The 72,089-nt window shown below is 39.5% G+C and overlaps 2 long non-coding RNA genes across 2 annotated transcripts; both read left to right on the top strand.

The window, feature by feature from the left end:
• The first annotated feature begins 14,325 nt into the window (after positions 1–14,325).
• On the top strand, positions 14,326–29,606 carry LOC134484580 (uncharacterized). Its single transcript, XR_010062055.1, has 3 exons — positions 14,326–14,552; positions 15,951–16,022; positions 29,324–29,606. It is a non-coding gene; the product is annotated as an uncharacterized LOC134484580 (long non-coding RNA).
• A 13,247-nt stretch (positions 29,607–42,853) lies between these two features.
• Positions 42,854–43,676, top strand: LOC134484582 (uncharacterized). The gene is made up of 2 exons (XR_010062057.1): positions 42,854–43,182; positions 43,537–43,676. It is a non-coding gene; the product is annotated as an uncharacterized LOC134484582 (long non-coding RNA).
• Positions 43,677–72,089: the final 28,413 nt, after the last annotated feature.

A 72,089-nucleotide genomic window follows, 5' to 3' on the forward strand; every position in this document is an offset into this window, starting at 1 on the left:
CACAAAGTACAGAATACCCACAATTAAATCCTTCATCACATGCATGGTAACATGAAAGAAAACCAATTGTGGATGCTTGCAACAAACTTAGAAGGAGGAGGGAAAATGGGACCTAGCTACAGGTACAGAAGGATAGACAAAGTCGGGGGAGCAGCAACAATGAAAAGACAGAAGAGAGAAATCCAGAGGAAAAGTGGAATAAATAACAATAATCATCAATGATGGGTCGTGAACTTGGGTATTCCCAGGGAATACCCGATTTCAAGAATCCAAAAGGCTCCCATACACCTACTGGGATGATGTTAGTTGAAATACAAAGCAGCAAAGAGATAGAACGACTGCAGACTGCCCCTTGTAGCTAAACATGACCCTATTGAAGGGATGGTGCTGCCACGCAGCTCAAAATTTTAACGTATAAATATCCAAGGCTTAAAAAATGTAAAAAAAAAGAGCAGAGAATGAAGAAAGGCCCTCCAGAGACCACCACACCATAGGAATCATTTCATCCACAGACCGTAAATCCTCGCACTATTCCTGATGTAAAGATGTGCTTGCAGATTAGACCCTAATATGTCTGTCCTCTGAGGGGCTCTGCCATCACCTGACTGAGACAGATGGTGATACAGCTAAACATTTGAAAGAAAATGACAGCCACATAAGATGAGTTAGTCGAATGCCTAAAGGATGATCTTAAAGGGATTGGAAACCAATATGAAAAACAACAGTATCAATTAAGTTTACCTTTCAGAGTCTCACGAAATTTACCAACAAGAGTATACTTGGCCAGTACATGGATACTGCTATGTAGACAGTAAAGCATAGGGAGAAGACAACTGCCTCATCTGCCATCTCTGGAAAGGAAGGCAATTGGTTTTGTGGAAACATCATAACCCAGAGAAGGAGGGTGTTAGATGGGTAAAGTGGAAGTGGCCATGTAGATGGAGGAGCACCATCATAGAAACAAAGAGAATCGGAAAGGCTTGGAGGATTCAATAAAGAAAGAAGAGTTTGGGAAATGTCTTTGAAATGTAAACAAATACATAGATTATTTTACACTTGCAATGTTTATAATATAAGATATGTATGTTTCCAACAGAGATGTTAAAATCTCTCTCCTTAATGACTACAGTCAATATTTGTAACATAGGTTTACTAAAATTGAAATCCAAAATTGTTGTGACTTACTTATTATTTGAATTTCACATAGATAAACCCATCCAATATTTTATCTTCTGCCCTTGTAACTATAGCAAATGTTTAATTACTTGATAAAAATTTAAAAAAAAAATTTTCTACTCCATTAGTTTTCCATTCAATGCCTCAAATGTCTCTCAATTTAACTGTATGTACTACATTCCCTTCCTTGTTGCTCTTTTCCCTGTCTCTTCACATTTGATATTCCTGTTCCTGACTGTGTCTTTCAGCAATACATAAGTACACTTGCACTTCTCAAAATAAGGACGGTCTGGTTCCTACTAGACACTTACACAAAACTGATCATACAGATACACAGTTTAGAGAATTAACATTTAGATTAAAGTGAATATATAACTCATTTTTCCATTTGATCTGGATTAACTCATCTAGGATGGCATTCACAAGAGGAATTCTGATTTCTTTTCATTGATATTGGGTTTAAAATACTTGTGCATTATATACTTCCTACCTTGGATTAGTCTGGCATACCACACACCTCACAGAACAAATCAATTAATTGTAGGATATGTGCATGTATGTGTCTAGGTCATTCCACAGTAACTCGTGGTACATGCTTTAGAAGCAAATCTGTTCAAGGATAGCCTGAACTCCTTTGTTTTGCATGTTTCTTTAACATATCAAATCACTTCAAATTGCACCAATTATTTATACCTCTGGGGTACAGATTAAATTCATTTTTTTCTACAATTAATCTCTCCATAGGGATTAAGAGCTGGTTGATAAATCATTTTTGGAGTCTTTAGAATAGAATTTTGCTCCAAAACTCATTAAGTATTTATTGTTCTGCAAATTCAAACCTACCTGGTATTTTGGAAATTTGAGTTTCATGGTCAGAACTCATCAGCTAAATGCACTTCATCCATTGTTGGCAAGTTCAGGCTATGCTTCCTGATTGTCATGTTTGTTGAGACTACCTAGTTTTACAGTCATGTGATAACCAAGTGAGTTCTCATATAGCTTTCTCAATATTCAATTTACCTGATCAGAATCTATGAAGTGAAGAATCAATCATTTTGTGCTGAATGTAGGTTGCCAAACTGCCTCTGGATAATTTTTGAATAGCATCTTGTACATATGCCTGTGCTTTTTAGGTGGTTTCTCATTATCTATTAACACTCCACATAGCTCCGCAGCACTATATTATTGTAAGTTTCCAAGCCAAGTGATTTCTTGTTCTGTATTAGAATCATGTGGGAGTATCTAGATCAATCAGTGTAATCCTAAGGGATTCTCCTTGGTATATTATCATCTACAGATGGTGTAATATCTACAACGTTTGATACTCAGCCTTTGATACATCTTCCATCACCTGTGTAAAAGAAAATTATTTGCAACAGAGGAATCCTGTAATATTTAGGCTACTACATGAATCCCTTGGCTAAAATATGGCTATACATGCTTATTCATGCCTAAAAGACCCTTGGGGAGACCCAACTGGCTAAAAATGTCAATTACTACTCAGATGTCCACTATGTGTACAGTCTGAGGAAGTGTCACTTCAGTTCATGTTTGGAACTGAAGAATACTCAGCCATTTTCCAAACGGAAAAATAAAAACAAGTTACTTAAATAAGGATTGAGAGAATGCTTTTATCTAGGTAGAACATTAATTTTAGCCTTACATACAAATGTGTGATCTGCAGTATTTTCAACACTGTATTTCAGAAGGAATTATATACTTTTGGGTATGGTCTCTCAGACTAGCATATGATATCAATATAGTTTGCTGTGACAGATTTTCAAGTACATATGAAATGTGAGGACTCCAACAGAGTAACTCTAGCTCAAACATATATCCTTCATGTTATTTGTGACCCACACTGGGAACACTTACTAAATGTATCAGAGTTCTGACTCATTTTAGTATTTTTTTTTGTTCTCATGCTAACTTTTGATGCTTCCTTTCTCCAATAGAACAGTTAGTCAATGAGTCTGTATACCAGATATCAGCTGCATTATCAAGCGTTGGTTGCAATTTCCCTCTGCTGAATTCACAGCCACGAAGAAGTGTTTCTTATGAGATGGCCTTGATCTCTACAATGCAGATTATTGTTGTCTGTGTCTTTCTCTGACTCTCTCAGTTCTCTTAAGGGTCCTACCAGGGAAGAAATGGCAATGATAGTGTGAAGTAATCTTTGTGGACCCAGGATAGACAAAATCCACCAAAGTTTCCTTTCATGTGATAAGAAAATAGTGGACAGTGTTTATATTCAACTTAGTCAATGAAATGCTCTCCCTTTATACCCTGTATAAACTGGACTGGCTTGTTAGCTATGCCTGTTTACCCAGCTTGCCCAGTTTTCAGGCTGAGAAGAGGAGAATTTTTTCTCAGCAAGGCATCAGGTGGTGGACAAACATCTTACAATTGCTCACTGTTACCCAGTTCCTCCAATGTAGCAGCTTCTTCCAAAAGGATCTACATTGTCCATAGTATGCCTGACTTCAAGTCTGAAGCTATGAGCCCAGTCAACAAGAAAATTTCCATGGCTAAGAAAAAGTAAAATTTTTCTTTATTTAGTGCTGAGGTGGAGGGGCAGATATTATTGTGACTTTCCTTATTGTAAGTTCTTGAATCAGGAAGGGGAAGAGCACTGGAGGAGAGATAATTTTGATCTACTTAGGGTTTCTTAATAATAAAAATAGTAATAATAATAATAATAATAATAATAATAATAATAATAAGAAGAAGAAGAAGAAGAAGAAGAAGAAGAAGAAGAAGAAAGAGGAGGAGGAGGAGGAGGAGGAGGAGGAGGAGGAGGAGGAGGAGGAGAAGAAGAAGAAGAAGAAGAAGAAGAAGAAGAAGAAGAAGAAGAAGAAGAAGAAGAAGAAGAAGAAGAGGAAGGAGAAATAGTTTAGGCTGGGAAGATTATTCAGCAATTAAGAGTACTGCCTGTTTTTTCCAAAGGTCATGAGTTCAATTCCAAGTGTACACATCATGGCATACAATCATCTATAATGTCATCTGATGCCGTCTTCTGGTGTGTCTGACAAGTAAAGTATACTCTTAAAAATAAAATAAATTAAATCTTTAAAATAAATAAAAATCAAAAGTTTTCTTATCTAAGTCTAAGTTACTATGCTTCTGTAGCTTAGCAGCTTTCTGTGTTCCTCTGAGGACAGAAAATCCATTCTCTTTCTATTAAAATCCAGGATGAGAGCTCACACATTGCTTGCCATATCTCGACTGTTATTCAAACACACCTTCTTCTTTTCTGAGAAATGAAATAGCTTCCCATTACACTCCTATCATACCTTCAAGTTCTGCTTTTGAGAGGTGCATCAGAAAAATGAGTTTGTGCATAAGGATGCTGGCGTTGCAGTTGCTTCTAATGTGAGAATACTGGGGTTAACACAGAGGGGTCAAGACGGTCAACAAATGACTGAATGTAATGACTATCTTTTGTTCAAATTCTGTGGATGCAATGGGTCAGTATTCCTGGAAGTTACCCAACTCACAGGTTTTCTTCTCGAGCTCAATAGTCAGTTTCTCCAACTTCTTAATGTGCTGTACTTGCTCACTGATGGTGGAAGGTTGGCATGATACCTTCCCAGCAGACCCTGTAGATAAACACAAGGGAACATGAATATTAATGGCCCAGTCACAGGAGAGACCATGCTTTGTCCCCCAACAAAGCATGAGGAAAGGGGAAATCTACAGACACTTTGAAGCACTGAGAGGGTAAGAAAGCTCTTTTCAAGATGGACCTATTAGCTACTCTCCTGCCTCCAACCATGATTCCTAGACATATGCAGGTAAGTTCTGTAGTCCGTACTGTTTAGGACCACAAAGCCCTAAACATGTATGTTCAAGAAAAATGAGTCTGAGATTTTGATACATGTCCAGGGCAGTATCTCTCTCTTCTTATCACAACATGTCAATGACATGTACAGGAATCCTGTGAAGATGAAGTCCAATACTCTACCCTGAGTGGTGAAGCTTTATCTATGTGGCTCCTATTGGATATCTTTCTCATTCGGAGTGAAAATAAGGAACTCTTAGCAAACCAACAGCATTCTTGTCAATTACTGGTGGTCTGCCCAACATTCATCAGATATTCTTGATGCTTGGTCCCTTCTTTTAGAATCTAGAGGTTTCAGACCACAAGTCCTGCTCCTAAGAGGTCTGACCCAAGCACAGCTTCTCTAGGAAGCTGCCCAGCAGTGGCTCAGGGCTTACTCTCTCTGCTTTACACCAGATTATTTATTTTGCACTTTTATAACACGAAAGAAGTCCTAATTATTTTGTCTCTCTCTCATCTCACCATGCATTCTGTTTTCCCTGTAAATAACTTGATAATCCTAAAAAACATGTCTGTGTGTAAACCAATATGCACTAACTAAATACCACAAGGGCAGCTTCTGTTTCCATAACACTAGTGATATCACAGAGAATACCACAGAATTTCAGGTATACAATAGTGTATCCAGAGGAGTGTCCCCTTCAACATCACATAACTACACATTAACTAGATCTTCTCCAAATCAACAAGCCAAGTTGCCCTTTCCAGTACCTTTGCCTGAGACACAAGCGAAGACTTTCCATCACTCTCCCTTCTAAAATGGAGATATGACTGATTTATTGAATTCTTTCCCACCATCATGTACAGATATTGAAGCCTAAATTTTCAAACAAAGCCCAGAATTTGTCTTCCCCACCTTATGTTGCAGGCTGAAAATGACAAGGAAGACAGGAAGTTGAGAACTTAGGTCAGGATGATTTTCGTTGATGCAACGATTCTACACAGTTAATCCCTCTAAGAGGACATCTTCTGGAGCTAAATGATCATTTTTTCCAATTTCCTCATCCATTGCTCCTCCTAACTAATGCTGGAGAGTTGGGATTATGCCTTCTTTGTAGAGTTGGCACATAGATAAATACAAGTAACCAAAGATTTTGGAAAGATCCACAGAGTAGTACAGTTTGGGTGGGGGAGTAAAAAACTAGTAATAATTGTGTAAATTTGGACAAAAACATTGTTCAGAGCCTCAAAAATAACATGTTTTAGACATGGGGCTGTTTATGATGTGAGCAGCAGTTCACAGGTCAGGCTACAGGTGCATTGGTTAACATAGGTGCAATTTGAGACCTCAAAAACAGTCAGAGAAAGCATGGTGGGTCAACCTGGAATGAGCAATTAAGAAGTCATGCTGTACTATGGAGAGTTATTATATGAAGGAAAGATACAGACAGAGACAAAGACAGGCAGACAGACAGACAGACAGACAGACACACACACACACACACACACACACACACACACACACACACACCAAAACAAAGCATCAGTCATGGGGACAAATATGTAGATCAATGATAAGGAGCTTCAACCAGGGAAGAAAAGTCAAATTCTTCTGTTGGGTGCCACATGTGACAACGTCTATACTCCTGAAAGGGTGTCACTACTACATTTATGGACAGCATCCATTAGAAACCTACAGACAGGGAATGGTAAAGTAAGTGTAGAGTCTAGGTATTATTAAACTATACATGTTTATTAGAGCCCCATGTAACTTTTGTCATGATCCTGGCAGTCCCAGCAAAGAGAAGCAAGCCCATGGTCAGCCTGCCATGCACTTCTTGGATCTCTGAAAATTTACCTTCCATACATGCTTATTGGGCCCTAAGCTTGTTGGGAGTTGTTGAATATTATGCATCTTCACAGGCGTTTAAGTACTAGTCTAGTAGAGTTGGATGTCAACTCTATTTCTAATTGTGGTTCTCCAGAGGACACCTAGTTCAGATCACACTAGGGTTTATAAGATAAGGAAGTGCTTAAACTGGCAAGAAATATGTTATCATTAGTAAAGACTGTTCTAGGATAGAGGAAAAAATATGACAGAGACGCAGAGAGACACACACACACACAGAGAATGAAAGAATATGCCTTATGTACATGAAGCCAGAAAAGAATTTGTGAATCTAGAAGACAAGGTTTGAAGGACTACCTGTAAATCCCAGTAACTAAGAAAGAACCTTGGAGCCAGTTTTGATATTGAGGCTTCATACAGCTTGGCCTTTACCAATGTGAGACACTACATTTCCATGAGCAAATCCTTAGCCTGGAGAACGTAGTTATGGTGGCCCCCCCAAAAACAAAACAAAACAAAACACAGAATTGTCCCCTTTGTTTGTTTCTCATTACTCTGATCTCCCATGTCAGAAGAGGCTGAGTGGTCTTCCACATACCCTCACATGCAGCTCACAAGGAACAGCACCTATCTTCATCAGTACTTCATCTGAGCCTACCCTTGGCCTTTGGATGGTACTCAGGAACTGAACTGACAGGTTACATAATCCTAGCTGGGTGTCAAACTTCAGACATGAGAATCCCACTCTGTGATTGTCAACAGTTCCATGTATCCATTGGGATGGCAGTGTCACAATGGCTGCACCTGTCTTTTCATGCATTTCACATGCTTTATGTGTCCGAGTTGAAAGTCTCTCTCAGATTATTTACAGATCCACAGGATGCAGCTTGGCTTCAAAGGCCACATGTCTGACTACAGAAGCCACGAAAACAATGTCACAGTTCACAGCTATAATGTAGACATGTCAGGGTATTTCCTCCAAGTTTTGCTTTGAAGCATATTCTTTTTTTTTCTTTATTAACTTGAGTATTTCTTATTTACATTTCAATTGTTATTGCCTTTTCCGGTTTCTGGGCCAACATCTCCCTAACCCCACTCTCTAACCCCTAAGCCCATTGTATATGGTTGTTCCCATCCCCATTCTCCCCCCATTACCGCCCTTGCCCCAAAAATCACGTTCACTGGGGATTCAATGTTAGCAGGACTAAGGGATTGCCCTTCCACTGGTGCTCCTACTAGGCTATTCATTGTTCCCTATGAGGTTGGAGCCCACGATCAGTCCATGTATAATCTTTAGGGAGTGGCTTAGTCCCTGGAACCTCTAGTTCCTTGGCATTGTTGTTCATATGGGTTCTCAAGCCCCTTCAAGTACTTCCAGTCCTGTCTCTGTTTCCTTCAACGGGGGTCCCGTTCTCAGTTCAATGGTTTGCTGCTGGCATTCCCCTATGTATTTGCTGTATTCTGGCTGTTTCTCTCAGGTGAAATCTACATCCAGTTCCTGTCAGCCTGCCCTTACTTGTCAAGTGTATTCTTTAATTACAGATAATGCTAATCTTTCTAGAAGGCCACATTGTGGGAGACCATTTGGATTATGCCCCATCCACAGTTTATAGATTTTTTACAGAGAATTCTTTCAGTGAAAATGGTTTCTGTAAATTGCATACAAACTAACCATGTAAGGACACAAACACACACACATAGACACAAAAGGTACACAGATACACACAGACACACACAGACACAAACAGACACACACAGTGTGCAGGGATAATAGAGATGTGTATGTTAAAAAAAGTTAGGATAGTGTATCGATAATATAAAATATGAAGGGTTACACTAAAATCTAAGACACTAGGATGGAGGATGGGAAGCAATTGTGAGGTATGCTTTCCCACAACTTGGACACATGAAAAATGAAGTAGGAGACATCAGAACTGCATTGTCAAACAAAGACAAGAAACGTACACAATCAATTGAATGCAAATGCAGCTCATCTTTCTGATCTCTAATGGAAGAGTTCAGGTGTTTCCCACACCTCTCCAGCATAGTATTTCATTGCAGTCCAATGCTAGAACACCAAAGGATATTCAAGAACATATAAGGAGATGAAGCCAGAATGTCAGCATTCCCAGAGATCAGTTGAGCAGGGAGTTCTGTTTTCCTATGTCTACCTTAGCTATGCTTCAGAAAACCAAGGAGACAGTCTCCTCAAGCATATCCACATCTGTACTGGGTGTAATTTGTCTTCAGAACATCTTTGGCTGTAGTTACAGAAGCCAGGATGAAAACTACAAACTATGTCAGCATAAAGTTGATGTGCATATGGCCAGGATCACTGCTAAGTCTCTCTAGACCTACGAGTGTAGATAGACATGCCTTATAGGAATAGAACATGGTTGTTTAGTTCCGCCAATTACTGTTCAGGACACGTACAGAAGTCAGGAAGGAACCAGTCCCTCTTCTGTTTCACTAATTGATATTTCTTCAATATAGTAGAAAACTGTCTGCCAAAGACACTGTCATTAGGACAAAACAGAAGGAAACAGATTGGGAAAAGGTCTACACCAATCCTACATCTGACAGAGGGCTATTACCTAGTACATACAAAGAACTCAAGAAATTACGCTTAAGAGAGACAAATAACCCTATTAAAATTGTGGTACAGAACTAAGTAAAGATTTCTCAACTGAGGAATATCAAATATCTGAGAAGCATCTAAATAAATGTTGATCATATTTAGTCATCAAGGAAATGTAAATGAAAACAACCCTGAGATTCCACCTCACACATGTAAGAATGGCTAAAATAAAAACTCTGGAGAGAACAGATGTTGATAAGAATGTCAAGTGAGAGGAAAGCTCCATCTTTGTTGGTGGCATAACGAACTGGTTAAACCACTCTGGAAATCAGTCTGAAGATTCTTCAGAAAATTGGAAATTTCATTACTTGAGGACCCAGATATACCTCTCCTGGGTATATAACCAAAAGATGCTCCAACATACAAAAAAGACATATCCTCAAATATGTTCATAGCTGCCTTATTTATAATACCCAGGAGCTAGAAGAAACCCTAATGGAATTCATCAGAGGAATGGATACAGAAAATATGGTACATCTACAAAATGGTGTACTACTAGGGTTTCAAAACCAATGATCTCAAAAAAGACATAGACAAATGGAATGAACTAGAAAATATCACACTGATTGAGGTAACAAATTACAGAAAAACACATATGGTATGAAACCATCGAAAGTGAATATTGGCAAAAAAGCTCAAGTTACCCAAGATGCAGTCCACAGACAACTGGAAGCTCAAGAAAAGAACACACAAAATGTTCATGCTTCACTCCTTTTTAAAAGGTGGAACAATGCTATCTATGAATTTAGAGGAGAGACTGACGGAATCCCATTCAGATTATGCCGTACATGTGGCAGAAATACATATACATCAGTCACCAAAATAGATAAGATTGATGAAGCTAAGAAGTGAATGCTGACAGGAACTGTATATAGATCTTCAATGTGAGACACAGCTAGAGCATATCAAATACAGAAGTGCATTCTAGTGGCAAATCAGTGAACTGAAAACGGACAGTAATGGGGGTTGTAGAAGAGGCGGGGTGCCAGTTTGGGATCTTATGGTCAAGAAATTGGGAAGGGAAATAAGATTTGAAATGTACATATAAAATATCCAATTAGAAAAAATGAATAAAATTTGCTTAAAAATTAAAAAATGAAAGAAATAAAAGAGAAGATAACTGCCATGTAATAACAGCTATTGACTCAGAAATCTAAAGGTCATTTTCAGGGAATGATAGAAAAAGTAATACTAGTGGAATGCCCGAGATAATGAAATCTCAACTAGAATCATTTCTCTCTCCCAGATAACGGTGCCAGACACAAACTGCACTATATGAATCCAAAGAATGGAGGAGTTTACTTTGAGGGGATGACACAACACTTGTCTTTTCCTTCTTCCTTATTTCCTTTTTCTTCTTGACCAAAAGAAGAAAGGCCATGAGCTCTCAGGAAACAACTATGCCCTGCTGAACACTTGGCTTTTGGAATAAAGAATTAATGATATAAATTCTCTGACTTACAGGAACCAAACAACAGGGAAGTCCATATGTTTCTGAGAGGCTCCAAGCTCCTTATTCCCATATGTGGTAGTGTCAAATCAAGGCTATCTCTTCAGAGATCCCACTCAATCACTACTAAGGTCTCTTTGTGCTATCCCAAGTATCACATATTTCTTCCTTTTTGGTTATACCAAGACAGAAGTCCAGCATTCTTTTCCCCATCACTGATATCTTCATCCTCTTTATTCTCCCTCCCTGTTTATTTGAATTAGAGGCCAATTAGTATACCCCAGAGGTACTGCAGGAATATCTGAGAGGCAGTTGCAGGCACGACAACACTTGTGACATCACAGAAGAAGACAGGGACCTCCAGGTTACAAGAGATATTTCAGGGAGGGACTAATGATGACGTCACTGAGACCTGCCATGGCCTAATACCTAAACAGTTTTCCTTACACTGATCAGATTTGGAGTACCATTTCCAGGTATGTCTCCTGTGACACAGTGGAAACCTTTACATACTCCATCTCTTTAAAGCTAGAGAAATCTCTTGCTTCATTAGTGGTTACATGTTCTGAATGGAGAAAGGTAGTCAGGGTTTGGCATGGGTAGAAAAGATTTAGAAATATGGATTGGAGGAGATTCTTCTAGATAATAATTAATTCCCAAGTTCATTCCTGTGAACATATAGTTCAATTTTCTAAGTTTTCTCTGTTTCCCAAAGGCCAGTATTCTCCCTACAAATATTTAATTGAATGAATATTGTATTTCACATTCTTATTGTACATTCCTTGATAGGGGACTTTATAAATATTCCTTAATGTGTACTCAAAAATCCTGTTTTATAATTCCATTTATTGCAATGATTTTGTCAACACAGTTGGCCCAGCTACAAAGTCAATATAACAGTGTAAATATTTTGTACCGACTTCAAATGATAAACTCCCAAATTCTTATTCAAAATAGTTTTGGTGCATATATATATATATATATATATATATATATATATATATATATGTGTGTGTGTGTGTGTGTGTGTGTGTGTGTGTGTGTGTGTGTGTGTGTGTGCGCCACATGTCCAGCAGACTCTGAATGGCCATTCCTTCAGTCTCTGAAAAAGAATGCCTCCCTACCCCTCTTATGGATATTTTATTTACCATTTTAAGGAAGGACTGAAACATCTGAATTTTGGTCCTCTGTCTTGAGTTTCATGTGGTCTGTGCATTGTATCATAGTTAATTAGAGAATTTGGGCTGATATCCAATTATCAATGAGTGCAAACTTTGTGTGTTTTTCTGTGATTGGGTAACCTCATTCAGGATGATATTTTCTAGTTCTATCCACTTCCCTATGAATTTCATGCACTCATTGTTTTTGGTAGCTGAGTAGTAGTCCATTGTGTGAATATAGGTCATTTCTCTATCCATTCCTCTGGTGAAAGGCACCTGGCTGTGGAAGAAAGGTCAACCTGAAACATCTCTGGCTTTCCAGCATGCAGATGTTTTCACAATTTCTAAATCACATCAGTCACCGAAAATTACCAGGGGAAAAATCTCTGACAGAGGGATGTCATCCATTACTGGAGAAGGAAATGGCTTTGATGTCCCTTAGAACAATCTGCTCATGCCATGGCCATTCAGTCAACCCAAGCATCATGGGATGAGGAGATGTAGATTTAGAGATTGAATGTTTTAAGTTTCCTTGGGAAAATTTACCCTGCTCACCATGGTTCACTGTTATCAGGAAATATTTGGAATGGTATACTATGCACCTATGAAAAATAAGGACATTGTGAAGCTGCGGTCAACTAGGTGGAACGAGTTGAGAAAACTGAAACTCCTCTTGGTGAGATCATTGAAGATCTTGAGAAAAAGGAACACTGGGCCTGGAACACTGAAGACACAGATGTCCATAGAAAATACAAGAGACATGACTGAGGAAAAAAACAGCTGTGTCTACTGGACTATGGAGCAATGGTTAGAGCACATACAAGAGGAGATCTCTATTAACAGAAAATTTGATCCAGAAATACTGTTGAGGAAAGCTTGTTGGAATTTCCAAACCTAATGAGCCCATAAAGAAAACACACAATCTGGTTATTATAATTATAATCTATAAATGTGTATTGGGTAGATCTAACGTTATTATAACTTATTCCCAAACCATAAAACCCCTTGCTACATGTGCTTTCTCCAGGCCATATGGATTTTTTCCATCATTACTTCCTCCTCTTTTTCTTCAGCCTTCTCGCTTCTCCTCTTACTCTCTTCTGCATCTCTACATATCCCGACAGTCAAACCTCCAGTACCAACTTTCCCCTCTGGCTATCAGTAATAGGCTCTAGCATTTACTGACCATGTAAAATGGGAAGAAGTTTAATATGCGATTACCTGAGTCTATGATAGAGGCCTTGTCCGGGGGAAACCTCTTTTGAGGAAGCAGATAAATATCAGGATACAAATAGAATTTGCTGGGGGAAGAGCAAATCCGTATATGTTTAGCATATGTGTCCAGTGGATTCTGAGAAAATGGGAATATTCTTCCTAAAGACCCAGTTATACTACACCTGGCCTTATATCTGAAAAGACCTTTGCCATACCGCAAGGACATGTACTCCATCATTTTCCTAGTGGATTTCTTCATAGTGAACAGAAAATAGAAATAAGCCAGATACCCCTAAAACAAATAATGGCTACAGATTATGTGGTTCATTTACACAATGGTATACTACACACATATGAAAAATAAGGACATTGAGAAGATAAAGTCAAGTATATGGAATGAGAAAGTATTGTCCTGAATGAGGTAACTGAGACCCAAAATAACATGTACACATTCACTTAAAAGAGGGTATTAGCCATAAAGTACAGAATTCACACACTATGATCTATGGAACCAAAGAGGCTAAGCACGAAGAAAGACCTAAGAAAATGCTTGAATTTCACTCAGAATAATGAATAAAATAATGACAGGAGGCAGATGGAAGGAAAGAATTGAGTGGCTGAGGGGATGGGAAGGGAAATGGGGTTTGAGGATCATTTCTTGGTAGAGAAGGGCAAGAGGGGCAGAGGGCCAAGTGAATAAACTGATTCAGTGACTGTCCAGGGTGGGTACTATCTGTATGATTTGCCAGCAATCTGTGATTTGTGAGGCTACCCTGGCTTCCTTGACGGTGACTTTAGCTGAGACTTGTTACAGTGGGGATACAGATTCTTAAATGGCCACTTTCAGTAGCCACAGAGGACCCAAGTTGGATGGATAAGTACCCAAACCCACCCCCCAAATTTTGACCCAGAAATTGCCCCCTCTATAAGAAACACAGGGACAGAGATGGAACAGGAAATGAGGGAATGGCCAAAGGATAAGTGGCCGGATGTGAGACTTTTCCCCTGGGCAATCAGCAAAACTGACATTATTCACGGTCCTTTCTTGTGTTGCAGATGGGAGGGTAGCGTTATTGTCCTCTGCAACGCTCCACCAAGCAGCCGACTGACACAGAAGCAGAGGCACAGGGCTTGATATCAGATGGAGCTCAGTGAGTCTCACTGAAAAGCTGAGGGAAGGACTGAGAGAGGCAGAGTTGCACAATGGTCTTCACGTGGGGTCACTAACCCGTCGCCTGTCTGTGGATCCTGTTCTCCTACCCGGGCTGCGTTTTCAAGAGCTGGTAGGAGACGATGAATCTAGTCCTGCAGAGACTTGATGTGCCAGGGGAGAGGGTGTACCCAGAGGGGTCCTCCACTCTCTCAGAGAAGAAGGGGAGAGGTTAGAAGGAGGGACTGTAAATGGTGGGTGCCTGGAGGAGTGTGGTGACAGGTCAGCATTCAGAATGTTACCTGATAAATAGATACAATCATTCTGGCAAGGAGGGTACCGGGAACATGACCTAACAGGATCAGGGTGTGACATCATTGGGGTGGGGCATGACATCATGGGGTGGGGCATGACATCATTAGGGCGGGGACATCACATAATGGGGTCTAGAATTGACATTATTGCATGGGGCATGACATCATGAAGCTTAAGAGAAAATATATGAAACTGTAAAAAAAAAAAAAAAAAAAAAAAAACAGCTCGAGAGGGAACTGAGACCTAGAGACACAAACATGGCTGGCGTTTACCTATGCATGGTATCAGCTGTGCGATAAATCTCATTCCATCTACAATCTACAAATGCAGAGAGGACATAGGAAACAAGAACGCCCGTGAGGGGGAAAGCATCGACCTCTCTGAAAGGAAATCTGGAACAGATTCTGTGAGTGTTTGAGGGCGACTGAGGACAGGAGCAGAGGGTCGGTGGGGATGACGGAGAGATAGCTCAGTGCAGAGAGAACCGGCCAGAATTAGGGGACATACGGGTTAATGCAGAAAGTCGATGGACTGGTTAATTCATGGCATCTAGAGGGCGACCTTCCTGAGGATTTAATCTGGTGGAGAAAGTAGAGTCCGAAACTGAAATCCTTTGAACTCGAGCAAGCAAGACCTCAGGGGTGGGGATGGGGCACATTCAGTGGAGTCGATTTCTGAGGAGGTCAAACGGAGATCCCTGAACCACAGACTGAGGCTGGGACAGAGATTAAAGAAGGTCAACCAAAGGAGGTCTCCATCAATGTAAATGCACCCGAAAACCACGTCCTGGTCTCCAAGGTTTGTGTAGCCCTTTTTCACCCTGAGTAAGATATATGCACACCGCAAATCACCTAATACCTTCGAAAAGAACTGTGACACTGAATTCCTTGGAGGAACCCCTAACTCACTTGCAGGCAGACCAAGATTCTGCTGACTGACAGTTTCCTGGGCCCACTTCATCCTTACACACCTGGTGTGCACCTGGACACTCTAAGAAACAGAGATCAGAGATGTGTTTGTGTGTGTTTGTGTGTGTGTCTGAGTGTGTGTTTGTTTGTGTGTCTGTGTTCTTGTGTGTCGGTGTGCATGTGTGTGTGTGCGCATGTGTGTGCGTGGTGTGTGTGTGTGTGTGTGTGTGTGTGTGTGTGTGTGTGTTAGTCATGTATAAGCTAACCATCCTCACACAGACTGTCTGGATTGGTTTTCTTTTTGGAAGGTTGATGGATCTTTCTCTTTTCCTAAGAAAAGGCCACTCTGGTTCTCAACTCACTCTTGAAGCCGTGACAGGGTGAGTGATTATTATGTGTGAGGTAATTTGATTTCATGGATATAATATCCCTTGAAAAACAGGGCTCAACATTTACTTTCCTTAGTCTGTGATACCTCGAGGGCATTATTATTATTATTATTATTATTATTATTATTATTATTCCAGGATTATTCCTTTATATTATTGTCTGTGTTGTTACCAGTGTGCTAAAGTTCACTGATGGCAGAAAGAAAGATTTTTTTTCACGGGGATCCCATTGGACGGCCATGTTTTGTTGTTGGAACTGAAAGTTTTATTTACATGCTCACAAGAGCAAATAAATGCAAGTACGGAAAGTTCCTTGGTCCTCTAATGAGAGTGACATCCTCACGTAGTCCTCTGATCTACTTGAGAAACAGAGAATTTAGATGGGCAATGAAATGGATGCTGACCAAAGACCCACATAGGGAGAAATACAGTTTTTCACAGTGTTTCAGGCTTTCGGGATCGGTAGACATTACACAACCGTCTTATCATTTATAGAGGAATACTCAGAATTATTAAATAACAGAAAAAAGAAAATTTTAAAAACCTATTTATGCTGGCTAATTTAAATTCCTGTTTTTGCCTCTGGAATATTATATATTCTCTTTCAGGTTCTTCTTGAAATTATGAAGAAGTGAAAATCGGTATGGGTTTATCTGATTACATTCTTTAACTTGAGTATTTCTTATTTACATTTCGACTGTTATTCCCCTTCCCGGTTTCCAGACCAACATCCCCCTAACCCTACCCTGTCCCCTTCTTTGGGTGTTCCCTTCCTCATCCTCCCCACATTAGAGCCCTCCCTCCAACAATCAAGTACACTGGGGGTTCAGCCTTTGCAGGACCAAGGGCTACCCTTCCACTGGTGCTCTTACTAGGATATTCATTGCTACCTATGTGGTTGGAGCCCAGGTCAGACCATTTATAGTCTTTGGGTAGTGGCTTAGTCCCTGGAAGCTCTGGTTGGTTGGCATTGTTGTTCAAATGGGGTCCAGAGCCCCTTCCAGTCCTTTCTCTGATTCCTTCAGTGGTTTGCTCCTGGCATTTGCCTATGTATTTGCTGTATTCTGACTGTGTCTCTCAGGAGATATCTACATCTGACTCCTGTTGGCAAGCAGCTCTTTACTTCATCCACGTATCTAGTTTGGTGGCTGAATATGTATGGGCCACATGTGGCTCAGGCTCTGAATGGGCATTCCTACTACCTCTGTTCTAATCTTTGCCTCCCTATTAACTCCCAAGGGCATTCTTGTTCCCCTTTTAAAGAAGGACTGAAGCATTCACATTTTGATCATCTGTCTTAAGTTTCATGTGTTCTGTGCATCTAGGGTAATTCGACAAGGTGGACTAATAGCCACTTATCAATGAGTGCATACCTTATGTGTTTTTCTGTCATTGGTTTACCTCACTCAGGATGATATTTTCCATTCCATCATTTGCTTATGAACTTCATAAAGTCATTGCTCTTGATAGTTGAGTAATATTCTTTGGGTAGACGTACCACATTTCTGCATTCATTCCTACGTTGAAGGGCATTTGGGTTCTTTCCAGCTTCTGGCTATTATGAATAAGAAATTCTGCACTAAAAACATCTCGACCCAGACTTTTTTCATTTGGGAGACCTTTAATGACTGCCTCTATTTCTTTAGGAGTTATGGGGATGTTTAAAAGGTTTATCTGTTCCTGATTTAATTTTGGCACCTGATATCTGTCTAGGAAATTGTCCATTTCCTGCAGATTTTTAAATTTTGTTGAATATAGGCTTTTGTAGTAAGATCTGATGTTTTTTTTTATTTCCTCTGATTTTGTAGTTATGTCTCCCTTTTCATTTCTGACTTTGTTAATTTGGACACACTCTCTGTGTCCTCTCGTTAGTGTGGCTAAGGGTTTATCTATCTTGTTGATTTTTCAAAGAACCAACCTTTGGTTCTGTTGATTCTTTCTATGATTATCGTTAATTCTACTTGGTTGATTTCAGCTCTGAGTTTGATCATTTCTTGCCTTTTACTCTTCCTGGGTGTATTTCCTTCTTTTTGTTCTAGATTTTTAGGTGTGCTGTCAAGCTGCTGACATATTCTCTTTCCTGTTTCTTTCTGCAGGCACTCAGCACTATGAGTTTTCCCCTTAGAACAGGTTTCATTGTGTCCCATAAATTTGGGTACGCTGTACCTTCATTTTCATTAAATTCTAAGAAGTCAGTAATTTCTTTATTTTTTTTCCTTTACCAGGTTATCACTGAGTAGAGCATTGTTTAACTTCCACGTATATGTGGGCGTTCTTCCCTTATTGTCATTGAAGACCAGCTTTATCCCGTGGTGGACTGATATGATGCATGGGATTATTTCTATCTTTCTGTATCTGTTGAGGCCTGTTTTATGACCAATTATATGGCCAATTTTGGAGAAAGTGCCATGAGGTGGTGAGAAGAATGTATATCCATTTGATTTAGGATAGAATATTCTATAATTATCTGTTAAGTCCATTTGGTTCATGACATCTCTTAGTCTATCTACATCTCTGTTTAGTTTCTGTTTTCCATGACCTGTCCATTGATGAGAGTGGGGAGTTGAAATCTCCTACTCTTATTGTGTTCGGTGCAGTGTGTGCTTTGAGATTTAGTAAGGTGTCTTTTATGTATGTAGATCCCTGTTATGGGAACAGAGTTTTCTCCTTTCATGTGGATAGTTTTCCTGTCCACTGGCTTTCAGCTGTCCCTGTGGGTAGGAATCAGCAGGACCTGCACCTACGTCTCCTATGTTCCTCTGTGGGAGGGGGGGATGCACAGATGGCACAAGGTGTTTTCCTGTTGAGTCAGGAATCTGGGCAGAGAATTGTCTCCTCTGGTTTCCCAGGAGTGTTCTATTCCCCCCACCATCAGCTTTTGGGTGCAGGGAGCTGTTTGATCAGGTCAATTCGGATCCAGGCACAGTCTGGAACATGGTGGTCCTGCAGTTTTACTCCACTATATTCCTGGGCCAGAAGCACTATGCTGTTTTGTCTTGGGCCAGAGATGTGTATAACCGTGCGCAGACCTGGAAGTCTCAGTTTCTTGTAGGCTCAGTATTGTCCACACTCCTGGGTGATCAGCATTCTGTCTCTGCATTTAAGAGCAGGGAGCTCTGGGCTGGGATCACGAGGTTCAGGAGCCAGCTAGAAACCGGAAGTTCCTGGTCCCAGAGGATTTCTGCCTTTGCTTGTCCTGAGTCCACCAGTCAGGTCACTTAGAGCAGAAAAGTTTGATTCACCTCTGGTCTCAGGTCTGATGTCGCTCCTCCGGTTGACTTTCAGGTTTCTATGAGAGCCGCAATCAGAAATGTCCTGCCCCTACTGTTCCTAAGTCCCTATGAACAGGAGGCCCAGATGGAACTAGGTGTTTTTTCTTGAGTCGGGAATGTGAGAAGAGTTTTCAGGGGTTTCTGCCCCTCTGATGGTATAAGTCTTCCCCACCCCACAAGAGATTTGGGTGTAGAATGCTTTTTGGACCAATTCAGATCCAGGTGCAGTTTGGACTGCAAGAATCCTGCAGCTTGACTGCTCCTATATTCATGTGTTCAGACACACTCTGCAGTTTCGTCTGTGGCAAGGGATGTGGGCCCAGGTGGGCAGAATTGGCAGTCTCTCCTTCCCTGAGGTCTCAGTATTGCCCAGTCTTCGGTGTGATCAGCTTTCTGTCCCACAGAGTTTCCAAAGGAGTTTCAAATGTTCATTCCCTATCTTACAGTTCTCCAATCTTTCCAATTCTCCTCCAAAATTTGTTGGAGAAGACCCCACTGATCAAGGGGAGGTACAACAGGCCCCATCAAACAAAGATGGCTGCAAAATTTCTGTGTTCATATAAGAAATGGAACTATTATTTCAATGATTTTTCTTGAAAAACATAAAATGCTATAGTCTCCTGACCCTTGCCTTTCATACATAACTAAAATGCTTTAATCTTTGACTTATACCAGCATCTAGAAGCTCTCTCACTCTTTTGAGTTAAGCCTCCTGAAACTTTCTACCTCATTTCCTTCTTTTTTAATTGAATATTTTATGTATTTACATTTCAAATTTTATACCCTTTTCTGGTTCCCGTCTCTTCCATCCACCCTCCCCCTGCTTCTTTGAGATTGCTACCAATCCTGCTTGCATATTCACACCTCAACATTCTGGCATCCCCTACACTAGAAAAACCAGACTTTATAGGACAAGGCATTTCCTCCTATTGATGCCAGACAATGCCATCCTCTTCTATATATGTGGCTGGAGCCATGGATCCCTACCTGTGAACTCTTTGATTTGTAGTTTAGTCCCTCAATTCCTTCTTCTGTAACTGGACAAGAGCTCATTATGATTCACTGCTGTCAGTGCTGTCCTTGCAGCAGGAATACAATGGTTAGAGAGCCTGGACCTCAGGAAGCTGAATGTTCACACAAATGACTAAAAACTTGTACCGACTGAAAAAAAAATAGCGTGCAAATATTTTCAACATATTGCACAATGAACACTTACCATGGGATTCAATGCAGTTTCAAAATATTATCGCCAAGTTTACTTTGTGCCCAGCTCCATGAGTGAGTGGGTCATCATTGATTTTAGATTATTTATTTAGTGTTGAATATTGAGAGCCTCCGACAAAGTTCTTCCAGTGAATCTTTATTCACACTCATAGTTCTTTGTTTTTTTTTTTTTTTGTTTGTTTGTTTTCTTTGGTTTGGTTTGAAATCAAAATATATACAGCAGAAAAGTTAGCTCTTTGCTATTATTGGTATAGTGCACAGCATGTCTGGTGTGTGTCTGTCACTCCCTCTCTAACCCAGCTTTATTTGAATTTATGAAGCTGAGATGCCATGGATTTTGCACACAGGAACCATCTTTGTTCTCCCTCCACCAGACCTCAAACCTACTGTTTCTTGCCACTACTTATGATAATTTTATATTCACTGATACATACAGAACCAGAGAATCCCAGCCATTTTGTAGTAACTTGGTATCCTCAGGGTCCTGCCATGCAGCATACATCAAATGCCTGAGTAATATTACACTCCAAGGAAAGCCCACAGCTGATAACTCTTCAAATTATACTTTATTTTTTTCCACATATCTATGTTTGATGATGACTCTTAAAAGCTTTACCCTCCTTTATAGCCCTCCACCCACACAAGGCAAAAGAAAGAATGGGGGGCTTTGATGGGTGTGCTGGTGGCCCTGCTTAGAAAGGTTCACTGGAGGGGTTGGGGATTTAGCTCAGCAGTAGAGCACTTGCCTAGCGAGCACAAGGCCCTGGGTTCGGTCCCCAGCTCCAAAAAAAAGAAAAAAGAAAAAAAAAAAGAAAGAAAGGTTCACTGGAGCAACTCCCATCTGTGTTGTCTGGAAAGCAGAATATCAGTTCACAGTTTAGCAGAGGCAGTCTGTTCCAATAGAAAGTATTTCATGAATACACTAGTAGTCCAGTTTTGTAGAGTTGTCATAACAAACAGGAAATAACAGCAGTTGCACAACATACTAGAAACAACCAGGCTTCTGTCAGTAATCTGGAAAGAGAGAAGTTATATGCTGTGTCGCTCTCAGGGAATTGAAGATCAGCAGAGACTCAAGAGTCAGAAACATTGCTGCTGCTGCTTTAAGTGTTTGCCATAGTCTGTATAGTCAACTTTTCCTTGAAAAATATAAGGTATTTGAAACTTTTGCTGCTGCTACAAATATATTACTGTAGCTGAGTAATTCTGTACATGATTTTCTCCTCAGTGGGATAGAGATCATTCCAATCATTTACAGCTATTGCAGCTAATGTTGAAATGGGTAATCCAATATGTGATCAGATGAGAAAAATTAAGACAGAGTAGATGCTTTGACCATGTTTCCTATAAAAAAGTTTAAAAACACTTACAACTTATGAGCTGTAATGGTACTACAAACCCTTAAAACCACCTCAATAGCAGTTACTTATTCTTACTCTTGTATGAAATAAAATACAGTTAGTTAACAAAAGGTGACAACAAGGTGCTTGTGAATATGTAAGCCTAATGCTGTCTTTGGTTAAGATGATAATTATCAAAACTATGATTTCAAGCAAATTTACAAAAAAAATGTGTGTAAGACATGGAGCTCATCTGTTAATTTTCCTGTTCTGTTTGGCCAAAAGCACACACCATCTAGTTGTAGGGATAAGTCAGTTTTATATTGTAGAACCTCAACCTAAGTATACATGTTTTTTCAAACATCTACTAGCAGGGTCACATACTTTCACTTTTTTTTTTCACTTTTCATCTCTAAATTTCCTTTTCCAAACAATGATCCCAGGGTTGTAGGAAGTTGTGTAAGGGGTTTTAATTATTTTCTCGTTCTATTTTTTTTTATTCCAGAGGTGAGAACCAAACCCAGGTCCTTGTGCTTGCTAGGCAAGCACTCTACCACTGAGCTAAATCCCCAATCCTCTAGTTCTATGTTAAATGTAAAGATATAGAATGGAATATGTGAGTGGATAAACAATTTGTAATTGTATCTTATTAATATATTTCCCTTAGATTTTATTTTGTTTTATATTTTACTGACAAAATAGTTACAATTTATTGAACTTGGTGACTCAAGGCATCAAGTATAATACAGTTTTAAAAATGACTTGGAGCAATATATTATGTGAACTTGAATTTTAACTCCATTATATCTTATTTTAAAGAGGAATTTTTCACACTGTTGTTTCTAGTATTTAAAAAAAAAGAAGTGGACTGATAACTAAATGAATTTTTGGAGGATCAAAATGATATATATATATATAGGAAGAAAATTGTTTGTGCAGATTATATACTTAATAAACAATGATATTTGATTATATATTCAGTAGATGGTGAAGCCCATGAAGGAAAGCAGAAACTACAAATATATTTTTATAAGTCAATTCTCTATATATGTACTGGAAACATAATAAGGAATCACTTATTTTTGGAGTAAGTGTATGAGTGAATTAGAGAAGCAAAGGACATCATATCAATCCCCAAGTACATGGAAGTCAGATCGCTAAACAATCATCATGTTAAACAAGAAAAAATGATTACAGAGTCATTTAGAAATAACAACATTTTTCTCTTCTTTGGCTAAACCATATATGTCATGCCTAGGCAAATTCTTCTAAAAGCAAGGTCTTTAATTTGAAAAAGCATGTATGTATATATGTATATTTGTATATATGTCTATATATGTATGTGTACATCAGGACATATGTATATATCATATACATGTGTGTATGTGTATATACATAAATGTGTATGTTGACACAGATAAACATATGTATATATATATATATGTGTATATGTATATATAGATATATTTGTTTGTATGTGTGTATGTACATGTATATACATATAAATATGTAACATAAAAACGAACTCTATTTTCTAATTTTATGAAACTTTATTGCTAAATACATTAGCACTCAAGAATTTTAAAAGCTGCTCTATAAATTTGATTCATTTTAAAATCACAGTTCAGAAAATAGATTCAATGTAGGTGATTATTATACTATCAAATTTCATTATCTATTTGATAAAAACACAAAGACTTAATTTAGTAATGTCACTGTACATATGTTTTACCATGTGACATATCTCATTAGTTTTTCCAGCATGTTATATAATTTCAGGATTCAAGACCTATGTAAGGTAGAAAATATAACAAATGGATTGCTATATGTGATAGATCAGAGCAATAGATAGATAAATAGATAGATAGATAGATAGATAGATAGAAAACTAGATACATACATACATATATACATACGTACATAGTTACAAAGATGAAAGATCACAGATGAAAAGTAGACAAATATCACATACTCAGAATCATCGATCATGAAATAACTAGTATTAAAATATGAAAATATCTTCTCTATATGAAGCAAATTTTAAATGTGAATTACGTTCATATTTTAATACCTAAAGGGAGATTTATCAGCCATAATATTTAAAATAAAATGTCTATTTGAAATACCCTCTCAGGTAATTAAGAGACATTAAATACTTAACTTCCTTTACATTAATCTGTTAAATTATCCCATCATCTTGTCTTTGTTACTTAAATGCAAAACATCAAACTTTGTCTCCAAGTTCAAATCTTCGTTACTTTCCACCCTGCTCTGCATTCTACCTCAAATCCTATCACAATGTTTAAGTCTCTAACAAATCCTCATGTGCTCTCATGAAAATTAATCATGATCCATCATTTTTTATCTTTACTACCATTGTTCTCTAACAGATAACTATTATTTCTCTGTCACCAATGTGATCACTATCCCCTTCTCTCTTTTAAGTACCATTTTCAACATCAACCACTTTATAGTTGCTCTTCATTTGAGAAAATAAAATGATCTATTTTTCCCCTAATAAATTATGTACCAAGAGTTTTTTTTCCATTGAAACTTTAGACAAGAAAAACATAGTTGTTACAAAGTTCTAGTTCTACTCAGACCTAAAACAGAAACCTGGCTATGTGACAGGAATCATAGGAAGAACACTTCTGGAAGAGAACGCAGAGTTGTAGAAGAAGACCTCGTGCAGGGAAGTGCTTCATTCAATTGTAAACAAAAAGGGTAAAAGACCTGAACTTTCATATTGAGTGAAAGTTGTTGAAGAATATACACAAGTGATTCTGAGTGGGTTACAGAAACAGGTTAATTTATAAATCCATGGTAAATACTAGAAAAATGGCATCAAATTGTAAAAGAGCAGAAAAGGAAGTAAAGTTAAAAGTTGGTACAGGTTTCAATATGGATGTTGGTAATTTGAACATGCTGAAGATTATTGGACGATTTAATGGGATGAATGCCCCAGATACATTAACAATATTGCACGACCCTATAGCGAAATTACACAGTGTGAGAACATTAACAATAACCTTTGACAAAAATCTGTTCATGTATGGGTATATTCTTTAATATTTCTTTTTGAAAACATTCATTTAATTAAATAAAATTCAATAACGAACCGAAGATAACCCTTTTCATATCTGACATATCCAATCTCTAAACAGGGGTATAGTGGATGAAACTTCATACAGCATTTGCCTACTCCAGGTATTATTAATTTAAAATAATAAGCAGAGGAGTGTATCATATTTGTGGGCATTGGTTACTAAGGCCCAATTATGTCCTCAGAAGATTACCATTAAAAGCAATCTAACATAACTTTGATTCCATTAAATATTTAAAATCTTAAATACTAAGCTTGCTTATCATTTTCACAGCAGAGGACACCATATGTAATTACATCATTTTTACATGTCAATATGAGTCACTATACCTTTCTGATTTTGATACATACCAAGCTTAACAAAGGGGAGACAGTACGCTTTACAGCAATCCTTACATTTCTCCCATGGTACACTACATGTGGTCCATATTACAATCGATTAAATTAATAGTTTAAGTAAATGATAATGGCATGTCAATGTAGATTTTGATATTTCATACAATAAAAAAATCAAGATACAATAAATAATTACTTACAGAATATACTTTTACAGGGAGACAGTAGGTTAATAATACCTTATAATATCCACCCTAATTCATATTGAGTCAGTGCTGGAATATGAGTAACAATGTTTGTAAAAAGAATAAGTACTTTTCTGTATCTTTTTAACAGCAATTGGACATAGTCAATAAAGAAGTATCAGATAAATGTAGAAATAATTCAAAAACTTTTTAAAATTATAGTGAAAGATATTTCTAGAACACCTGAGTTCATTTCTGAGGCTCCATATAACTAGCTAATATAGTGCAGAGCACTTGTATTCCATGTGTATAAACAATATTCATTTCCATAGGAAATAAATGTTTTAAAATCTCAAAAGCTATATTTATTTAAGAGTAAGATTTTTGACGTTTAAGATTACAATTTTTCCCATTTTTATTAAATTTGGTATTTACTATTTACATTTCATATTTTATTCCTTTCTGTGGTTCCAGGCCATCAGCCCGAACCTCTCCTTCTCCCCTTCTATAATGTGGTTGTACCCTCCACATCCATTCCTATCCTTAAAGCACCCGACCGTACTTTCCCCTACATGAAGGGTCCAATCTTATTAGGACCAAGAGCTTCACAATGGTGCCCCAAAAAGGCTATTCACTGCTACATATGGAGTTGGGTTGTGATTTAGTACCTGAAAGATCTAGTTTGCTGGCAGTATTTTCTTTGAGGTTGTAAGTCCCTTAGCCTCTTCAGTCCTTCCTTTAATTCCTCCAAAGGATGTCCTATGCTTAGTTCAGTGATTTGCTGCTGGCATTTGTCTCTGTGTTTCACATGCTCTAGCTGTGTCTCTCAGGAGGGATCTATATACAGTTCCTGCCAGCATGCACTTCTTAGCTTCATCAATCTTTTCAAGTTTGTGTGTATGTATATATATATATATATATATATATATATATGGGGGAACATGTCCAGCAGACTCTGAATGGCCATTCCTTCAGTCTCCTAAAAACAATGCCTACCTACACCTATTATTTATATTTCAGTTACTCTAAATATAAGGAAGGAGTGAATCATCTGCATTTTGGCCCTCCTTGCGTTTCATGTGTTCGGTGCTTTGTATGTTAGGAAATTTGAGCATTTGGGCTAATATCGACCTATCAGTGAATCCATACTTTGTGTGTTTTCTGTGATTGGGAAACATCACACCAGATGATTATTTTCTAGGTCCATCTATTTGACTATGAATTTCATGTACTCATTGTTTTTGATAGCTGAGTAGTAGTACTTTGTGTAAATATATGCCATTTTCTGTATCCATTCCTCTGGTGAAGGGCATCTGGGTTCTTTACAGCTTCTGAATATTATGAATAAGGCTGATATGAACATAGTGTAACATGTATGTTTGTTGTATGTTGGATCATCTTTTGGGTATATGCCCATGGGAGGTATAGCTGGGTCCTCAGGCAGTGCAATGTCTAATTTCTGAGGAAACTCAGGACAGATTTTCAAAGAGGTTGTACTAGTTTGCAATCCCAACAACAATGGAGGAATGTTCCTCTTTCTCCACATCCTCTCCAGCATCTGCTATCACCTGAGTTTTTGATCTTAGCCATTCTGACTGATGTGAGGTGGAATCTCAGGGTTGTTTTGATGTGCATTTACCTGATGACTAAGTATGTTGTACATAACAGAAAGCATTTTAAGAAAGGATGCTACCTAACTGTTGGTCTGGATATAGCTGAGTGCCAATTGATCCATTTCTATCTCTTTCTTAAAAGTTCGCGTCCAAGTGTATCAAGGAAATCTATATAAAACCATATATGCAGAAACCAACAGAAGGGAAAATGTCAGAAAGTGCCTAAAACACATTTGCCAGGAGAAAGTTTACAGAACAAAATACCAAAGGTTCAGGCTCCTAGATCACCAGTCAATAATGAAATTTAAACAATCTTAAAATTTTTGTTAACGCAAAGTTCACTGCCAATAGGATAAAACAGAAATCTACACATTTGGAAAAGATTTTAACCAACCCCATATCTGGTAAAGTGCCATAATAATAAATATAGAAATAATTCAGAAAGTTAAACTCCCACACAACAAAGTAACCCAACTTTTAAACTGGGTTAGAGAGCTAAAACAAGAATTCTGAACTGATGTATCTCAGTAGCTGAGAAACATATCAAGAAAACTTCGAAATCCTTAGTTATCAGAAAAATACAAACTGAAATGAACTTGAGAGTCTACATTACACCAATCAGTGTGACTAAGACAAAAAACTAATGCAGTAGCAGAGTAGGCTATGATGTTGAGAAAATGGAACACTCCTCCACTGCTGGTGGGATTTGTATATGTATAGCCACTTTGGATATCAATGTGGAGGTTCAGAGAATATTGCAAATAGCATTGCCTGAAGACCCGGCTTTACCAATCACTTCAACGCAAATACTCAAATATGATCCACATATAACAGTGACAAGTGGTTGAACATGTTCAGGGCAGCCTTACTTATATAAGTCAAATGCTGCAAACAGTCATGATATACGTCAACTCAACTTAGGAATAAATAGAGAAAGTGTGGTATATTTAAACAAAGAAATACTACTCGGTATTAAAAATGAGGAAACCAAGAACTTTGTAGGCAAAGGGATGGACCTGGAAATTAGTGAAGTAACAGAGATCGAAAAGGACATAACATGGGATGTACTTAGTGAGAAGTGAATGTTAGCCGAAAAGATCAGTCTACCCAATACACAAATCATTTATCACATGGAAGTTAAAATGTTAGAAGGCCATACTGCAGATTCTTGCAACCGACTTAGAATTGAGAGCAAAATGATAATAAAAGAGAGAGGAATGGAGGGACTTTGCTAGAAGTAGAGAAGAGTGGACAAAATTGGGAGTGTAGAAACAATATAAAGACAAAAGAGAAATCTACAGGAACATTGGAATAAATAACAATAAGCATCAGTGGTGGGTGTTGAACTTGGGCATTTCCAGGAAAGTCACAGATGCCAGGGATGCAAGAGGGTTCTATAAATTTACTGGGACTATGGTAGTTGAGATAGTAAGCAGCAAAGAGTTAGAACCACAAGAGACTACCTCCTGTAGCTAGACATGCCCACCTGTGAAGAGAAGGTGATGCCCACACATTTCAAAATCTTTAACTTATAAATGTCCAAAATGAAAAAAATGCAAAGAAAAAAAGGAGCAGAGACTGAAGGAAAGGCAATCCAGAGACCACCAGACTAGAAGAACAATTTCATCCACAGACTCCAAATCCTCCGATGACTCCTGATATCAAGATGTGCTTGCAGATGAGACCCTAATATGTCTGTCATCTGAGGGGCTCTGCCATTACCGGATGGTGACAGATTCACATACACATAACCATTTGACAGAAACTTAGAGCCAGAAAAGCATGGCTAGTGGATTGCCTGAAGGATCTGAAGGGGATTGGAACCCAATATGAAGAACAACACTATCAATAAAGTTTACCCTTCAGAGTCTCAGGAAATTTAGCACAAACAAGTGTATATTTGTGCCAGTAGATGGCTTCTGCTACATAGATTGTAGAGCATATGGAGAAGACTACTGCCTCATCTTCCATTTCTGGGAAGGGAGTCAATTGGTCCTGTGGAGATGCCATATCCCAGAGAAGGGGGATGGTAGAGGACTAAAGTGGAAGTGGGTATGTAGATGGGGGAGCACCACCTTAGAAACTAAGAGGATCAAAATGGCTTGTGTGATTCAAGAAAGAAAGGCCAATTGGGGAAATGACATTTGAAATGTAAACAAAGGAATAGATTATTGTATACATATAATGTTTATAATATAATATGTTCATGTTTCCAACAGAGACATTCACATCTCATTCCTTAAGGACTATACAAAAGGTTTGCTCAAAGGTAAAATCCATATTTTGGGATATACTTATTATTGAAAAATTACATAGATAAACCCAATCCATATTTTATCTTCTGTCCCTGTACCTATAATAAATCTTTATTAACTTTGATAAAAATAAAAAAAAGTGTTTCTACTCCATTACTGACAACTGACAGAAAGAGAGGAAGACTGAGTATTACATACTAATTTACACCGATACACACATATTCTCAATAAAATCCGTGCGAACAGATTCAAGACACTAAAAATAAAAATATATACACATATATGTCAAATCTAATTCTAATATGATCTTTGTGATAGGATGTTGCATCTTTAACTCAGAACTTTAATCAAGATCTATTCTTATTTTTATATTTTTAGTCATGTGCAGATACATCTTTTTTAGGAATGAATCCTTCGCACTGGAGACCAGAGAAGAGACCTGCAGTTGCATTATTAATAAACATCAAAGCAAAATATAAAAGTCTGAATGGAATAAATATTTTAGGACAGTGTTTTGCAAGCAAATTCTTTCACAGACAGTCTTTGAAGAGCTCTGAAATTTTGCATTTCATATTTGACTTTTCTGGGACTCTGACTAGAATCAACTCACAACTGTTTGTGATTTTCTTGGCAATTAACCAGTTTGTGAACAGAGCTGAATTTATCATATGCTCTTCCATCTACATTAATATTGCTACAGTGAGGAACAACTATGGTAAAACTCTTCATCTGATTTTTCAAACAGCATCCTCATACCACTGCGGACTTTTGTGCTTGTGGAGGGAAAGGTTGAGAACACCATTTGAAAGTTGGAAATGCTGAAGTGGGAAAGGCCTGTGTGTGGATCATACACAACTTCAGAATATCCATTGTTTTAATATTCACTAGGAAGTGGACTTCTGCAAAATGACTTCAGCAGAAAATCATGGTAGAAAAACGGTAATTGATTCACTGGAGATATAGATGCACTGGATTGTTCAACATGGGCTTAGAGGTAGAGACATGTGAGCACATAAAGTATGGAGAATCAATCCTGTGTGATGTTAAGTTTCCCTACCCCATGGTTTCATGCAAACAGCATTATATTTAAGCACTGAGGAATAGAATAAAAGTCAATTTTTTGAAAATCCAAGTCACAAAAAGTACTGTCCTCCTCCATGATGCACATAAACTCTCAGGTGCACTGGCCTTCACATGCCTGGATGACAGCTGTCAGCATGGGATTTACTGCCATCCTTTTCATAACAGCAGAGCTCCAATCTGCTTCAGCCACGTCATCAGCTCCCAATTCTGATGGAGGGAGACTAGTTCACTGAGTATGCCTATGAAATCTTTGATTAGCTTAAAGACCTAGGAACTATTTTCACTCCAGTGAGCTGTTATAAGTAATCTTGAATTGAGTTGGTATTGTTAGTGGCTGTGATGTCTACAAATCCCAGAAGACCATGTTTCAAAGGGAGTTGATTGAGAATTTCTTGGGTATTTTTGCAATACTGGTAGGTGGGCTCGATGAATAGGAACATCTTCCCAGACTGGGTCTTGCAGTTCCCATACTCCTGAGCCATGTTGTGAGGCTGCAGTTTCCCTGAAAGGAACGTTCTATTGAAAAATGGTAATCTCAATGTATTCTGAACAATGCATTATAATTGAAGACCATAGAAAACATGGAAGAAAGAAACTTTTACTTTTTCTAGCTTACACTCACATTCCTACCAAACCCTCACATACCATAGAACCTGCTTACTGAGGATTTAATCATATAATAATGAACAGATGAGACATCCAGGCTTGTGGACTTATCAACTACTGGATTCTTGGACTTTACAAATATCCATCCATTGTTAAATTATGTGGACCACAGCCTGTGATCATTGTGATAAATCCCTTTTCTCTGTACAAAGAGATTCATCCTCTACTCTCTGTTAGGGAACAGCGGCTTCTACACCTGGAATCTAGAGAAGACCTTTTACAGCAGTTTGTGTCTAGTAAGTGTTTCAGCTCAGTTACAAATTACCAATGGCCACATTCGCTTAGCATGATTTTCATATGATGCTTTGATACAGTGCTTCTTATTTCCTAGAGTTCTTGGCAACAGAATTCAAATAGCAAAAGTAACCTATCAATGAAATCCACAGTAATATATTTTCATGAGTGCATTGGAAAGAATTATTATAGGATAAACAAGAATTGGAAAACTAGATTCCCTTCCTTCTGTAGATCAAAACCAGGAAACCACAACTACAAAAAATCTGAGACAAGTTGTCTGAAATTTGTTCTTTTCTTCAATCATGGGGCTCATGGGGAAGGAACTCAGGTCTGAAGAGTTGGCACAAATTTCCTTAATTTCTGAGCCAGGTCAACTGCTGAATACCTCATTCATGAACCTGAAGAAACTCAGTATCCATACTGCTATAATGTGTATATATCTATGTATCATTCATAGAATGGACACGTTTGGCTGTTGCTTTGAAAGCAACAGTCTGGAAAGACACAGAATTTATTCTTTCACACATTAATTCTCAGGCTGATGGTTGGTCTCAAAAGTTCATTCCATGAGTTATTTTACAAAAATCATTCACTGATCTGAAAGAAACACTTTTTAAATGTTGGGATGTCTTCTAAAACAATATCAACAATCCTTCTCCATACCCAGTTTTGAACTGAATCATTCTCCAAAGATCTGTTGACTGTGCTGAAGGATGCATCCCCCCAGACTAGATTGAATCCTGCTCTTAGCACTGCATTTATGATACATAAGCATGATTTCCTTACCACTTTCAACCCCAGGAGATTTTTTACAATTCTTAATTTAATCTGATGAGTCTAATCTACATCATAACACAGGATGAGAATGACAGTTCTGCTCCAAACCTTGCAATAAGCGATGCTAAGGTTTGATTGTGCATCTACTAATGCCCTCATGGATGACTGGCAGTTTAGACAATAAGCATTCCTATTCCTTATATGTATTTCTTTTTTTTTTCTAGAAGGAAGGGAAATGGAAAGGAGGAGAGAGGAGAGGAAGGGAGAGGAGAGGTGGGGGGGAGAAAAGGGAGGGGAGAGGATGGGAGTGGAGGGGCCATTTATGTATTTCTGTAGTTCTCACAAACCTTCTTTCTTTGAATGAGTTTGTTCAAGTTCAACTAATGCAGTACAAAAGGAAGGACAAAAGTCATGGGCAGGTTCTGGAGAGATAGCTCATCCATTTTTTCAAATTTCCTTAACATAGGACCAAAAGGATAACCCAGTTCCAAGTGGAATTCACTAACCTTGACTGGATTCTGGGGTAATTGCATGTATGTGGTGCATAGCACTTACATCAAATGAAAAATTATGTATAAAAGAAATAATAGCGCTCTCTGCTCCCAAACCTCATGGGAGAGAGACCTCACCGCCTGGTCAGGTGAGCCCTCCTGAGGCTGCAGAGTGGAAGAGACCACCAACACTGCCCACCCCTGGCCACATCCCTGGCCCAAGAGGAAACTGTATACTGACTCTGGATTCCCGTGGGTTAGGGCCCAGGAGCGACAGGACCCCTGTGCCTGAAGGGAGAGACCGGATAAACAGTTCTCTGCACGCAAATCCCATGGGAGGGAGAGCTAGACCTACAGAGAGGCAGACACACCTGGGAAACCAGAAGAGACTGCATTCTGCACACATCTTGACACCAGAGGAAAACACCAAGTGCCATCTGGAACCTTGGTGCACGGAGGCTCCCAGAAAAGGCGGCGCAGATCTTCCTGGTTGCTGCCGCTGCAGAGAGTTCGTAGGCAGCACTCCACGAGCAAACTTGAGCCTCGGAACCACAGGTAAGACCAACTTTTCTGCTGCAAGTGACGTGCCTGGTGAACACCAGACACAGACCCACAGGATCAGCTGAAGGACTATAGATAGGAATAACTACACGCCCGAAAGCAGAACACTCTGTCCCCATAACTGGCTGAAAGAGAACAGGAAAACAGGTCTACAGCACTCCTGAAACATGGGCTTATAGGACAGTCTAGCCACTGTCAGAAATTAGCAGAACAAAGTAACACTAGAGATAATCTGATGGCGAGAGGCAAGCACAGGAACTCAGGCAACAGAAACAAAGACTACATGGCATCATCGGAGCCAAATTCTCACACCAAAGCAAACATGGAATATCCAAACACACCAGAAAAGCAAGATCTAGTTTCAAAATCATATTTCATCATTATGATGGAGGACTTCAAGAAAGACGTGAAGAACTCCCTTAGAGAACAAGTAGAAGCCTACAGAGAGGTAGCACAAAAATACCTGAAAGAATTGCAGGAAAACACAATCAAACAGTTGAAGGAATTAAAAATGGAAATAGAAGCAATTAAGAAAGAACACATGGAACATAGACATAGAAACAACCCTGGACATAGAAAACCAAAAGAAGAGACAAGGAGCTGTAGATACGCGCTTCATCAACAGAATACAAGAGATGGAAGAGAGAATCTCAGGAGCAGAAGATTCCATAGAAATCATTGACTCAACTCAAAAAAGATAATGTAAAGCAGAAAAAGCTACTGGTCCAAAACACACAGGAAATCCAGGACCCAATGAGAGGATCAAACCTAAGGTTAATAGGTATAGAAGAGAGTAAAGATTCCCAGATCAAAAGACCAGTAAATATATTCAACAAAATCATAGAAGAAAACTTCCCTAACCTAAAAAAAGATATTGCCATAGGCATACAAGAATCCTACAGAACTCCAAATAGATTGGACCAGAAAAGAAACACGTCCCGTCACATAATACTCAAAAAACCAAACACACAAAATAAAGAAATAATATTAAAAGCAGTAAGGGAAGAAGGTCAAGTAACATATAAAGGCAGACCTATCAAAATCACACCAGACTTCTCGCCAGAAACTATGAAAGCCAGAAGATCCTGGACAGATGTCATATGGACAATAAGAGTATACAAATGCCAGCCCAGGTTACTGTATCCAGCAAAACTCTCAATTAACATAGATGGAGAAATCAAGATATTCCATGACAAAACCAAATTTGCACAATATCTTTCTACAAATCCAGCACTACAAAGGATAATAAATGGTAAAGCCTAACATAAAGAGGCAAGCTATACCTTAGAAGAAACAAGAAACTAATCCACTTGGCAATAAAACAAAGAGAAGAAAAGCACACAAACATATCCTCACATACAAATATGAATATAACAGGAAGCAATAAGCACTATTCCTTAATATCTCTCAACATCAGTGACCTCAACTCCCCAATAAAAAGACATAGATTAACAAACTGGATACGCAACGAGGCCCCTGCATTCTGCTGCCTACAGGAAACACACTTCAGAGAAAAAGACAGACACTACCTCAGAGTGAAAGGCTGGAAAACAACTTTCCAAGCAAATGGTCAGAAGAAGTAAGCTAATATCAAATAAAATCAATTTTCAACTAAAAGTCATCAAAATAGATAAGGAAGGACACTTCATATTCATCAAAGGAAAAATCCACTAAGATGAACTCTCAATCCTAAATATCTATGCCCCAGATACAAGGGCACCTACATATGTAAAAGAAATCTTACTAAAGCTCAAAATACACATTGCCCCTCACACTATAATAGTAGGAGACTTAACCACCCCACTCTCATCAATGGACACATCATGGAAAGATAAATTAAATAGAGACGTAGACAGACTAAGAGAATTCATGAGCCAAATGGACTTAACAGATATTTATAGAACATTCTACCCCAAAGCAAAAGGATATACCTTCTTCTCAGCTCCTCATGGTACTTTCTCCAAAATTGACCATATAGTTGGTCAAAAAATGGGCCTCAACAGGAACAGAAAAATAGAAATAATCCCATGCGTGCTATCGGACCACCACGGACTAAAATTGGTCTTCAATAACAATAAGGGATGAATGCCCACATATACTTGGAAAGTGAACAATGCTCTACTCAATGATAACCTGGTCAAGGAAGAAATAAAGAAAGAAATTAAAGACTTTTTAGAATTTAATGAAAATGAAGGTACAACATACCCAAACGTATGGGACACAATGAAAGCTGTGCTAAGAGGAAAACTCATAGCTCTGAGTGTCTGCAGAAAGAAACAGGAGAGAGCATATGTCAGCAGCTTGACAGCACACCTAAAAGCTCTAGAACAAAAAGAAGCAAATACACACAGGAGGAGTAGAAGTCAGGAAATAATCAAACTCAGAGCTGAAATCAACCAAGTAGAAACAAAAAGGACTATAGAAAGAATCAACAGAACCAAAAGCTGGTTCTTTGAGAAAATCAACATAATAGATAAACCCTTAGCCAGACTAACGAGAGGACACAGAGAGTGTGTCCAAATTAACAAAATCAGAAATGAAAAGGGAGACATAACTACAGATTCAGAGGAAATTCAAAAAATCATCAGATCTTACTTTAAAAACCTATATTCAACAAAACTTGAAAATCTTCAGGAAATGGACAATTTCCTAGACAGATACCAGGTATCGAAGTTAAATCAGGAACAGATAAACCAGTTAAACAACCCAATAACTCCTAAGGAAATAGAAGCAGCCATTAAAGGTCTCCCAACCAAAAAGATTCCAGGTCCAGACAGGTTTAGTGCAGAATTCTATCAAACCTTCATAGAAGACCTAATACCAATATTATCCAAACTATTCCACAAAATTGAAACAGATGGAGCCCTACCGAATTCCTTCTACGAAGCCACAATTACTCTTATACCTAAACCACACAAAGACCCAACAAAGAAAGAGAACTTCAGACCAATTTCCCTTACGAATATTGACGCAAAAATACTCAATAAAATTCTGGCAAACTGAATCCAAGAGCACTTCAAAACAATCATCCACCATGATCAAGTAGGCTTCATCCCAGGCATGCAGGGATTGTTTAATATACGGAAAACCATCAACGTGATCCATTATATAAACAAACTAAAGGAACAAAACCACATGATCATTTCATTACATGCTGAAAAAGCATTTGACAAAATTCAACACCCCTTCATGATAAAAGTCCTGGAAAGAATAGGAATTCAAGGCCCATACCTAAACATAGTAAAAGCCATATACAGCAAACCAGTTGCTAACATTAAATTAAATGGAGAGAAACTTGAAGCAATCCCACTAAAATCAGGGACTAGACAAGGCTGCCCACTCTCTCACTTCTTATTCAATATAGTTCTTGAAGTTCTAGCCAGAGCAATCAGACAACAAAAGGAGGTCAAGAGGATACAGATGGGAAAAGAAGAAGTCAAAATATCACTATTTGCAGACGATATGATAGTATATTTAAGTGATCTGAAAAGTTCCAAGAGAGAACTACTAAAGCTGATAAACAACTTCAGCAAATTGGCTGGGTATAAAAATTAACTCAAATAAATCAGTAGCCTTCCTCTACACAAAAGAGAAACAAGCTGAGAAAGAAATTAGGGAAACGACACCCTTCATAATAGACCCAAATAATATAAAGTACCTTGATGTGACTTTAACCAAGCAAGTAAAAGATCTGTACAATAAGAACTTCAAGACACTGAAGAAAGAAATTGAAGAAGACCTCAGAAGATGGAAAGATCTCCCATGCTCATGGATTGGCAGGATTAATATAGTAAAAATGGCCATTTTAAAAAAGCAATCTACAGATTCAATGCAATCCCCATCAAAATACCAATCCATTTCTTCAAAGAGTTAGACAGAACAATTTGAAAATTCATCTGGAATAACAAAAATCCAAGAATAGTTAAAATTATTCTCAACAATAAAAGGACTTTAGGTTTAATCACTATCCCTGAACTCAAGCAGTATAGCAGAGCTATAGTGATAACAACTGCATGCTATTGGTACAGAGACAGACAGATAGACCAATGGAACAAAATTGAAGACACAGAAATGAACCCACACACTTATGGGCACTTGATTTTTGACAAATGAGCCAAAACCATCCAATGGAAAAAAGATAGCATTTTCAGCAAATGGTGCTGGTTCAACTGCAGGTCAACATGTAGAAGAATGCAGATCGATCCATGCTTATCACCCTATACATAGCTTAAGTCCAAGTGGATCAAGGACTCCACATCAAACCAGATACACTCAAACTAACAGAAGAAGAAGTGGGGAAGAATCTCGAACACATGGGCACTGGAAAAAAATTTCCTGAACAAAACACCAATGGCTTATGCTCTAAGATCAAGAATCGACACATGGGACCTCATAAAGCTGCAAAGCTTCTGTAAGGCAAAGGACACTGTGGTTAGGACAAAACGGCAACCAACAGATTGGGAAAAGATCTTTACCAATCCTACAACAGAAAGAGGCCATATATCCAAAATATACAAAGAACTCAAGAAGTTAGACCGCAGGGAGACAAATAATCCTATTAAAAAAATGGGGTTCGGAGCTAAACAAAGAATTCACAGCTGGGGAATGCCGAATGGCTGAGAAACACCTAAAGAAATGTTCAACATCTTTAGTCATAAGGGAAATGCAAATCAAAACAACCCTGAGATTTCACCTCACACCAGTGAGAATGGCTAAGATCAAAAACTCAGGTGACAGCCCATGCTGGCAAGGATGTGGAGAAAGAGGAACACTCCTCCATTGTTGGTGGGATTGCAGACTGGTAAAACCATTCTGGAAATCAGTCTGGAGGTTCCTCAGAAAATTGGACATTGAACTGCCTGAGGATCCAGCTATACCTCTCTTGGGCATATACCCAAAAGATGCCCCAACATTTAAAAAAGACACGTGCTCCACTAAGTTCATCGCGGCCTTATTTATAATAGCCAGAAGCTGGAAAGGATCCAGATGCCCTTCAACAGAGGAATGGACACAGAAAAGGGGGTACATCTACACAATGGAATATTACTCAGCTATCAAAAACAATGACGTTATGAAATTTGTAGGCAAATGGATGGAACTGGAAAATATCTTCGTGAGTGAGGTAACCCAATCACAGAAAAACACACATGGTATGCACTCATTGATAAGTGGCTATTAGCCCAAATGCTTGAATTACCCTAGATGACTAGAACAAATGAAACTCAAGACGGATGATCAGAATGTGAATGTTTCACTCCTTTTTTAAAAGGGGAACAAGAATACCCTTGGCAGGGAATAGAGGCAATGATTAAAACAGACACAGAAGGAACACCCATTCAGAGCCTGCCCCACATGTGGCCAATGCATATACAGCCATCCAATTAGACAAGATGGACGAAGCAAAGTATTTCAGGCCGACAGGAGGCGGATGTAGATCGCTCCTGAGAGACACAGCCAGAATACAGCAAACACAGAGGCGAATGCCAGTAGAAAACCACTGAATTGAGATTAGGACCCCCGTTGAAGGAATCAGAGAAAGAACTGGAAGAGCTTGAAGGGGCTCGAGACTCCATATATACAACAATGCCAAGCAACCAGAGCTTCCAGGGACTAAGCCACTACCTAAAGACTATACATGGACTGACCCTGGACTCTGACCTCATAGGTAGCAATGAATATCCTAGTAAGAGCACTAGTGGAAGGGGAAGCCCTGGGTCCTGCTAAGACTGAACCCCCAGTGAACTAGATTGTTGGGGGGAGGGCGACAAGGGGGGGAGGGTGGGGACGGGAACACCCATAAAGAAGGGGAGAAAGGAAGGGGATGTTACCTGGAAACCGGGAAAGGGAATAACACTCGAAATGTATATAAGAGGGCTTGAGAGATGGCTCAGTGGTTAAGAACACCCGACTGTTCTTCCAGAGGTCATGAGTTCAATTCCCAGCATCCACATGGTGGCTCACAACCATCTGTAAAGAGATCCGATGCCCTCTTCTGGTGTATCTGAAGACAGCTACAGTGTACTTATATATAATAAATAAAATAAATCTTTAAAAAAAAAGAAATGTATATAAGAAATACTCAAGTTAATAAAAAAAGAAATAATAGCAATAATAATGGTAATGATAATAATCTGAACCAAACAACTATCCAAAATAGGCACCAAATACATATTCAAGGCCAACAACATAAAAACTAAGTATAAAAAAGATTTTTAAGAACATGGAATTCATTATCTCTTCTATGTGGTTCGCACTGAGACTATATCTCAATAAAGCAGAGACAGAATACGTCAGATATTCCGGAGTTTAATTTCCAATACATTGGTGAATGTTTTCATTTTCTGGTAGTCATTAGACAAATACTGTTGATTTTCTCATTAACTTGTTCTATGAGATCATTCCTAAAGTACTATGTTTTAGGAGTAGCTAAATATATGACCACAAGTATAGAGTATGGATACCTTTTCCATCATGAAATTGGTATACAGATTAGGCCACACTAGACACATCGAAAGGCCAATCCACATGTGTACCTCTGGCTTACTGGGAACAATTGTGAATCCCAAGACCCTGCAAATTTTAGTCATCTATCTCTACATATGGTTTCTGGGATTACAGGGTGCAACACGACACAAGAAAAAACTTGTTTCTTATGAGTTGAAAAACACATTTTATTCTGAAAAATATATATTAATTTTTTTTCAAAAAGGGTTTAATGATACAATCATAACCCAATGTGCATGATGTTATCAAAACTGCAAATTCACCAAAAGAACAAAAATTTATTAAGAATGAATAACAAAACTTCCAACCAAACCAACAGTACTAATACCTGAAGCAAACACAACTCAAACCAAAAACAAAACACAGTAATTAAGCTAAGCAGAATTCTCCAGCTGAAGGTTTAGCACCACAGTCGTACCTTGCGGCTGGCCTTGGGAACATAGTGGAAAGGCAGTCAGTCACCAATTGTAATACATTTTAACAGGTGAATCTAGCTATGCCTTTTTGAGGCCTTTACAGGTCACAGTCTTCCAAAGCTAATATGAGACTTGTATAGAATTTGGTTTCTAGACTTTGAACTTCTCTTGATGGATTTCCAACAATAAACTAGAAAATCCCTCATAACAAGAACAAATTAATCCTCTCAGACTCCTCCTGGATGCTCAGAAGCTCTTGATGTGCTTCAACATTTCTTTGAAACCCTCCCATGTTCATGTTCGGCATGAAGGTAATTCCAGTGTCTGAATGGAAACTCACTTCCCTTTCATACCTAGGCTACAGCATTTACTTAGCTCAAATGTTTACACTCCTAAGGAGATAAACATTTCAAAAATTCATCCTCTCAGTGTGTACCACTAAATATATAGCATATATTTCTACCATTTCAAGTCTTCCTTATCCATATTTCCTGAAGACTTTAGCTTTCTCCATTTTAGTAACAGGTTCTGTACCCAGCAGTCCTTGGTTACATGCAATGTTTGTCCTTGGCTTTGAACCAGCTGCTCAGTCTTAGGACCTTGCCCAAGCACAAGTTTCTCCATTTTTGAATTAAGTTGTTGCTAATACGATTTCTGAGGTTTTTCAACTTGAAGAAATCTCCAAACTCTTACTGTCCCTACAGTTATGTTTAGGAATGATGTGGTTCAATACTGCAATCATGAGACCTGAGCAATTGCAGTTTCATAAAATCAAAATTAAATCGCTACACATCTCTGAAATGCTGTTTCAACGTGGATTAAGTAGTTACTGTTTTCAAGTCATCCCTCTTAAACTTTAAAATGTAAGCATTACTCATGCACAGAATGCTTTCTCAAGAAAGGAGGAGGAAGGGGTTGGGGATTTAGCTCAGTGGTAGAGCGCTTGCCTAGCAGGAGCAATGCCCTAGCAAGGCCCTGGGTTCGGTCCCCAGCTCCGAAAAAAAAAAAAAAAAAAAAAAGAAAGGAGGAGGAATTCTAAATTTTTCATTGAGTTTGGGTTTAACTTACTTGTGGAGAATACTCTTCATATCTTGGATAATTCCAGCATGCCACACACAGCACAGAGGAAGTCAATTATTTGTGGGTTTTGTGTGTGTGTGTGTGTGTGTGTGTGTGTGTGTGTTTGTGTGTATGTGTGTATGTGTGTATCTGTGTGTTTATGTGTGTGCATGCGCATGTGTGTATAGTGTCTAGGTCACTCCACAAAAAATCATGCTACGTTTTGGAGAAGCACACTTATTCAATGATACCATGGCCTCCTCAGTTTTGTATGCCTCTTTAGCATACCTAATCACTTCAAATTACACCATTTACCTATACCTCTGGGGCACAGACTAAATTCATAATATCCACCAATCTCCATAGGGATTCAGAGCTGATTGATAAATAATTTTTGGAGTCTTTAGATTCAAATTTTGTCCCAAAAGTCATTAAGTATTTATTGTCCTCAAAACTCAAATCTCAGTATTATTTTCGACTTTTGAGTTTCATGCCCAAACCTCATTCACTACATGCACTCCCTCCATTGTTGACAAGTTCAAGTTATGCTTTCAGAATGTCATGTTTGCTGTGACTACCTAGTTATACAGACATGTGATAGGCAAGTGATTTCTAATATAGATTTCTTAATACTCAGTGGTTCTATTCAGTATCTGTGAAGTGGGGATTCAATCTCTTTGTGCTAAATGTAGGTTCCAAACTGCCTCTGGATATTTTTGAATAGCATCTGCTATATATGCATATGCTTTTTAGGTGGTTTTTCTTTAAAACACTCCACATACCATAGCATCAGATTATTTTAAATTTCCACGTGAAGTGATATCTTGTCCGTTCTGGCTTAGAATTGTGTGGGGATATTTAGGTCAATCTCTGTATTCCTGCAGAATCTTTCTTGATATATTATCTCCTATGGATGGTGTAATATCTACAACCTTTGATACACAGGCTTTGATAAACCTTCCTTCACCTGAGTAAAAGAAAATATTTACAGCAGATGGATCCTCTAATTTTTTGTATACTACATGATTCCCTTAACTGAAATAAGTCTATGCATGCTTATTCAGGCACAAACAGATCCATGGGGAGACGCCCCGACTAAAAATGTCAACTACTACTCAGATGTTCTCTATGTATACAGTCTGAGGAACAGTCACTTCAGTTCAATTGTTTAACTGAAGAATACTAAGCCATTTTCAAAATTAAAAAAAGAAAAACAAAACAAAACAAAACAAATTACAAAGGCAAGGATTGAGATAATGCTTTTGTCTATGTAGAACATTAATTTAAGCCTCACATACAAATGTGTGATGTGAATTAATTTCAACCAATACTCCAGAAGGAATAATATACTTTTTTGTATGGTCTCTCTGGATTAGAGTATGATATCAATACAGTCTTCCGTGACAGATTTTCAACCACATATGAACATCTGAGGACTCCAGCAGAGTAACTCTTGCTCAACAAAATAACCTTAATGTTATTTGTGACAGTGCCAGGGTCCACTTCTTGTTATGTATCAGAGATCTGACTCATTTTTAAGTCTTTCTTTATCTCATGCTAATTTTTATGCTGCTTGATCAGAGGTTGGTTGTAATTTTCCTCCCTGCTGAATTCACAACTACAAGAAAGTGTTTCTTATGAGAAGGCCTTGATATTCTAGAATGTAGAATGTTGTTGGCTATGGCTTTCCGTGGCTCCCACTGTTCTCTCAAGGTTCATATCAGTGAAGAAAAAGCATTCAGAATGGAAAACACTATTGTTCTGACACAGGACAGACAAAATCCACCGAACTTTCCTTGCATGGGATTAGAACACAGTGGACAGGAGATACAGTCAGCATAGTCAATTAAATGCTCCCCCTTCGTATCCAATGGACAAATGTTTACCCATCTGGTTTGGCTTATTAGCCATGCTTGCTTAGACTGCTTACCCAGTTCCCAAGCTGTGAAAAATAGACTTTTTTCTTAGCAAGGGATGAAGTCGTGGAACAACATCTTACTTTTGCTCACTGTTTCCCCGTTCCTACAAGGTAAGCAGATTCCTCCAAAGGAGATTCCATTTCCATAGTCTCCCTCCATCAGATCTGAAGCTCTGAGCCCAGTAAACAAGAATATGTCCATAACCATGACAAAGTAAAACTTTTCTTTCTTCAGTGCTGGGGAGGATGGGAAGCTGTGATGGTATCTTCTTTATTGTAGGATATCTTGAGACAGGAGAGGGGAAAGAGCTTTGGAGGAGGGGAAATCTTGATCCCTTTAGAGTTTAAGTATAATAATAATAATGGTAATCATCATCATCATCATCATCATCACCATCATCGTCAAAAGTAATTTAGACTGGTGAGATGATTCAGCATTTAAGAGCCCTAACTGTTTTTCCATAGGTCCTGAGTTCAACTACCAGCAAAATCATAGTGGCATAAAACCATGTATAATGGCATTAAACTTCCACTTCTGTTGTGTCTGAGAGTTACAGATACTCATTGAAAACAAATAAAATAAAACTTTAAATAAAAAAATAAAAGTTTACTTATCTAAGTTTAAGTTACTATGCTTCTGTAGCTTACCAACTTTCTGTGTGTCTGAGGACATAAAATACATTCTCTGTCTATTAAAATCCATGATGAGAGCTCACACATTACTTTCCGTAACCCAAGACACTTATTCAAACCACTGCTTCTGCATTTCTGAGAAATAAAATAGCTTCCTATCACACTACTATCCTTTCTTTATGTTGTGATTCTGAGAGGAACATAAGAAAATTAATTTGTACATGAGGACATTACAGTTGCATTTTCCTGTGGTCTGAGAAAACTGAGGTTATCACACAGGGGTCAGGACTGTCTACAAAGAAGTGGGTACAATGACTACTTCTCTTCAAATGCTGTTGGTGCAATGGTTACCTATGCACGTGAATTTTCCAACTCACATGTCATCTTCTGGAGCTCATTAGTCAATTTCTACAAACTTCTTAATCTGTTGCACTTGCTCACTGATGCTGGAAGGTTGGGATGATGCCTTCCCCGGAGACACTGTAGATAAACACAAAGGAACATGCATAGTAGTAGCCCAGACACAGGAGAAAAAATGCAAATTCCCCAATAAAGCATGACAAAAGGGGAAGTCTACAGACACGAGGAAGCACTGAAAGAGGAGGAAAGCTCTAGTCAAGCTGGATCTATTAGCTATTTTCTTTCTCCCAACCATGATCGATAGACATATGCCTCACTTCCTTCTGCAGTCCCCCTGGCCCTTAACAACAAAATCTGGCCAAGACATGAAGAAATGGAGGACATTTTCAGTACATATCTGATGGGATGCAGGTAAGTCCTGGAGTCATTAGTGTTTAGGACCCCCAATCCTTAATCATGTATGTCCAAGACAAAAAGAGATATTGATGCATGTCAAGGGTAGAAGCCCTTGTCATAAAATTCCAATGGCATGTCCAGGAATCCTCTGAAGATAAAATTCAGTACTCTACACTGAGAGTCAAAATTTTTATTCCTGTGGCTCTTCTTGTAATTCTTCCTCATTCAGAATGAAAGTAAGAAACTCATAGTAGACCAGCTGCATGCTTGACAATTCCTGGTCTCTGCCAAAAAATTATCAGATATTCTTCATGCATGAATAGTGAAAAGTCAATTCTCAAAGACAGCCCACAAATGGTCCTCACCACCTTAGGTAGCACACTCAAAATGACAAAGAAGAAAATAAAATGAGAACATAGTTCAGAATGCTTGTCAGTGATGCGATGATTCGACACAGTTAATCCATCTCAGGGACATCTTCTGTAGATAAATGACCAATTTCTCCAATTTCTTCATCTATTCCTCCTGATTAGTAATATTGGAGGGTTGGGATGATGTCTTCCCAGTAGGCCAGGAACATAGATAAATACAATTAAGCAAAGACTTGGGGAAGATCCACAAACTACAACAGTTTGGATAGGGGAGTAAAAAATACAGAAAAGTTTTAAATTCTGATAAAAACTTCCCTCAGAGCCTCAAAAATAGCTTTTCTTAGCCGTGAGGGTGGTTATGATGTGATCAATGGTTCACAGTTGTGGCTACAGGTGCACTGATTAACATATGTGTAATTTGAGTCATCAAAAGCAAACACTCAGAGAAAGCATGATGGGTCAATCTTGGAATGAGCAATTAAGAAGTGAAACTGAAGTATAGAGAGGTATCATCTGGAAGAAACAGACTGACAGAGACAAAGACAGAAAGACAGACAGACAGATACAAACACACACAAACACACACACACACACACACACACACACACACACACACAGACACTCACACACAAAACAAAGCAGAAGTCATAGGGAAAAATATGTTGTGGATCATTGGCAAGGAGCTTCAGCCAGGGAAGAAAAATCAAATTCTTCATTTGGGGGCCACATGTGACAACGTCTATACTCCTGAAAGGCAGTCACTACTACATTTATATACAACATCCATTAGGAAAATACAGACAGGGAAGTGTAACATAAGGGAAGAGACTAGGTATTGTTACACGATGCATGTTTATTAAAGCCCCATGTTACCTTTCTCCTGATGCTGGTAGTCCCTGTAAAGAGAAGCCATGGTCATCCTGGCATGCATTTCTTTTATCTCTGAAAATTTTTCTTCCATACATGATCGTTGGCCCCTAGGCTTGTTGGGAGCTGTTGATATTCTACATCTTCTCAGTGGTTAAAGTTCTAGTCTAGTAGATTTGGACAACAGTTATATTTTAAATTGTGGTTCTGCAATAGACAGCAATTTCAGATCACACTGGAGTTTATGAGAGAATAAAGTGCATGAACTGAAATGAAATATATTATCATTAGTAAAGATTGTTGTAGGAAAGCTGAAAAACAGGAAAGAGAGGCAGACAGAAGGAGAAAGAGAGATGAGACTGAAAGACAGAGAAAGACACATACACAGAGAGACAGAGTGTAAAAATATGCCTTGTGTATATGAAGCCAGAAAATAATTTGTGAATCTAGGAGACAAGACATAAATGACTGCCTGTAAATCCCAGTAACTAAAAAAGAAGCCTGGAACCACTTGTGCTATTGAGATCATACAAGATTGGTATATACCAATGTGAGACACTAGACTTCCATGTGCAAATCCTTAGCCTAGAAAATGTAGTTATGGTTGTCCAGAAAACAAAACAAAACAAAACACAGATTTGTCCTCTCTGTCCCCATTCATTACTCTGATCTCCAATGTCACAAGAGGATAAATGGTCTTCCACTTACCCTGAAAAGTAGCTCACAATGAATAGCAGCTATCTTCAACGTTCCATCATCTGAGCCTACCCTTGTCTTGTGGATGGTACTCAGGAAGCTAACTGACAGGTTAACCTTTGCCTAGCTGGGTGTCAAATTTCAGACATGATACCACAACCTGTGATTGTCAACACTTCCATGTTTCTAATGGGAGGACAGTGTCACAATGGCCTGATACTCTCTTGTCACGCTTTTTTTTTTTATTAACTTGAGTATTTCTTATATACATTTCAAGTGTTATTCCCTTTCCCGGTTTCCGGGCAAACATCCCGCTCCCCCCTCCCCTTCCTTATGGGTGTTCCCCTCCCGACCCTCCCCCCATTGCCACCCTCCCCCCATAGTCTAGTTCACTGGGGGTTCAGTCTTAGCAGGACCCAGGGCTTCCCCTTCCACTGGTGCTCTTACTAGGATATTCATTGCTACCTATGAGGTCAGAGTCCAGGGTCAGTCCATGTATAGTCTTTAGGTAGTGGCTTAGTCCCTGGAAGCTCTGGTTGCTTGACATTGTTGTACATATGGGGTCTCGAGCCTCTTCAAGCTCTTCCAGTTCTTTCTCTGATTCCTTCAATAGGGGACCTATTCTCAGTTCAGTGGTTTGCTGCTGGCATTCGCCTCTGTATTTGCTGTATTCTGGCTGTGTCTCTCAGGAGCGATCTACATCCGGCTCCTGTCGGTCTGCACTTCTTTGCTTCATCCATCTTGTCTAATTGGGTGGCTGTATATGTATGGGCCACATGTGGGGCAGGCTCTGAATGGGTGTTCCTTCAGTCTCTGTTTTAATCTTTGCCTCTCCCTTCCCTGCCAAGGGTATTCTTGTTCCCCTTTTAGAGAAGGAGTGAAGCATTCACATTTTGAACATCCTTCTTGAGTTTCGTTTGTTCTAGGGATCTAGGGTTATTCAAGCATTTGGGCTAATAACCACTTATCAGTGACTGCATACCATGTACGTCTTTCTGTGATTGGGTTAGCTCACTCAGGATGATATTTTCCAATTCCAACCATTTGCCTACGAATTTCAAAAGCCGTTGTTTTTGATAGCTGAGTAATATTCCATTGTGTAGATGTACCACATTTTCTGTATCCATTCCTCTGTTGAAGGGCATCTGGGTTCTTTCCAGCTTCTGGCTATTATAAATAAGGCTGCGATGAACATAGTGGAGCACGTGTCTCTTTTATATGTTGAGGCATCTTTTGGGTATATGCCCAAGAGAGGTATAGCTGGATCCTCAGGCAGTACAATGTCCAATTTTCTGAGGAACCTCCAGACTGATTTCCAGAATGGTTGTACCAGTCTGCAATCCCACCAACAATGGAGGAGTGTTCCTCTTTCTCCACATCCTCGCCAGCATCTGCTGTCACCTGAGTTTTTGATCTTAGCCAATCGCACTGGTGTGAGGTGAAATCTCAGGGTTGTTTTGATTTGCAATTCCCTTATGACTAAAGATGTTGAACATTTCTTTAGGTGTTTCTCAGCCATTCGGCATTCCTCAGCTGTGAATTCTTTGTTTAGCTCTGAACCCCATTTTTTAATAGGGTTATTTGTCTCCCTGCATTCTAACTTCTTCAGTTCTTTGTATCTTTTGGATATAAGGCCTCTATCTGTTGTAGGATTGGTAAAGATCTTTTCCCAATATGTTGGTTGCCGTTTTGTCCTAACCACAGTGTCCTTTGCCTTACAGAAGCTTTGCAGTTTTATGAGGTCCCATTTGTCACTTCTTGATCTTAGAGCATAAGCCATTGGTGTTTTGTTCAGGAAATTTTCTCCAGTGCCCATGTGTTCGATATAAGTTAATTATTTTTAGACAGTTCTTTTTGTTTGTGTGTGTGCACTGTCCCTTGTAGACAACAGCTTTTTGTTTTCCTCATTGAGGATTATTGCTCATTTGTGAGCCTTCATTAACTCAACATGAAATTGTTAAAAAAATATTTATCCTGTTAGAATAGGCTGCATCTTTTTAACAACTCATTAATAAACAAGAACAGTGAAAGCAAACCTCAGGCTTTTAAGATGACTTATACAAATTCACATTGTTTACCAAGTAGTGGTAGTTTAAGAACTCTACTTAATAGGCAAAATAATCTTGCTTTACATTCAAAAAAAAAGAAAGGTTTCGGAGCTGCAGAGGAACAGCCTTGAAAGATGCTATTGACATGGAGTCTCAGCCCATGAGGAAGACAACAGAATACAGAAGTCTTCAATTTCCTGCTAGAACTGTGGCAGTGCACATGTGCCCTCCTGAAACTTGGGTAACTGACATAGGAGAGCCTGGATTCTGAGGCTACAAAGGGACGCATTGCGCTTTCTCATTACCAAGCCCAGTGCAATACAAAACAGTACAACTCAGAAAATGGTCTCTCCTGCTCTTGCAGTTGCAAGGGGAAAGGAGATGTAGCTTTGGACAGTTCTCAAAAACCTTCTGAGTCTCCACTCTCCAGCTCTGAGGCCAGTTTGTTGGATGTGAATTCTATGATCCCAAATTCATGTTCAAAAACTTTTTCCTATATTCCAGCTTTTCATCAAAGATGCTAATAACCAAAAGCTAAACAAAAAGCCATGGCTTCTTAAGAACTTTTTACTGCTTTCATTTTGAATGGCTCAGGCCAACATCAAGGTGACTAAATCTGGGGTTACCATGCGAAAGTCTCAGAGGTATTGGGCCTGAACTGGGAAGATCTTTTCAGATACCCCTGGAAGGTTCTGGACACACATACAAGGGATATATTGGTGGAACTCTTTATCCTAGTATCTAGATGTGGAAATGGCACTTCCAACTCCTATTTATGGATGGCTTAACCAGGGAGATTGGCTCAGTGGTTCAGAGCATTGGCTGTTCTCACAAAGGACCCAAGTTCAATTCTAGCAAGTAACTGTGAACTCACAACCAAAATGCTCTGACACCTTCTTTGGCTTTCTAAGCATCAGGCATTCATGTGGACACCACATAATGCAGACAAAATACCCACACACATTAAATACATAAAAACTGACAATCGAATAAATAAATATCATGTGCGTATCCTGAAAAAAAAAACATGACAGTTTAAAATAAGGAGATAACCAATGATAAAGTGTCTCCCTATCATTGAGAAATTACTGCTATGGACACTGTAGCTCAGGTCCTCCTCAGTACTGGAGAGTGAGGTTTCACTGAAGTATGACAATGTTTTGTTTCCTGCTTGCATCACTCAAGCTTCTCTAACTTTCCATACAGCACAGTTCCAACTGTTAGAATTGATGTGTTTTATAAAAAGTGTAGAGAACCTTTCTGTTGCTACTTGCTTCTAGACACTTAGCAGGAATCTCACATTATCAGAACAAAAGAAAAATCCTGGGGCAGAAATCTTACTTTGGGTTTGAACTAAGAAAATAGACCCTGATTAAGAACATTTACATTTGAGTTAATGCAAAGCTCAGAGCAGGGTCAGCTGAAGCTTGTATGGCAGTCCTTTTGTATTAGTCATCCTGATTAGTCCCCAAAAAGGGTTTACAGGATTTTGTTTATCACCTCGACTCAGAATTGATGTGATCATTCTGCATGTAATTAAAGTGACATAAAAGCAGACTGAGAAAATTAAAGCTACTTCAGCCTCAGAATGTAATATTAAATGTTGCCTAATTGTCTTTTCCTTTGTAATCCTCACTCCTGTCCTGGAGAACCTGTTGAATGACTGACCTGGCTTGGTCAAAAAAGCCAAATTTATGATTTAAAGAGTGTACTGGAGGGGATACCTCAGCCGGCCCATGCTGAGGCATCCTCCCCTGCACATCCAGACACCAGTCATTAGATGGGGACTAGTATAGAATAAAGTTTATTTAGGGGCATGGGAAGGGGAGTTGAGATCGGAGTACAGGCAGAGAAAAGGAGGAGATGGAGAGAGAGCGAAAAGGGGAGAGAAAAGAAAATTATACAGATTTAAGGTTTAAAATATAAAATAAAAAGAATAAGTTTCAAAATCCAGACATGGTGGGGCCTGACCTATGGCCAAGACTGACGGGCCACTAAGAAACAGAAGGGCACCTCCCCCAGCTTATTCAGAGTCACACCTTAACCAGACCTCTTTCAAACCCTGATAAGCCCCTAGCTTCTAAAATCCTCTACGCCCCAGTCAGCACGTACTCTTCTGCTGTGTTGTCTGTTTGAAAGAGCCAATCACTTATAGCCACGGCAAAAATTAGCCAATTGTGTGTAACCACGCCAAAGCCCCTAGCTTTCCCTATATAAACCCCTCACTTTTAAATTTCTGGGTCAACACCTCTGTCTCTTACGCAGGATACATGTCGGCCCAGAGTTCTCTATAGTAGGTCTCCATAATAAACCTCGCCTTTGCTTATTACTTATTATTATTATTATTATTATTATTATTATTATTATTATTATTATTATTTGCTTGAATAAGAGTCTCTCTGCGTAGCATCTTTTATTTGGGGGCTCGTCTGGGATCTTTGCGTCCACCTCAGACTCCGAAGACCCCTTGGAGGTGAGTTGGATTTTTGTCTGAGTGTTTCTGTGTGAGCGGTGCTGCATTGGTCAGTCTGTGTTTGTCTGTTTTGGTTCCGCCATGTTTATGTGTGCACATGTGCGTGTTGGTACAGATCGGGAATCTCACTCTTAGAGACGGCGCTTAGAGAGTAAAGTGGAATCTTACTCCAGTCAGTGCTTGAGAGTGGAAGTAGAATCCGACTTTGTGCAGCTGCTTTAGTGATCCGTAACTATCTTCCGGCTGTGCAAGTGCGGGATGCCCCTGGGTCCGCAAGGTGCGGCCCCTGGAAGACGTTTCACGGGTGGAGGACAGTTGAGAGAGCCTGGCTGTGGGCAGTCATGAGGACCTGATTGTGGTTTTCTGGAACAGAGGAGTCGGAATGCTCCTTTTACCTAGATGGGAGCGGAAAAAAATCCCATTTTTTCGGAGGTCACATTCAGCTGCTTATTTAAGTATAGGTGCGGACAAGTGTGATTGGACTTATTAGTGTCTGTTGTCTGTATTCTGTTTATGTGTTTGGTGTTCTTTTTCTTTGCCATGGGGCAGACTTTGATAACCCCTTTTTTATGGTGGACCATTGGACGGATTTTAGGACAAGAGGACACTCTGGAATTCTGTTGGGAGGTAAAATGAGATGGTCCGTCTCATCCCAGAAGCAGCTAAGGTTAAGCTGCAGTTTGGACGAGGTACTAAAGGTACCAGGCATCTGTGGAAATTGGTTTTAGGATGCTTTGTCTTGGTCTTGTTTGTCTGGTTTGTTTTCTGTGCTATTGTCTAGAATCTTTTTGGCTTTTGTTTTGTTTTCTAATTTGGACTGACGACTGTGTTTGAAAACTTGGACTGACGACTGTGTTTGAAATCATGAAACTGTTTGCTCTTTCATCAATGATTCTACTTGATCCTCTTGGTGCTTAAGTTAAAAGTTAAAATTAATTTGTTTGAGAGAAATTGTTTTCTGCCAGGAGTTTTAGCTTTTCTCTTGAGCCTCCTCCCCTAAGGAGAGATGCCCCAGGTTGGAGGTCAGAGAAGTCCCTAAAATAGTTTCAAAAAATCAAACTGTGAAAAACTTTGTTTTCCCAGTCAAATTTTAATGTTTTCTTTTCCATGGGCCTTTAACCAAGTGAGACAGCTTGGTGAAGTACTACTACTGCAGTCCTGGTATTCAGAGACATAGAAAGAGTTATAGATTTTTTTTTATTTAAGGTTGGTACTATAGTATTAACAACTTCTTTATTAGATAGAAGAGACATGAAGCCCCAGGTGAACTGGTAACAATTCTTTTGTCTGCTGCTTAGTATCTAGCACCCAGGTTCTAACCATATCTCCATCCTGTTGTTATTAGTTGTTACTAGAAGCCTAGTGTCATTTGGATGCTGGTTCTCTTGAGAATCAAGGCCACCAAGCTCACACTGAAGAGAGATATTCCTTGAGGGCAAATTTATGTCCAGAGAGACAGCTGGTAACAAATAGGCTGCCCCTCTGCTCACTTTTCTGTTTCACAGACACAAGGCCTGTTTGTCCCAAGAAAGCCTCCTAGCTTAGCTGTGTGACTAAATGCTATTTGCCCTCTTCAGTGAACCTCTATTCTAAAGATTCTCTTGTTTTCTCACCATCCCATTTGAGATTCTTGTTAGTAACTGTTACAGGTCTTCTTTAGCACCAAGGAAAGACACAATCCTATTAGAGACCAGAGAAAAATGTTCCAGACACGGATGGAAGGCCCACACTTCTGCCTGCTATCTTCAGACGCCTGAAGGTAGGGAGTGCTCCAGGTCTGCCACCAGACTCCAAGGGTGTATCTACAAGGGGATAAAAAATACCCCACCAATCTGGCTAAGATAAGAAAAAGGCATAAAGAGAAAGTTACAGAAACTTGAAGGGTTAAGCTAAGTCACTGAGAGAGTTATTTTAAGTTGCTGAGAGTTAGTATAAGTTACAGAGAAAGTAAGGTTAAACAGAGAGACAAAAAAAAAAAAACAAAAAAAACAAACAAAAAAAAAAAAACGAAAGAAAGTGGGTAAAAAGAAAAGGAAGCCAGAATAAAAAAGAGACAAAAAAAGAAGTTAGAGAGCTAAAGAGAGAAAAGAGACAAGAGAGGAACATATACTTGCCACAGTAGTTAGAAAACCTAAGAAGATAGTACCTGGTAACAGAACTGAATTCTTGGCTAAAAATCATTGTGCTTATTACAAAGAAAAGGATACTGGGTCAGGACTGCCCCAAGAAGAACAAGAGGGGTCACTAGAGAGCCTCTTGGTCCTAGAGTGCTGGATATACACAGAGATAGAGGAGAAGCCCATCCAGTTGTTTCGTGGATACAGGAACCCAACACTCTGTGCTCCTATGCCCCACTGAGCCAGTATACAAAGACCTTGGGTACAGTGCCTACTGACAACAAACAATATTTATAGACTTCCCAAAGAACAGTGGACCTTGGCATGGGCCCGGTAACCCACTAGTTCATGGTCATCCCTGACTACCCCCATCCCTTGCTCATGAGAAATTTGCTCTCCAAAATGGCTTACATGGGCTGAAATGGCTGGGTGGGGCCATGTGTATGCATATCTACAGACTGTGTATGTGGAGCTTAAGACCTATCTCAGTGCACCAGTACCTGATGCTGGGAGATTTGTGGCTTAGAGCTGTTCTGCCTAGAACACAGCATTCCTGCCAGCTGGCCTCTGACAATAATCACCCAATCCAGGACTTAAACTTAAACACATTAGAGTGGCTGATGTTTTGCCTTTAAATAAAATGTCCCAGAGGATGGGACGACTGGACAGCTGCCATGGACTAGATTCTCCACCTGTTGGGTGCGATCTGGTCACCTTTCTGCCCAATCCGGACCTGGAGCCACCACAGCACGAGTGTCAAGCACTGACCAAAGCCCATGGGAAGAGAAAAGACCTCTGCTACTGGATGATTGACCCCTGCTGAAAGCCGAGGCTACCTTGTCTACGGACAGGAACAGTTCTCTTCATGAAAGTCAGAGATAGTGGGTGCTGCCATGGTAGACAACACAATGTCATCTGGGATGGCTGAACCCCAAACCCCAGCACATCAGTGCTCCAGATGCCTTTACCATCACTTGGATGCCCTGGTGAAGCCAACAACTGTGAGTATTATTCATTGCCCAAAACATCAAAAAGGAAGAGATTCAGTGTCATGGGGCAGTAACAAAACAGATAAACTGGCTCAAGAAATGGCTATACAAGAGCCTACCCTGGATACAGGCCTACAAGAGAGAGCCACTGAGAACTAGGATCGGAATAAGGGATGGCCTCAGTTAGAAAAGGCCCAAAATGTTTAAAAGATAAAAGGACAACGATACACTTTAGGGGAAAACTATACTTCCCAGAGAACAAAGAAAAACTCACTTTGCCAAATACAAAAGTGTACTCACCTAGGTAAGAATCTTGTCCAATTACTTAAGTTATATATAATAGACTTTAAGATTCTAGCCAGAGAGGCAATAAAAATATAAGAGATGTCAATAAGTAAATACTTAACAAACAAATAAGACAAAGAGACCTAGAGAGTTTAGAGTTGAAGTCAAAGTGAACTTCACTGAGATAAAACCAAGAAAATATGGTCACGAGTATCTCCTAGTGCTTGTAGAAACCTTTTCAGGAATAGACAGAAACTTTCCTCACCAAACAAGAGACGGCCTCTACAATCATCAAGAAGATACTGGAAGAAATCTTCCTCTGATTTGGAATGCCCAAGGTAATCTGGTCGGACAATGGCCCTACTTTCATTGCCAAGGTAAGCCAGGGTGTGGCCAAGTATTTAGAGGCCTATTAGAAATTACATTATATTGACAGACCTCAAAGTTCAAGACAGATAGAATAAATAAATAAAACTCTAAAAGAGACCCTTATCAAATTGACCATGGAGACTGGCACAGACTGGGTGGTACTCCTTCCCTCTTGCTCTCTTCAGAGCAAGAAATATCCCTTCCAGATCAGCCTTATCCCCTTTGAGATCTTATATGGGGAGCTCAGCTCCTCTGACTATATTAGATGATGTTATTGAAACAACATGTCATGGTAATAATGATTTATATGCCAGGCAAAAGACCTACAGGTGATACAGAAAGAAATCTGCTCACAGCTGACAACAGCCTATGCCCTGGGGACCCCCGGGAGATCTCATCAGTTCCAGATCAGAGACTCGGCTATATACGATGGTACCAAACCCAGATATTCGAGCCTCACTGAAAAGGACCATACCTGGTGCTGCTGACCACCCAGACAGCTGTCAATTCTCAGCCCTCACCAGCCGCATACAAGCTGTTGGGGCTGAGAGCTGGGACCTAGAGGGACACTCAGCTTGTTTGCCCTTGGTTCCATCGGGATAGGTGTGCGAATAGGCTTAATTTCTATTACAAGTGATGTAATATTACATATGTAAATACTTCTAAGACTTCTTAGGATTGTGCCTCAGGGATCACAGTCTATAAGTTTAGAAATTCTGAAAGCTAGTCATGACCTTGGTGTATAGGTTTAGATAGTGTCCACATTAGAATCCTGATGCTAAAGACTTAATAAGACAAAAAAGAGTTGAGAATTATTTAAGACTAACTAGGTGCTGCAAGGGCAGCAAAAAGACATCTGCTGTTGCCCTACAATACAAGGCTTATAGAGAATTCAGAACTGCCATTGACTCAGATATAAAAAGAGTAAAAGACTTTTTAGCTGACCTCCAAGAATACCTAACCTCCCTCTCAGAGGTAGTCCTTCAAAATAGGAGATTAGACTTGATATTACTTAAAGAAGGAGTCTGTGTGCTACACTAAAAGAAAAATGTTGCTTCTATACAGACCATTCAGGAATAATTAAAGACTCCATGAATAAACTTAGAAAAAGGTTAGACAAAAGACAAAGAAACACATCAGGGATGGTTCGAGAGGGAGTTTAGTAGATCTCCTTGGATGACTACTCTGATATCTTCCCTTATGTGACCCTTCTTAGTTTTGTTTCTGCTTCTGATTATAGGTCCATGTGTGTTAAAGAAACTAGTTAATAGGCTTGACTCCTACAAAAAGATAGAGACGCTCAGCAAGGTTGGTTTGAGTCTTGGTTCACTCGGTCTCCCTTGATGACTACCCTACTCTCTGCTATATCTGGGCCATTACTAGTAATTTTCTTGACTTTAGTTTTTGGCCCTGCATGACAAACAGGTTAATTACTTTTGCTAAAAATCGAGTGGGTGCTGTGCGGTTAATGGTACTGAGACAACAGTACCAGTCAGTTAGGACAACTGGTGAGACCAAATACGAGATTTGGTAAGGAAATTCAAAGATTAGAATTACTTAATAGAAAAAGAGGGGAATGAAAAGAAAATTATACAGATTAAAGGTTTACAATATAAAATTAAAAGAATAAGTTTCAAAATCCAGACAGGGCGGGGTCTGACCTACAGCCAAGTCTGAAGGGCCACTAAGATACAGAAGGGCACCTCCTCCAGCTTACTCAGAGTCACACCTTAACCAGATGTCTTTGAAACCCTGATATTCCCCTAGCTTCTAAAATCCTGTACGCCCCAGTCAGCACGTACTGTTCTGCTGTGTTGTCTGTTTGAAAGAGCCAATCTCTTATAGCCATGGCAAAAATTAGGAAATTGTGTGTAACCGCGCCAAACCCCCTAGCTTTCCCTATATAAACCACTGACTTTTAAATTTCGGGGTCAACACAACTGTCTCTTGCACGGGATACATGTCGGCCCAGAGTTCTCTGTAAGAGGTCTCCATAATAAACCTCGCCTTTGCTTATTACATCCAAAATGATCTCTCTGTGGTTGGGGTCCATGATTTCCCAAGACTTGAATAAGAGTCTCTCTGTGTAGGAAATTCATTTTGGGGCTCGTCCGGAATCGGTGTTTGGGGTGCACCATCCTGAGACTCCAGCTGGGATCTTTCAGGGAGAAAGACTAAAAGACTGAGTGGGGGAGGGAAATAGAGAGAGAGAGAGAGAGAGAGAGAGAGAGAGAGAGAGAGAGAGGAGTGGAGAGGAGAGGAGAGGAAGCTGGCTCGAACATGTGAAGAGAGATGGGGGAGGGGAAGAAGAGAAAAGTGAAAGTGGTCAGGGAGAATATGGAGGTTAGAGAATCAGAGAATGGAAGAGAGTCCAAATAGTACCTTTTATAGCAAGCAAAGCCTACCTGTCTGTTGCTAGGTAACTGTTGGGCGGAGTGTAGAATGAATGCCAACATTATCATTAATTCTGCTCCAAGTCTGCAAATGTCTGCATCAAGTTATCAAATAAACCTTTGATGGTCCATTTGTTCAGACTCACCCAGGTTCCAAACTTGTTTTGCCTTAGGACACACCTACTTAGAAACATGCTAGCTTGCTGAAGACTTGGCCTGCTGCTCCTTTTGAATGGCCTGCTTCTGCCTTCTGTTCTGCAACACTGACTAGAGGCTACGATTCATTCTTAGGGATTATGACATTTGAGTCTTTACAAAAAATATTATTTATTCACCTCTCTCTCTCTCTCTCTCTCTCTGTGTGTGTGTGTGTGTGTGTGTGTGTGTGTGTGTGTGTGTGTGTGTGACAGCCGGTGACTTGGTGGCTGAATAGAATGAGGAATAAAGATGAAGGTTGATTCCTAGCTTGATTTGGGGGATTGATCTGTCAGTGACATTTTTTATTCTCAGACTGTTAGGCTGACTAGAATCTCAACTGTGAGATCTTCACTTTTGAGATTTCTTTCAAACATAACACTGGCTAGACAAGTAGACACACATAGAGAGCCACATGTAAGTCAAGGGCTGGAATAAAGACAGAGAAAGCTGTTCCTCGGCAGTTTTGTAGCCTTAGTGTGAAATAGACTATAGACAAAAACATTGTGCACCATATGACTGTGTATACAGAGCAAAGAGACAGAGAGAGACATATACAATTGGTTATATTTCTTTAAGAACTCTAATACTTATTTCTTGAAATTTAAAATTCATTGATTTCCTTTATGGATCTATAATTCAGAGGCTTTGGAAGGCAAGCTACTTGCTGTACGTCACTCTTCAAAGATAGGGAAAGATAAAGTTGAAGGAAAGGAGAACTACGTGGAGGAAGCAGACACTGGGCTTGCATCATTCCGTTGACAGGATTCCTGTCTTTCAAAATACTCAATTTTACTTGTTGATTTCTACACATGTCTAAATGTTTTCTAAGACAGTTTTCTAAGAAGTCCATCTGTACCTGGTAATAAACTAGACAAAGCTCACACCATTCACTGTAGCAAACATTTGATGAAACCTGGAGATTAGATTTAAAGGATGTGCACTGTCATCCACACAGTCCACAGAGTCCTGGGAAGTTTCTATGTTGCTGGCTATTGGATGTTTCCTATTCTCCAGCACCATCAGTCACTTTCCTTGGTTCTCGTTTTGATCCGGAACCTTATTGAGGATCTGTTAAAATGACAATCACACACACACACACACACACACACACACACACACACACACACACACACAAAGGATCAGTTATGTGCTTCAGTTTGTCCACCAGTGTGGATGCTAAGCGATTTAGGACACTCTTCCAGATACCTTCAGATATAATGTTTGGTCAGCTCCTGGGCATCCCATGCCTGACCAAGTTGACATGCAATTAGTAGTTACATGATGTTCCCCAAACACAATGGCCTCAAGAACAGGAACTGAAAATTAGCAAAGCTTTATGTCTCAATTCTAAAACTGAGGGTAACAATATGTTTTCTGTTAAATTCTACACTATGCATAAACTAAACTTGTACTGAGATTCTGATGCTACAATTAGAATTGGGAAGAAGTCATTTTTGAACCACAAAATGAAGATTTCAATGTACTAAGCCAACCTGATGGTGTAACTGCAGAAGTAGAGACAGAGAATCAACCATCCAGTCATACATCTGAAACACAGAACACAGTATAACTGCTACCTCTCTCTGTCCATACTAGAAACAAGCAAGCAAACAAACAAAAATGGTAACTTGAATATGTGGCAACTGAAACCACGCAACCCAGAGTGTAATTGATAAGATATGAAGTTCTAAGGATTGTAAGATGCAGCTCTGGTCTCTTTCTTGTGACAAGTACACCTTTAAGTAGGGATTACTCACAGAGACCCAAAGCCACCTGTACTGTAGACAAATTTCCATGCACTTGAGATCAGGGGATGCCCTGCCTAAATATTTGCCCTAAGCAATGGTCAGGGGGTTCATACCGGCTGTTTCACATAATTAGGATGCATATACTAGGGTTTGAGGGGTTGTCATTGAGGAAGTGATGTGGACAGAGCTTGTCCATCAGAAACTAGATTGTCCACACACCTCTGTGAGAATCCTCTCATAGTGCACTACTGAGTTGGGGTGAAGACTAGTAACATAATGGCAGAGAGGGTGTGGATGTGAGTCTCGAATTTTCTCTGTTATCTATTGAAGTCAGCAGAGTCTGGGCACCATGTACTCATGTAGTGAAGAGATAGAGACAATTACATAGAAATAGTGTCACAGAAGCTTTTGTTATAAGGGGAACATGAAAACAGAAAGGGTATATAAGCATTTAGAAAGTAAACACAGTGGAAAGTTCATCAGAGCCTGCGTGTCTTTCTCATTCCCCGAACCACAAGTGATGAAATGGTACTTGCCTCCAGTTTACAGCTTGAAAGAAAACTGGAGTAGATTCATATCCAATCCTTCTATGCTATACAGAGTTTAGCAGTGAAGCGGATAGCTACTGCTGTGGGGATGTGCCTGCAAACTTCATAAATAAATTCTGCTTGCTTTTTTTGCTAGAAAATTCTCTGCACTGCAGTCCCCAGGCAAAGAAACATATAAACAAATAATCAAAACCTTTTAATAAAATTGGTTCTTCTCTCTCTCTCTCTCTCCGTCTTCCTCTTCCTCTCCCTCCCTCCCTCCCTCTCCTCTCTCCTGCCTCCTACCCTTTTGCTGGAGGCTGGATTTTTCAGTGATGCAAGAACTTTTCCTGAGTAGCCTATAGATCAGCCTGGTTTTACAGTCAAGTGATCGGCCAACTTACCTCTGTCTCCAGGGTGCTTGGTTTAAAGATTTGTTACCATTTCTTGTTCTCTGAATTTTTTTTATTGTTGTAAAAAGATAAAATAGAATTCATTTTTTTTGAGTGAATTTTGTTCCTTGGCAAAATTTTTTTGACTTTCTAAGTAGTTTCTAGTAAGTCTAGAATGAAATAAAATGAGTTGTTGAAAGAAAAGCTACAGATGCCTTTCCCTCCCTAGGTGTTGCTTTGATGTTCTACTGGAAATGCAATTGTGGTGATTAGAGAACTTACCGGGGCTTCCTTTATTCAGACAGGAAAACCCAAGAAGAACTCAGGAATTGTTCAGGAATGAGAGGTATCTTATTATCTTTAGTGTGATGTTTTCTCCCATTTTGTACTAGGAGTTTTCCTAAATGTTATATTCTGGTACTCAAGTTGGAGTGTATTTTTACTTAGCATTTGCCCTCGGCAAATTTTGTTTTGTAATTCCTTTTATATCTCAGTCTCTACATTAAGTCATCGGATTGAAAGCCTTGTGCCCAACACTTAAAAATGAATGTGAACCTAGGAAGTGCAAGGCCCTGGGTTCGGTCCCCAGGTCCGAAAAAAAGAACCAAAAAAAAAAAAATGAATGTGAAACACTACTTCTTTTTTAACATTTGTTCCAAAATTTAATAATAGTTGGTAAATTACTGTGTTTGGACTATGCTCCTGGACTCTTTGCTAAATGGTTTCCCATTTAACATCCCAAAGTACTATTTAAATTTGGCAAATGAGAAGGAACAGGTTTGCAGAGATAAGAATACTTGATTGTCTCACATGGTATAAAAGGAACCAGAATTTTTATTTCCCTTTGATTCATGACCCAGTTCCTAACTCTTGTGAGCTTCATTTTAAACAGACAAATTTTGCATTTATGCCATTTATTTGTAAACGCGTGTTCTTCAAATTACTGGCAGTATTACATTATTTCTGCTTAAGAGGATGTTGTCTGATTCCTGGCAGCTGCAGTGACTGGTGATTGCAGGATGAAGGGATTTGGACTCCAGGCCTTATGATGGCACAGCAAATTCTTTTAAACTGGGAACCATCTGTCTAGTCATGAGAGCTGTTTTATGTAGAGGCGAACATAGATTTACGCATGGACACTAAGGGAGGGGAAACACACATGCAAGCATGACAGGCATGAGAGAAGGAGAGGCAGATGTGGGGAAGTGAGCTGTGTAAACGCAAGACAGAAGTTAGTGGGGGCCAAAAACAGATGATTTGAAAACATTTAATTAATTCATTAATCTGTTAATTAATGCATTATCGTACTGTGTGCATATGTCTATATGTGTTAGTGTGCATATATGGACGTCAGAAGAGAAGGAGTGAGGTGGTTGTCCTCCTACCACATGGGTTTTAGTGATAGAACTTGGATCCTCATGGTTGATGTCAAGTTCCTTATCCCCCTTTTAAATATTACATTTATTATTTGTATGTGTAGGGTGACAGGAGTTGTGTGTATAGATGTTGTAGAAATTATTTAATCCAAACACAGGGTTTCTCCCCTGTCTCTAACCACTTAGTTCCCAGATAAAAGACATCCACAAGCTTTATGTTTAAATTAAGCCTTAATCAGCACAGGAGCTTGGCAGATATGGATCCTCTGGCTGTTATATCTGTTTTCTAGCTAATGTTCTCACTATATAATTTGCTGTGTTTCATCTGGGTTGCTCTTAACTCCAATTAGGCAACCCACCTCCCTTCACCTACTTTGCCACTCGTGGTTCTTCTCTGATTCCAGAAGTCCTGGGATGCTAAACCCTGCCTGTGTGTCTTCTGCCCAGCTGTCGACTGTTGGCCTCTTTATTCACCTATCAGAAATAAGTTGGGGAGACACAAGTTTACATAGTATCACCTGAGCCTCCATGTGAACTCTCTTGTCTCTGGGACAAGCAGGCCTTGCAGGACTGCAGTTAGCATTACAATACAGAGCAGCAGAGAAACCCCAAAGCATGGAGGTCAGGGGCGTCTGGTACGAGTCAGGTTCCCGTGTATGTCCCAGGTATTGAACTGATTACATCAGGCTTTTCCACAAAAGAACCTTTACCCATTGAGCTATCCTCCAGGCTGATGAAAAACCTTTTATAGGCTAATTTGGTCCTGTGGGTCTGCATATGTGAGCTTGCATGTGTGGAGGCCTTAGGACAACATTAGGTGTTACTCTTCAGGTGTCATCCACCATTTTTATAAAACAGGAGTTTTCATTGACTTGGAATAGGACAGGTAAGCTCGGCTGGCTGGCTAGTGAGGACATGGTGTCTCTGTCTGCCCAGCAAAGGTTTGTGCCACCGAACCAGATTTCTTTATTATTGTTCTTATTTTAATTGGCTTACTTTGTCTGGACTGAAGTTTACCATCTGAGTTTCTGTCTTCATGACTTTCCATGTGAGCAGGAGAGGACAAAAGAAAATTTCTGTATTTGATGTGTGTATTGTGTATGATTGTCCTTAAGTCTAGTATAAAAGTGAACCAGAATGCTGCTTTCTGGCTCAGTCTTGCTTGGTCACACTCAAGGTTTAAGAGGAACTTATTGAAGGTTCAGTTACACAACAAAGGTTGTATAATTCTCTAAAGTCCCTGACTCTTACATCTGAGATAACTAAGAATTTACTTCCTTTCATTTTTTCTCATTTTAGTCATTGTGAATTATGTAGCTGAAATGTGGAACAAATTGCTAATACTTAATTACTAAGTGTTCCTAAGTTAATTGGGGCACAGACCAAGCTATTGGAAAAGACTGGATCTTGTGTAAATATTAAGACGTTTCCCTTGCCTGTGAGAGCCCAAAAGTAGGCAGCTAATCCACAGAGGGCAGCATTTCTTTGGCTATTCAGCGCCAAAGGTCCCTCTGTCTGCTCAGCCATTCTCTAGGGATTAGGGTTGCACTATTTTTCTTTAATTTAGAGATATGTCATGAGGTGGCTGCTCCTAGCTTGACACCTGCAGTGCACCCTAAGATGGTAAAATTATCCTCACCACACTGAGATACAGAGGAGGCAACTTCCTCAAGCAGAGGATCCTGGTGCTCTGTCTGCCAAATCAGCTGTAAACCTGAGGACATGGACTTCAGGGTCATTTTCTCATGAGAATGTAACTTTGTTTATAGGTTAATTAGACAGCAGCACCTCTAATACACCTAAGAGTTGGACTGCTGACAGATTTCTCAGTCTGCAAAGAGGTTCGGGTCACTTTGATACAAGATGTGCTATTGCTAGAGAAATAGCTTCTGGTGACAACTAGAAACAGTGGAAAACTTTTATCCTGCTTTTTCTTTAGAAGATGTTGAAACTGAATAAACTGTACATTGGTTGAGTGGGCTGTGTAACCATTGTGTTCAGGTTAATGCGACCCTCACTTGGGACCTCAATGTACGAGACTGTAGTGAATCAATTAAACATCTTTGGCTCTGTAGTACAGGCATGGCACCTGCCCAAGAGTTCTCTAGTTTCGAGAATGAAGGACAGACAGACAGACAGACAGACAGACAGACACACACACACACATACACACATACACACACACACACACTCAATGTCTGGACATTTCTAATCTTCCTGACAGCTACTGAACGATCCCATGCAGAGAGACCTTTACTCAAATCTTGGGAAACCGCGGACCCCAGACACAGAGCGACCATTTTGGATGTAATAAGCAAAGATGAGGTTTATTATGGAGATCTATTATGGAGATCTCCTGGCCGACACATATCCCACGCCGGAGACAGGGGTGTTGACCCCGAAAGGCTGGGAGAAAGAGTATTTAAAGGCAGAGGCTGTGACCCCCAAGGGATGGGGAGATGTCGAAGGAGAATGTACTGCAAATTACAGGATTGTTTTATGGCTCCAGGAGATAAGGGGACGTCAAAAGTTTTTATGGCCCCCTGGTACTTGGAACAGAGCTACTAAATCAGGAGAAGGGTCGGGTCTTCAGGTCCTCATTATTTTTAAAAGTTTGTCAGAATTGATGAAGCATATGTATTTGAAACATCTCTGGTTAGGTTTGGGCTGCCTGTATCCTGGAATGCTCTCTGTAGGACAGGATGGGTGGAAAGCACAAGTAGGGGCTTAAGTAAACATCACAGGGGCAGAACAAAGAACAGTTGCTCACACTGTGTGATAAGCAAAGTAGTTCTCTTGTATTTTTAATAATCTGTCTTACAGAGACAAGTCCTATGCTGAGTTTTGGGCTAATTAAAAACTCTTTCTCTCACTACCATCTCCCTTCTACCCAGCATGCCAGGTTTAACACCTTTTAAATCTATCTTTTATCTTTGGTGCCCTGTTACCTTCTGGGAAACACCCCACTCTCCAGTAGGGTTCTATTCTTTTTCACCTACATTGTTGGCTGCTTTCTCTCCTGTAGCTCTTAACTCTGATCCTTCTAACACTGGATCATGGTCATTTTCTTCATCCTCCCCTCTCTCTCAATCCCTTGACCTGGCTTTCTGACTTTCTGCCCAGCTATTGGCTACAGCAACTCTTTATTATCAGTTGTAGCTCTCAGGGACTCTCATGTCTGGAAGTGTGGCATTTTGGGAGCCAAAATAAAACAATTCCCAACACCAGGTATTGTAACTTTACACATACATTCCTGATATTGAATAAAGAAACTATATTTAAGTATATAGGAATTTGATCTTCAGTACTAGGGAGGGTAAACATAAAGAAGAAAAACGGCACACATTTTGACTGTGGTCTCTGTTCATATGTTGCTGGCTAGAAATTAGTCATATGCATACTCTTATAGTGAGCAATATTGGATTTGGGCCTGGACAGTTTTGTGACTGTTTAGCTCAAAGGGGCTACGTGACTCTTGGCCACACATACTCCTCTAAGAGCCTCTCCCAGGAAGACCCTGGGAGCAATGACAGGATATTTCAGCCTGAGCAAAACATCGGATGTCAGAGAGCATATTCCTGAGAAGGGTTCGACCTTTTCAAAGAACATGTTCCCGAAAGTTGTTGCCTCTTTGTTATAGGAGGATATCTTGCAGTGTAGAGATTCACCTTATATCCTTGGGCACTTCCCAAACTCCCCCACCCTAAGCTTCAATTCCCACTTCTATTCCTGCCTCACAGCTTTAAATGCTGTACATTTCTCTCAATGAATGAGACACTGACCACAGAACTTTTGCTTCGTCTTATTCTTCTCTTGCCCCCCCCCCATTTAGGCCCAAGTGTAGCATCCCATTGGGACCCTGAATAACTGGGTCCCCGCTAGCGGGGACAAGTGGCACCTGAACAGGGACCCTGAAGTACGGCCAACTACAGGACACTGGAGACTGGAGATCCTCGGAGAGATTGAGGACTCTTCAGGGTGCATCTCTTGTGCATCGCTGGAGAGGGAAGTAAGACTGGTTGAATAAGTGTCATCCCATCGCCATGGGGAAGGTATTGTATAAGGAGGCTTGATTCATAGGAGAGATCAAGTGCTCACTCAGGGAGAGATGAAAGAGTTAAGAATCAGGATTTAATCAAATTTTCTTGTTTTGTTGATGAAAAGTGTCCTTGGTTAGTTTTTTTGTTTTTTTGGTTTTTTTGGTTTTTTTTTGTTTTTTTTTTGTTTTTTTTTTTTGTTTTTTTCGGAGCTGGGGACTGAACCTGGGACCTTGCGCTTGCTAGGCAAGCGTTCTACCGCTGAGCTAAAACCCCAACTCCCTCCTTGGGTAGATTTAAGCGGCCCCAATATACACCACCTTACTTGGAATAAGGTGGGTAAAGACTTTAATAAACTCTTGAAAGCAGGTGACCCAGTGTCTGTGGCATTTTTCAGTTATTGGGGTAAGATGATCTAGAAAAGGCCTTGAGGATTTGGGCTAGCATAAGTAAAACTTGTAATAAAAAAGGGACAAGGTAATGGTAAAGTGTTTTCTGTATGTGTTCTTTTATTGTTATGTTTTAGTCTTTGGACCCTGATCAGAGATAGTTTACACCCTAGACATGAGAGAGAATGGGTTTGGGAAAAAGAGTCCTCCTGGACTCTCCACAGATGCTTTGGAGAAAGAGAAAAACTTTCAGAACTCTCCTAGGAACAAAAGAAAGGCAGGAGACGTCCTGCATCTCTGCTGGCTCCTATTGGAGAAATGCTTATTTCTGGTTCTGGATTCCACAGGTAGGATATTTGGGTCCCTTCTGTAGGACGCCATCTAGTTTTTCCCCTTTCTGTCTATTGTCTCTCATTGGTGCACCAAGCTGGCCATGTCTGTCAGTTTATGTCTGTGGTTTTTGTATCTCATTCTTTAAATGTTCTATGTTTCATGTTCAAAAGAAAAAATGGAAAAAAAAAAAAAACAACTTTATCTTCCGGTCGTTCACACTTTGACTTGGTTTTAACTCATTTCACCAAAAAAAAAGGGGGGGTAAAAATTAATAAAAAACAGTTTCATTTGGCCTTTGGAGCCCTGTGCCTGTTGCTGGGAGCCTAGGTCAGCTGGAGAAGCTGCCCGGGGCTGAGCGTCTGCAGGAGCTGATCCTAAAGGCACCAACAGCTAGGTCCTGAGCTTCTATGGTATGGCAGCTGATGGAAGGTTTCTCTTAGAAAAATCCATGACTTATTATTAGACTTAGCATGTGACAAGGTGCTTCTCTTAAAATCACAGCTAGAATAGTAAAAATGGTGCTTGGTCTAAATATTTTAGGCATGTGTAGCCACTTCAATTTTGTTTCTAACTGGTTCTAAATGTATAAATTTGCTCTATATGCTATGGTCATGGATTATTGGCTTCTAAGTTATTGGATATGGTTAAAAAGGTTTAACATTGGTAACAGAAAGTTGGCCTAAAACTGTAATTTCGATAGAGTCATTCTAGACAACATATGGTATGAGCCAACCTGGGGAAACAGGTCTAAATTGAGATAATATTTTTATGGAACTCTTATCCTAGAAAACAGGCTTCTACAAGAATTTAGGGCAATGTCTCTTTGATGAGCTATTGGAGACAGCACCATCATGCGTTCATATGTAGTAATTGGCAGTCGAACTTGTAGCATGAAGGATAGGCTCGGTATTTTGGAGACTATACAGACTAGGTTGTTGGAGGTGAGTTTTGCTTTCCAAAGTTGTGGTTTTCCTTTAAGTTACCTATATTTTGATGCTAATTCCACTGTCCCAAACACAGGTCCGTAGTCACGTACTCAGAACTCAGGTTACTTTCCAAAGTTGTGGCTGTGCTCTGGAGTTACAAGGAAAACTTAAAGATTGTGATTAAAGATTGCCAGTGTTACATTGACCTACTCAAACTTATTTATAAAAAACAACAAAAAAAAAAAAAAAACCAAAAAACAGGTACTGATTGTTATAAGATTTTTGCAGGACTGATGAGGTTTTAGAACTTGTGAGAGAATTAGAGCTTGTTTGCTTACTCCAACTGCCATTTCAAGATAGATTTAGAGGATTGATTTATACAATTTGTTTACGTCATGGCGATTCTGAGTTTTCATTTTGTGAGCTTGCTTATAATTTTAGACGGCCCATAAAGTGATATCATTAAAAATTTTACAAAAAAAAAGGCTAATAGCCACATATTATGTAATATTGTCACTTCTTCAATGTAAGAATTTAAAACTTTAAATCTTTCAGTGTATATGGAAATTTTTACTACAAACCTTTGCTCCCAAAATGAGCTTTAATATTTGGGGAGTAGATCTTACACTATTCCAGAAAAGAATATTTGAAACTAATTTAAAGCTTCTAAGGATATGTTAATTGGCTAAGGACCTCACCTTACCAGAGGACTTATGCCTTTATTTGTTATCCTCATTGGAGATAAAGCTTCAGTTGTATTAATACAGAATTGTAGGATACAGTCTTTTTTTTTTCCTTTTCTTTTTTTCAGACATGAGGACCGAACCCAGGGCCTTGCGCTTGCTAGGCAAGTGCTCTACCACTGAGCTAAATCCCCAACCCCTAGGCTAGAGTCTTGGAAGTATTTTAAAACGAAACCTGGTTAAACATATCTTATTCCAAACAGCAATTAAATTGGTTATTACAAAATACTGATATTTGGCCTATCACATATACAAATTTTTCAGGCAAAGTTGATAATTTTACTCTTTGCATGCTTTTGTATTTCCTGTAAATTTGTACATGCAACCCATAGGAAATGAGCTTACTGTATATATAGGTGGTTCATCTAATGAAAAGGCTACATGTATGATTTGATCACTTCTTTTTTTTCTTAAGTTTCCCTTGCTTCAGCACAGATTATTAAATTATGTGTTATAGCCAGTTTTTAAAATGTTAAAAAAAATAAGCTTCATTTCACATACAGATAGCCAATGTGTGGCTTATGTTTTACAATTGATTAAAATGTTTTCTTTTTTTTTACATAATTCTAACCCTTTAATTTTACAATTAGTTAATGCTTTATTGGAGACAAGTTTTCTACATGAAATCAGTGAGTGATGATTTCGGTGTGAATGTCTGACAACTCACTTTCCTTTTAGAGCTCTGGTGCAGACAACTAAATTAAACCATAGACTCATACACAGCTCTTTAAAAATGGTAATGGAGTTGATAGCACACCTTCACAGCAATAGGAAGTCTCCATTTGCTTACTCTCTATGTCCAGCCACACCCTGCCAACTCAGGGATTTCTAAATAAGGCTAAGTCTGGACCTTGTTTACAGGATTTGGCATTTCTAGTTAATGGTTATGTTTAGGTAAATAAAGCTGGTGTGGTGCTGGAGAGGTGGCTTAGTGGTTAAGAGCAGTGAGTACTGTTCCTTTATAGGCCATTAAAGAGCGCAAACTGGATTGCCTGGACACCTTAGCAAGGGAGGTCAATGATACCAGGCAGATTATATCCCTTACATAGTAACAATTAGTCAAAAAATCTCATTCTTTGTCACCAAAATAATAATGCTGGAGACAATAATTTGGTATAAAAGTCAATTTATAAATATAAGTGCTCAGTGTCCTCAATTTAATCCTCAAGGACTTATCTTAATAAATAATATCTTAACTATATCTTAATAAATAAAATGGGGAGTTACAACCCTGTATGCTATACAATTATTTAATTATACCCCTTTTATTTCCAATTTTAAAATTTGTATGCCAAGGAACACTCCGAGTTTATGGTACCCTACAACTAGGCATACTTCTGCCTAGGTGAAATAGAAAGATCCACATGTTGGCATGATTCTGTCAAGGTATTTTTATGGGTAAGAGGGAATCTTTGTGGTTTTTTTTTTTTCTACAGGATGCTACAGGAGTATGCCAGCTGCCAGAGGTGGCTGGTAAGACTTGCTGATCCTGGGAGCATGAACTTTCAGCTCTTGTGGTTGGGTCCCTGGAGTCAATCTTGTGCCCTTGGAGGAAGATGGAGGATTCCCCCTCATCTTTTGTCACCACGGAGATTTTGGCATTGCTGCAGTCATTGTGTCCCATCCCACCACAGCCTGCCCTCTGACCCTCTGTGCACTGCTACTAGCTGGAGAAGACTGGACACCAGCTGCTATCACCTGCCCCCCTCATTCCCCTGGTGACTCTTGCTGCCTTACCTGGTGTTGTCATTTTGCAGTCTGTAGTCTCACAAGAGTGCCATCTGCATGACGCTGCTGTGGACTGGGGAACTCTGCCCTGGTTCTGCAGATCTCAGACATGATTCCATTGCCTGCTAGTTGTTCCAGAGAAGAATGACCGATCCTGAACTGTCCTGGGAAAGGCCTTGGCATTTTCTCTGCTACTTCAGCAGCCATTAGTGCCGCAGCCTTTGTGTCTGAAGTGTCTGGAGTTACCCTTTCCCAGTCTATTGTTAGGCAAGCACAGTGGGTGAACTTTCTGGAGTAGTTGCTAACAATTGGTAATTCTAAATTTTATTACAGGAGAGGCTTGACTATGGGTGGTATAGCTGTAGCAGCTGAGGAGGACCAGATGAGGTGACCACTACTTATCAGGAGAGGCTCAACTTTCACAATCTCTTAAATTAATGCCATCAAACCCCTCCTCTTTCATCTCTGGGCTCAAATAAGAGGAATGAGAAGACGATCCAATGTAGCTATCCTCAGCAATGGGCAACTTCCTCTGACTCTGGACCAATCTAAGACGTGGTGCCTTGGGGGAGACAAGGTGATCCTATGATGGATAAGGCTGGGGTTCGAGACGTCAATCCTAACACAGAGGTGGCTACACCCCGTTTAAACATACCAAGTGCTGGTCAAGTGTTCCTCTGCCTAGTTCCCCCCCACACCTAAACACACACATATATCCCAGAACGGTGTGTTACAGCATAAGTTCATTCCTAGCCATTGGAGTGAAGTCCTAAATGCAAGAGTGGCTTGCCATGGACAGGCAGGGCACTCTGTGAGGAATGTCTGATCTCTCTCAGACCACTACTTCCACCTAATGGTCTTTTTTAAAAGAATAAGAGGGGAAATCTAGTGAGCCATAATGGATTTGGGCCTGGACAGTTTTGTGACTGTTTAGCTCAAATGGGCTACGTGACTCTTGGCCACACATACTCCTCTAAGAGCCTCTCCCAGGAAGTCCCTCGGAGCAATGACAGGATATTTCAGCCTGAGCAAAACACCAGACGTCCCTGAGCAGATTCCTGAGAAGGGTTCGACCTTTTCAAAGAACATGTCCCCGAAAGTTGTTGCTTCTTTGTTATAGGAGGATATCTTGCAGTGTAGAGATTCACCTTATATCCTTGGGCACTTCCCAAACTCCCCCACCCTAAGCTTCAATTCCCACTTCTATTCCTGACTCAGAGCTTTAAATGCTGTACATTTCTCTCAATGAAAGAGACCTTGACAACAGAACTTTTGCTTGGTCTCATTCTTCTCTCACCTCCCATTTAGGCCCAAGTGTAGCACCCCTTTTGTACCCTGAATAACTGGGTCCCCACTGGCGGGGACAAGTGGCACCTGAACAGGGACCCCGAAGTACGGCCAACTACCAGACGATGGAGAATGGAGATCCTCGGGGAGACTGAGGACTCTTCAGGCTGCATCGTTCTTGCATCACTGGAGAAGGAAGTAAGACTGGTCGAATAAGAGTCATCCCATCCCCATGGGGAAGGTATTGTCTAAGGAGGCTTGATTCATAGGAGAGATCAAGTGCTAACTCAGGGAGAGAGGAAAGAGTTAAGAAAAATGATTTAATCAAATTTTCTTGTTTTGTTGATGAAAAGTGTCTTTGGCTAGTTTCAAGCGGCCCCAATATACACCCCCTTACTTGGAATAAGGGTAGCAACCCTTTGGGAACCTGAATAACTTGGTCCCTGCTCGCGGGGACACTCTTGATTTGCTACTCACCTAGGAAATGTAATGCATAGTTCCCACATCTGTACCCTATTAAAGATATAGGAAATGTGAAAGGAAGATAGTAAATAACAGTACAGACTCTCTCAAAATTCTCTTAGGCCTCTGGGTTTGTATTCCGTTTATTTAACATTCCTGAGAGCTCTGTATTCTCTTAGTGGCCAATCTCTGATCCACATTTTTATTTTTAAGCCATTAAATACAGCATTTAAAACTGTGGTGAAGTGCTAAAATGCTGAAAACATAAAAAGGTAATATTTTCATGATCCTTTTTTATTTTTTGTTTTAAGTATAAAGGTGTTTTTGCTTGTTTCCATGTCTCTACACCACATTATTGCGTGGTAACCACAGAAACTAAAAGAAAGCATTGGGTAATCCCGGTACTAAAGTTAAAGACAGTTGTGAATCACCATGTGGGTTCTGGCAATGGAGCACATTACAGTCCTCTGAGAGAGACGCCAGTGCCCTTGGCTTCTCAGCCATCTCTTTGGTCACAAAATTTTTTACATGGGTTGTTAAGTAACATTGCAGCAAAACCATGAACATTTTCAATACTTTAAAAATGACCAGTAAATAATGTCGGCTACCTTTATTTGGAGTTTGCCTTATTAATTAATTAATTTATTTATTTATTTATTTTTATTTAATGTCTACAAGTAGACTGTCACTGTCTTCAGACAAAACAGAAAAAGTTATCAGACAAATGCAGATGGTTGTGAGCCACCATGCCATTTCTGCGAATTGAATGATGATCTCTGCAAAACAGTAAAACACCATCCAAAAGAATTTTCAAAGAACTGTCAAGTTTCCACTTCATAGTTTTGTTTTATTTCAGAAAGCAGAAAATCTACCAC

This window comes from Rattus norvegicus (genome assembly GCF_036323735.1).
Source record: "Rattus norvegicus strain BN/NHsdMcwi chromosome Y unlocalized genomic scaffold, GRCr8 chrY_unlocalized_12, whole genome shotgun sequence".
In the NCBI taxonomy this organism is placed as follows: Eukaryota; Metazoa; Chordata; class Mammalia; order Rodentia; family Muridae; genus Rattus; species Rattus norvegicus.